Source organism: Peromyscus californicus, unplaced genomic scaffold (assembly GCF_007827085.1).
Source record: "Peromyscus californicus insignis strain IS unplaced genomic scaffold, ASM782708v3 Scaffold_9__1_contigs__length_137607984, whole genome shotgun sequence".
NCBI lineage: Eukaryota > Metazoa > Chordata > Mammalia > Rodentia > Cricetidae > Peromyscus > Peromyscus californicus.
The window spans coordinates 78,341,932-78,414,020 of NW_026294617.1; the positions used below are offsets into that span (position 1 = coordinate 78,341,932).

Sequence of the window (72,089 nt, forward strand, 5' to 3'; positions counted from 1 at the left end):
GGTCCAGGAACCAAGAGAGCCAACGCATCCGGATCTCGGGTCTTTAGGGTCCTCTCTCGGCCCCACCTTGTAGGCGTGACAGTTACCAAAGCCTCAATGGGGGTTGGAATGTCCAGATCAAAGCTGGAATGGCTACCCACTACATCATACAGCCCTAGGATGGCACAAATGCACACACGTCCCAGCTGCTCAGTTCTGGTTGTGTTGTCCACAGAATACAACTCACCTGGTTCGCAGCTATGCATCCCTGCTTCAGACTGCAGCACTGCTGCCTTCCAAGGCTTCACAGGAACCTGGGGTTAAATCCTGTAGAGAACCAGCCCGGTCGCCACTTTTCCTGTCTCCATTACCTTTAAGTAGGGCATCTAGTCACATCAGCTCTGAGATCTCAGTGAAGTACCAAGTTTACCCACTTGGAGGCCTGGGACCCTCTTCAAAACTGAATGCCCCAGACTCTGCAGCCAAGAGTGTGAACTGAGACCTCACCTAGCCATGCTAACACACTCTACCCTACACACACCAGCAATATCCTCTGGACCTCTGTGCACTGCCATAGTTCCAGATAGAGTCAGATCCCTTCAGCATGCCCTTCTAACAAACACAATAGCAGAAAAAGACAGAATCCCTCTCTCTCCCTCCCTCCCTCTCCCTCTCTGAAATTGGAGGTCCCAGAAAAATCAACCATGTCTTGCCTGTCTTTATATCATTAATGCCTAGCATTTATATATACATTTAATTATTAACCAATGAATGCAGAGAAAGTCTGGGTGCCATGGTGCTCCCCGCCATCTTGCTCCCAGAAGTACGTTCGTTTCTCTGTGTTAGTTCAATGAAAAACGAATGAGAACACAAATAAGTGTTTACTTCTCTCTTGTCATATCTCCCAGTGATTTGTGACCACCACCCGCTCTGTTAGATTATCTTATCTCTTCTGCAGTAAAACAGGAACTTGGCTGGTGATGGTGGTGGCCAAATGTTGGTAGGATAGACTGAAGGAGTGGAGGCAGGAAGATCACCAGTTTGAGGCCAGCCTGGACTACACCTGGGTTGATGAGCTGGCTCAAGGGGTGAAGATGCTTGCCCCAACTCTGACAGCCTGTGTTCAGTCCCTGGGACCTGTGAGGTAGGACATAACTGATTTCTGCAGACTCTCTTCTGATCTCCATAAGCACACTGTGGCGTGCGCACACACACACACACACACACACACACACACACACACACACACACACACACACACGTACACGTACACCAATAATAATAATAATAATAATAATAATAATAAGTTGGGGGAGGAATTTGGAGTGGGCTCTGGAACCATCTCAGAACTAGTCTCTAATGAAACCTCCCAAAATTAAATGAGTTATCCAAATGAGTTATCCAAAGAAAAATGAAGGACCTTCTCTTCTCACTCAAAATTAAAAAATTTCTTTGTAAGTGTTCATTCATTTGGATTCCCCAGTCCAGAGTTACTGAGAATTCAGGGGTGGAGTGTGAATTGCAAAATGGGAGATACTTTTGTCCCGAAGCATGCTGGGACACGGGTGTGTGTGGATCTCTGCTTCTCTTGGCTGTTTAATTTCAGTTTATCTTTCTCTCGTTTTGGGGTAGGGGCTTCAAAGGCCAAGGCTTAGGGTTCATGGCTGTAGAGCTTCCCACAGGAACAACAAACCACTGGGCAGGATACCAGGGACTCCCCCAGTCAGAACACAGGTGTGCTACCCTGCCTGCTATGTGGATCAAAAGTCAAAGATTTCATAGAGCAAATGTGTTTAAATGCTAAAGGAAAGGTGTAGAAAATCCTATCATCCATTTCCCCTTAATTAATAGATATAATATTTAAACATAGTGAAATTGCTTTTCTTTTTTAAATTCTCTGCTGCAGACTACTCACTAAAACAACTTCTCTCCAGCATTCTCCAGAGATCTGCTGCATCCTCAGTCATGGGGGCCAACTCCGGTGACCCTGGCTTATCTTGTGGTCTCCTTTAAGGGAAGTGTGGCTTCTAGGAGGTGAATCCCTGCTGTTTGTGTTGTCCAGGGTCCACAGCTGGGCCAGAGGAGATTCTACAGAGTTTCACCACATGCTGCCAGCTCTAATGCCCCTCTTCCACACTAGCCTGCCACTGTCTCTGGTAGGCTCCAGCTAAGGACCTATGGCCTCCCTTCAGACCTACTGGCTTCCAGAGTGGCTGGCAGAGGCCTTCAGTGTTCAGGCCACCTGATCCTTACCAGAGAGATCTGGGCACAGTGAGGACCATCACATGACCACCTGGAACCAAACTCAGCAATAGAGACCCAGGGAGCCAGAATGGACAGGGCTGTGGTCAGTGAGGCCACCCAATGGGGTGAAAATGGGGGTTGGGGGTGAGGCTTTCTGGACAATCAGCACCAGATGCTCTTCTCTCAGAAAACAAGGGTTTTCTGGTGTGTGGGTGGGTGGGTGGGTGGGGGGTGATCTGCCCATTGCATGGCTCTGAGATTAAATTCAAATTCATGGACAGGACAGATTATGTAACCAGAGGCAAGTGTGCCTCTTGGCTTCATTTCAGCAACTCTCCATTCGAAGCAGCTAAGACCATTTACTGAATTTACAGTCTACTACATTCCAGGCATTCTGCTAAGCACTTCAGGCACAGATTTGAGCCAATCACTTCTAGATATTGGGTGTCCGTTTCCATTTTCCTCTGCTTTATCAATGTGTTAGTTAACACGTGGTGAGACTGGGTAACTAATGAGGATTACCTAGTCAATACAGGCGAACTCAAGTCTCAACAGCTCATTTCATACCCACTGCTTCATACACCCCAACATGCTCCACCCCCAGCTTCCCCCACACCTTTCTCTCCCATCAGCACCTCAAGAATTTGTTTCCCCATGGGCTCCCACATAGAACAACTGTGACCAGCAGGAGCCCATCAATGAACATACTGCTGAGTGGAAGAAACCAGCTCGAAAAGGCTACAACAGCCTCTGCCTTGATCCCAGAAGAAATGGCAGAACAGGAATTGAAAAAAAAAATCCATAATAACAATCAGAATAGGAAAACCAGCAGTTTCCGAGGATGATCCCTGCACCTTCAGAAGCCTCAGCTGGAGGAGCGGTAGTTGACTAACATTCCAGAGACATTGAAATCAAAGCTGGGAGCGGGAGGAATGGCCAGGAAGCCGGCAGGGTGAGTCTAGGAGCCTCAGAAAGACACAGGGGCCTCAGAAAGTGAGAAGATAGAAGAGTAGATAGCCAGGGGATCCATGTGTGAGGAGTGGTCATAAAGAGCAACCCCCTGCCTGAGTCTGCACTGAGGGCAAGTGCTCCTGCTCCACCAGAGTGGATAAAGAGAGCTAGAATGACTTTGGATTTGGAGTGACAAACAATACACTAATCATTATATAATAATAATAATAATAAAAGGAGTGGTCAAGACTTTTTCATTCTGAAAGTGAAGTGCAAGCTGACTTACCTCACTATAAGCTGGGCTTGTGCCTCCAGACAGACAGACAGACAGACAGCTAAGACTGCTGCTGGGAAAGTGAACCAGCCTGGAGGAAACACCTACAGATGTCCACTTCTGGGAGAGCCTCTCAAAGCATGGCTGGGAACAGAAAAGATTGGATGAAAGTCAGCCCCGTGTGCTGACAGGCGCTTCTAATTAATATCTGAATAACTCATTCCAACACAGGAAGGGTATTCCACCTTCTGAAGAAAGTCTTAGAATGAAAGATGGGATAAAAGACCAACAGAAGAGGCATGAAGGGAAAGAGTGTAAGAAGCATAAGAAAATTCCACAGAAATTCCAAAATTTTAAATTAAAGTATGTTTTTTTAGCTTTTGTAGTTTCTTTTATATTTTTTGTTTTATTATGCCATTTGTACGGGTGTTTTGTCTGCAAGTATGTATGTGCACCACATGTATGCCTAGTGCCTGTGAAGGCCAGAAGAGTGCATTTGGTCTTGTAGTGGATATCTGTTCTATGACCCTGAAGCAAAGCCCTAGAGATGTAGCAGGTAACTGCTCTGCCTGCCTATGACCTTGAAGTACATGCCCCTGGGCTGTGGCCTCATATGGCCAATAGCCTTATGACCTGAGATGCATGTAAGCAGCTCTCTTCACTCCCTGGTGGGCTCAGATGCAGGACTGACTGAGATGGCCGGAACTGCGTGAGACTGTGCCCCAGCATTCCAGAACCTGTGACAATCCTGTTCTGTGCAGACGATTAGCCCAGAACCTCACCATCTAAGTAATCAAAATCCACAAGAGAGAGGGGAGATGTTATTTTAAAGGAAATGGTAGCATTTCTCATAACCAATGGCCATGATTTTTAGACTTAAATGGCCCATGAAGTACTCATCACACAGTTATTATAAATACATGCAGACGTAGTCAGATAGATGGACACGGCACATGGGTACCAACAGAGACACACCCAGAGCAGACACTTTGTCATGGAAGGTTCTTAAATGGTAGGGAAAGAGGGAGCGATCACATACAAAGATGAGGCATCAGTATGACATGAAACTTCCCAACAGCTTTACTAGAAAGAGAAAAAAAAATGACAGTGAAGACATGCCTTGATGATCTAAAGGAAAATGACCCATAGCCTAGAGTTTTAGTGTGAAGGTAGACTGGAGATATTCCAGCCATGCGTGCAGGCTGACTGGGTGGTATTCCAAACTCTGAAGCTATGCTGTCTGAGCAAGCCGATGGCGGTCACTTGGAGCTGAGCTGATGAAGAGATGGCTGCTATCTGGAAGACATTGTACACAAGTGAGGTATGGACAGCACCCAGTCAATACTGACTTCCACTAAGTGGGGGTTGATGGCCATAATTACTAGGGCCTGCTACAACCATGTAGTTTCTGAAGAGCCAAGATGATGAATGTCCTACAGTGTATGAACCAGTCCATCAGCAAAGAGGTGTCCATTCCATAATCCCAAAAGGATGTCCTTAACAAACACTTGGATTTCATCATGAGGCTGAAGTGGTCCAGGGCGCTTTGGAAGGGGTATGGGTGAACCTAGGAGAATGGAAGAGTATTTCCAGAAATAAAGTACAATGACTCATAAAAATATGCAAGCATTCCACATACCTGTAAGTCTACAGAACAATTCATTTTCTGTGATGTCCTCATTTTTCAAGGGTTCTATAACTGAACTGCGCAGACCTAGTTCACATGTGTTGGCTGGACCATTGTTGCAGCCTCCTATCTGGCCTCCCTGCTCCTGTCTCACCTCCACCCTGTCATTCACCCCATGGCTAGCATGATGGTCTTTCCAAAACTCAGATCTTACTGGTCACTTGGCTGCTCAACAGCATTTAAGGGCTTCCCATTGTCTCCCATTTCTAGCCTGCATGTAGCCAAATCAGATGCATCCCTCCATACACAGCTCCTGGGGTGTTTTCCAGTGAGACCCTAACAGTGCATTCCATGGCTACACCTACTCACACCACCACACTTGGGTAGTTTTATATTATCTTTCCTAGTTGTCTTTGAGCTTTTCTGAGCAGGGATAGTTCCCCATCCATCTTTGGCTCTCAAGCACCTACCACAGTGGTCAGCCCGTGCATGGGTAAGCACTCTTTGTCACACTCTGAAGAGTTACCTCTTTCTCCCTTATGAGAAGTCTTTGCTCAAAGGAAGGTTCTAGGCTCTCACCTATCTCTAATATGGGCAAGCATCCTCCAATCAGTTGTCCTCTGAGCAACTGAGTGCCCCACAGCTCTTCTGAGTCACAAAGGCAGCTGAATCAACAGGATAGGCTGGGAGCATCGGGCAAGGCCTCTACAGATAGGCTGATCAATAGATGCATTTTGCACATGAGGACTTGGAGGCCTCGTGAAGATCAGGGGCCTACAAGGCCATGTACACCAGAACAGGAGATTGTCTGAATCCATTGTCTGTTGCTGAAACACAGTATCTGGGACTAGATCATTTACAAACAATGTAAGTTTACTTGGCTGGTAGCTCCAGGGGACAGGTACACCAAGAGCATGGCACAGGTATTTGGCAAAGCCTTTCCCTGCTGCATCATCATGTGGTAGAGGGCAGGAGGGCAAGAGGAGGCCAAACTCATGTGTATAATAAATCCACCCACTCCTGTGGTTATGACACGGTCCGCTCATGAGGGCAGCCCATTACGGCCTGATCACCTCTCACAACACCTATTTTCACACACTGTTGAAATGGGAGTCAGGTTCCCAACACAGGAGCTCTGGGGGGCACATTCAAGTCACAGCAAATGTGATCTCCTGGTAGCCAGGCCAGTGCCCACCTACATCCTATACCATGAGATATGATGGCTAAATATAAAATGAGGGCTTGAGTGTGACCTTCAAAGATTCACCTGCTGGAACCTAGGTCTCTGTTGCCGTGGTACAAGGTCATGGGATCTCTAAGAGCTAGGGCCTGGAAAGAAGGAGGTAGGCTGTTGGGGGTCCCACTCTTGGACAGGATCAACAGCGTTTTCCTGAGATCCTGACATACCCTGGCTTCCTCTGTGCCGTTGTATTGTCAGTTGATGCCACACCCTTGGCCTTGTGGAACTATGAGCTACACAAGCCTTTTCTTTCTCTTTATAAATTACCTAGCCCTAAGAATTTCATTAAAATAATAGGAAACAGACTAGCACCTGGCCAACATGCTCCCTTTAGCACCCTGGAAGCTGTGGTGGGTTGTTGGGGGGTACAGGAGTGGAGTTTAGTTCTGAAGGCGACCCGAGGCTGACAGTGATGAGGCAATATGGAGTCCCGGAAGGTTTCTGACAGCGGGTGACTTGAGTAGCGCTTCAGTTGGAGGCAAGGACAAAGTGCAGGCTTCTCGGAACCCATGGGGGAGCCAAACTCCTGCCACAGGTGATTTCCTGTGGTTTATGAATGCCCTGGCTAGTGCACCAGGAAGGGTCAGAGTCTAAGGCAAAGTCTGGGCCGGGAAGGCTCTCAGCAGGTGGAAAGATGGAAAGGTCATGGATGAAGATGGCCGGGAATCTGCCCCAGGATTCTCGGACGAACCAGGCTGTCGAGAGGTCAAGGGAGTGGACTTGGAGCAGTGGGGACTCATTGTGGGTCCCTCTGGTGCCCCAGCCGTTTGGAGCTGTGGTCCAGAGCTTCCCTGCTACAGGCACTGTGGAGTAGAGCTAGACAGATCTGACCACACGGGGCAACACGAAGAGCACACTCTGTGTTGTTCTGTTTGTGAATCTTGTTCTTTCTAGATTTAGCTGCCTTTTGTTTCTGTTTTTTTTTTTTAATGTAGCCGCCTCTCTCATTAAAGCGTCCAGCTTGGCTCAGCAGCTCTGCAAACTCAAGCCCACACTGAACGACTTGTATGAGACCTGCTTTTCAGGCAGGTGAAGCCGCTGGCCCACTCCAGCAGGGCTCCAGGAGGTTCTAGAAGCAAGACTTGCTTGGCCACATGGTCCTCCTGCTAGCATCTCCTTCCAGAGGGAATCCTTCAAGACTTTGGATTTTTTTTTTTTTTTTTTTTTTTTTTTTTTTTGCCCCCAAGGGAAGTGAAAAACCCCTCCTAGCTACCCTCTGGGCCGACGTCAGTTCTTGAATTCAGTTTTGTTCTACAAACCACAAATTCCCTTGTTTTGTGTGACATTCAGAATCTGTCCACCCCACAACCCCCGGAAAGGGGGAAAAGTCTGAAATAAAAAGGCAATGCACTAATAATAGTCAATAGTAAATGAAAACAAACAAAAACTGGGTCTGTCCACACTCTGACCTAATAGTAGGGACCATGACAGGGCCAACTTGTCTTTCTCATTGAGTCCATATGGGCAAACTTTTGAAGGAACACTAATCTGAAGTGTGGAAATTAGTTCCTTAGCCTGACCCCTCTGGTCACCTTTTTCCTTCGAAACAATCAAGGGTTTGTTGTTAAAGTTTTTGTTTTTTGGTTCAGCTCCCTGGACACCTGCCTGCTAGCTGCTTGGGGCTCCAACTCTCTTTGCATGTGAGAATATCCCAGACCTGGTTCGATGCCCACTTCCCAGACCTACTGAATCACAACCTGGGGCTAAAGTCTGAGGAGTCTGAACTTTGAATTAGTATTTCAAATGACTCTAATCAGACACCGTAAAGCCCCAAACAATGATCGATACTGTAGACAAGGGTCACCGTGTTTAAACACAGATACCTTCGTGGGCATGGCAGGCACACACATGGGCATTTACCAACCGTTTACTTAGTGCTAAGGCCTCTAATTCCTGTACTAACCGTTTAGCGGAAGCATCTTCATTTGTATAGCAGAGGAGACAGAAAACACTTGCCAAGGGTCACAGGGGTCAGGAAATGACAGTGCAAAGGACTTGCCTGTTTGTTCTCTGTTGGATGGGAGAGAATCCCAGGGGAAGGGAGTGCTTGCAGCTGTCTGTCTGGTGGAATCCCGTGCTTTCTTCTCCCTCGCTGGGCAGCAGGGACTCCTTCCCTAGTCCATAGCTGGAACCCTCGTGGGTTCAACTTGTAGGAAGAATGGAGTTGGGGCTGACCCACTTTGTAGCCATCTAGCCCTTGAAAACCTGGAGGGCATGTAGAGTCGCCCTGATTTTGTTCTAGAATGCTCTCTCGCTTTTCAGATTCTTTAGGGCTAAGTTAGAACTGATACTGATAGTCCATGTGTGATCTTCCATCCGTCTCGACCACTGGCTCTGTCTGGCCATCATTGCTATAGCAGAAGCTGAGCTCTTAGACCAAGAAAGTATAAGTCAGGCCACAGAGTGCCAACTTTAAAGCCCAGGTGGCTATAACTCTCTGAGATCATCCCAAGGTCCCTGAGAAAGGAGTAGTCTATGAGCTGAGGGCCAGCCTACAGGATTCTGAAACAAAGAGTTTGCCTTAACCCTGGGGGAGCACCATGGGACCCTACAGCACAGCCTGGGGACAGAAAGGACACATTGGACTCAACAGTGGCAGGTGTATTTGGAAGCCCATAGGGACTGTGAGCAGAGCTCTGAGGAACTGAACTAGGCTGCTAACAGGTTCGTTTTGTTTTGTTTTGTTTTGTTTTGTTTGTTTTGTTTTGTTGTTTTGTTTTGTTTTGTTTTGTTTTGTTTTGTTTTGTTTTGTTTTGTTTGAGAAAGGGTCTCATGCATTCCAGGCTGGCGTCAGTATATAACTGAGGATGGTCTTGAACCCTGGATCCTCCTGCCTCTACCCCCCCAAGTGTTGGGATTCCTGGCACATACACCACTACACCTGCTTTTACGAAGTGTTGGAGACTGAATTCAGGGCTTCATGCATGCTAGGCAAATATACCAAATGAGTAAGGACCTGGGTGGAGAACACAGGGAGGCTAAAATGGTGATAGCTAAGGAGCTTTCTCAGCCAGGTGAGAGTGTTAGTTACTTATCGCGATACTGCATCAAAATACCAAAAAGTAAAAGAGAAAAACTAAAAATCTAAGGAAGGGAAGGGCTTATTTTGGCTTTCAGCATGAGAGGAACCCTATCACTGTGGGGAAGGTGTGCCACAGGCTACTGGTCATTTTGCATGTGAAGTCAGGAGCAGAGAGTAATTCATTCCTTTTATACAGTCTGGACCCCAGCCCAAAGGATGGTGCCACCTGCATTCAGGGAGGGTCTACCATCTGTTAGTCTAATCTAGTCTAGAGAAGCCCTCCCAGGCATGCCCAGAGGCTTGCCTCCTAAGTGGGCGTATGTAGATCCCATCAAGTTGATAGGCATGTCATTCATCACTGAGGGACATAACAGAAGACAGGCCAAGGGGACCACTAGGGACAGTCAGCAGTGCTGCCAACATTTCTGGGACCTCAGCAACCGCAGCCACTAACCTCAGAGTCCAACGGGACTGGCAGTGTGCTACCTTGCTAAGAGAAAGGGTGAAGGTGAGGTTGACAAAGAGGCAAGGTGCTTCACTCACTGTAGAGCATCCCATTTCAAACAGTTTCAGGATCGCTTGGTTTGTATGGTGGGGTCTATGGGTGTGTGCATACACATACATACGGGCATCAGAGAACAATTTAGGGGAGCAGGTCCTCTCCTCCTATCACATGGGTCCTAGGGATCAAACTCAGGTCTTTCAGACTCGGCAGCAAGAATCTTTACCCACTGAGCCGTCTTGCTGGCCCCAAGACTTGTCATCTAAATAAGGTTTGGCAAACGACAGCCGTGGGCCAAGTTGTCCTACTGTCTGTTGGCAACCCGCCTGTCACTAAGGTTTTTAAGTGGTGGAGGGAAACCAAAAGAATATTGCACAATGCATGAAACGTAAAGTCTACTGTTGACAGATAATGTCTTAGCAGGACCGAGTTGAACCCATTTCATATTATCCCTGGCTGCTCTTCATGACGTAAAAGCCAAATGGGATGGCTATGGTGGAGATCTCAGGGTTTACAAAGCCCAAAATCTTGGCTATTGCCGAAAATGTTTGCTTGAGCCTTGATCTAGAAAAGTCCTCCTAATGCCTATAATAGATTACTTATCAAGTTAGTTTCCAGAGAAGTGGAGTCAGAAGTTCCCTGATCCCATGTGGCCGGGCAACATCTACCTGTCCTTTGCCACAGATCTCGGACTTCTGGCTTCACTCCAAGTCATTAAGACCTTTAGGGTGGGGGAGCAGGAACAGTACAACCTTGTTGGGCAGGGGGAGTGGGCCCTGCTTGGGGAGCTAGCAGATGCTCTGGGCCTGGTAGTGGCTGGCTGGGCATCTGAAACAGCAGTTTGGAGGGAGGCCACACCCCTGCCATGCAAAGTCCTCTTTGTTTCCCATCACATCAGAAATGTGCACAGCCCAGCAAAACCAGCAGGTCACACATTGACAAAAGGGCCTGCCGTGCTCAAGCAGGAGGGTTCTAGGCTTTTTTCAAAGTGTCGATTCTAATTCCCGGTACAGGGAAGTGGTTCGTTCGGCGAAAGCACAAAACGACTCCATTGTGTGGCGAGTTCTCTGTAGGTCAAACTGGGTCTGTCATTCTCCTCTTACCCCCAGCACAGGAGCCCAGGAAGGAGGCTTGAAGTTCTGGGGAACTGTATGAGTTGGCAATACCTCGGAGGGAGGCTAATGGAATGTCTAGTGAGAATATAATGAGATTGCAACCCATGGGCCAGCGGGCAACAGGGCAGTCTGCCAAGACAGAGCTGGTGCCCACGGCCTTCAGGCTAGTAGCTAGGCCTGATCCACACCACCTTGACTGTGTGTGTGAACTATCGGCTGAGGCGGCTGTGTGGTCTAAGGCATTTTGTTCAACGTCTCTGAGCCATGATTCTTCATCTGTTAAATGGGGATGGAGAAGAGAGGGGCTATCAGGACCATCACCCATGGTATTGGTAAGGCCCTTTAACAGCTGAGTCTCGGGAAATCATAGCTAGTATTAATACTGCCTTCCTGGTATCCAACAGAGTCCAAGAATTCGTTCACTTCCATATCACAGTGCTTTGGATACTCCTCGGGAATTTAACTGAGGACACTGTGCACCCCTGGAGGATTATCAAGGAACAGATATTATCTGTGAGCACCGGGTCCTGGGCTGTTTTATCCTCCATAACTCTGAGATTGGCATCATCCCTGTCTACAGCTGAGCCTGGGGCCACCATGAAAGCAGGAGGAGAGCCAAGGAGCATGCTGGGATTACACATCAAGCTGCGAAGCCCCTCCGGTCCGTCTCCCTGCCTCCCTTGACCAGCCCTCACCTGTGTTCTCTTTCACCCAGCCCGGTACTGCTGGGCATTCAGAGAATAGTGTCTCCTCTCTCTCGGGGCACAGAGCAGAGAAGCTGCTGCTGCAGGGAGCCTGGGAGTTAACATTCCTGACATGGGGGGAGGGGCCGCGCCTGATTCAGCAGCATCCAAAATTCAAAGACTCATTTTCCTTCCAGTAATAATGGAAAATAATCCTGCTGAAAAGCATGCCTCCAGAGCTGGAGGGGGGGCGGGGTGGGGGGCATTTCTATCCACACTCAGATCCTATGCAGGCCATGAAAACTGATCTGAATGTTGGGGGAAGGGGACCTTAGGCAGGGGGACAATGTGCAACTGACCAAAGACCAGGGAAGAGCCACAGAGGCCCCTTTGGCTCAGGAACCTGAGGCAGCAGAAGTGGGGGAGCCCTGTGTGGAGCCACCAGTGGGCCACTCACAGCCGAGCATGTTTCCCACAGGAGCCTGGGGGAAGATTGTTCCCACAGCAGCCTCTGCCCTGCTGTGGTGTTTACTTACCGATAAGATAGCCAACTTCCACTATATTTAGTGCATGAAAATCCACAGGTGTTTGATTCCAGGAGCTGCTTTGGGTCCTGCGTTTTCAGAATGCCCCCCCCCTTCTCGGTTTCACCGTTCTAGTGCAGGTGAGCGGGTTTCTGCCAGCTGCAGCCACCTCCCCACCCCCACCCACCCACTCACCCACACAACCAGCCCTCCAGCCCACAGGTGTCTAAGTACCTGTGTGTTAGACATCCTTGGTTAAGAGAATGGGGGCGGGGGCTGTTTCTATTTCGGTTCTAATTTAAAACTTCCTGCCGTACACAATAGCAACCCTGTTTTGGTTTGGTTTGAACTGAGCTGTCTTAATTTTTCATATTAAAAAAAAATGTTGCCGGGCGGTGGTGGCGCACGCCTTTAATCCCAGCACTCGGGAGGCAGAGCCAGGCGGATCTCTGTGAGTTCGAGGCCAGCCTGGTCTCCAAAGCGAGTTCCAGGAAAGGCGCAAAGCTACACAGAGAAACCCTGTCTCGAAAAACCAAAAAAAAAAAAAAAAAAAAATGTTGGGCAGGGATGCTATGAGATGGTAAAAGTGCCTGCCACCAAGACTGATGACCTGAGTTTGTCCCCTAGCACCCAGATGACAGAATCACCAGCTCCCACAAGCAGTCCTGTAACTTCCTGCACGCATACATGTCACACACACACACACACACACACACACACACACACACACACACACACACGCCATAAATGTGTGTTATTTAAAATGTCTGTATTTTTTGTTACTTACTACAGTGTGTGTCTTATGGGGGGGGGGTGTGCCACAGGGCACATGTGGAGGTCAGAGGACAACTTGCAGAAGGAGTGGCCTCGCTTCTCTCACCACGTGGGTCTCGGGTCGGATTGACCTCAAGTCGGCAGGCTCGGCAGCAAGCGCTTTTACCAGCTGAGCCGTCTGGCTGCTCTCGATTTTTGTTTCTAACAAGTCAGTTTAATCAGTCGCTTGGGCCTCCTCCCTAGTCCTCTCAAACAGGTGTGTCTTCCACCTGCCGAGGAGCACGGGGGTGGACACCCAGCACACTGCGGAGGGGCTAAAAACCCCACCAAAGTCACCCCGAGCATCCATCTGGCTTTTGGGTCTCCTCTGTACATAGTTGCTCTGTCTCGGAGTTGCCGGGAGGGAGATCAACACGAAGGCTTAGCACAGGGCCTAGAACTTGATGACTAGTCCCCAAACGTATCAGCCTTTCAGTAGGTGCCCCACCGTGATTCACAAAAGGACAGTTGTCTGGGCAAAGTTGTTGGCCTGTCAGAGGAATTCCTTCCTGCCTAAGTGGAAACAGATCTTTTGCCAGGCAACTCAACACTTCAGCCCTGGAGAGGGGCTGGTGTGAGCATTTGCACGCGGTGTAGGGGTTATGGAGGGACCTCAGGATGCGGTAGGAGGGCCTGTGCAGCCAGACCTTTGTGGTCACCTCCTGCTATCCAATGGGAACATGGCCATGTCTCTCAGGGTGTGAGACCTTCAAGTTAACACTTAAGACATATACTCAGGGAACCCTAAGACCCTGGTCAAGCTCAAGGGATTCCATTTCCTCATGGCTTTAGCTTCCAACAGACCTCTTAAGCAAAGCCTCATGCACTATCCATGTTGAAGGGATGGAATAAATCTAGACCAGGCTTGGTGAGTATCCTCCGCACACACACACAGCCTTCCCACCTAAGTTCCTCAAACAATGCAAGTGACTGTTGCTTCTCATTCTTTTCTCCAAGGTCCATTTGGAGGAACTCCCTACATTGAAAAGTGGTCTAGTTGGGCTGCTTTGGGGAAAGGCCCCAGGGATTGAGACCCTTGATCAAGTTAGACCCAGAAGAGGTAAAGCTGGTGAATGAGGTCAGGAACAGTATAAAACCAATCCTACTGGCATGGCCCAGCTGCCACAGATCTTTTGGCATTGCTCACAGAAATCTAAGAAAGGAATGCCCAGTCAGGAGGCTGACCTCCGTGGGGTTCATCTGCCTGTGCAGCGGATTTCTAGACAGCATTTATCCCTGAGGTCCCGTGATAGAGAACAGAGACCAGAAGGTAGGAAACCACCACGACATCCTCAGCTCTACTTGGTCACTTGAAGAGTGAGCTGGTCACTCGGGTCTCACAAACCCCTCCTCAGACTCTCCTGGAAGGAGAGGGGACCAATTTCCATGGTGGCATCAGGCTCCACTTAACATCTCAATCTAGACATAACCCCAGCATTCCTCTGTCTCGGCCTCCCATAAGTGTGTTTGGAGCTGAAGTCACTTACCAGGTGAGTTGCTGGAGTGGCATCGTCAGAGTCAAGCACTGGCCTCTGCTGTGCTAAGCCCTCTCGAATCTTGTTAACGTGGTTAGCATCTTCCACAGACAACAATCCTAAATCACAACCAAGTAAGGCTACTGTCCCACCTTGGTCGTCCAATGGCTCCATAGACAAGAGAAATTAGGAAGAAGCATATTTCTGTAATCCTAGATACTGGGTGACAAGTGGAGCCTCACTTCCTGTGCCGAGGAAGTGACACTTGAAAGAGAAACACAACAAGTTCCACTAAAAGGGCTTGGGAGACTGAGTAATGTTGCCTTGGTTAGGTCAAGTGACTGTGATGGACACCACAGTGTCATGGCCTGTCAACTCATTCTGGGGAACTGCGTTTCACCATTTCACACACAAGTTATTCTGCGTATGAATATTGGTCCAGACAAAGCCAGGACTCAAATGTTTCTGGCATCAGCATGAGGCATTACAACACATACAGGTAAACATCCAGGATTCAGCCTTCTGGCAGCTAGTGGCCCAAGTCCAGTCCTCCAGGGACAGAAACACCATGTTCAACATTAAACCTTTGCCACTTGTGTGGGAGGAGGGCAAAGGAGAACAAGACACACCGGTGTCCACAAGGTAGATGAAGTGATGCAAGCCAGTAAAGGACACTAATGGGAACACAGGAAGGGGGGAGGCATCAGGGACGGCTACCTGGTAAGCCAGCGGAAGTGGGATAAGGACTGGCACTCAGCTGTGTGGTGGGTGCAAGGGAAAGAGCTATGGGCTCGAAAAACAGAAGTAGATTAGATGAAACAGGAAGACGAGGGCTAGCTGCAAAGTACTCCTCATATTGCAGGGCTGGATGCAGCATCCACTTACATTCCTAAGCAGTTTTGTTTAGGGGTTTTTTTGTTTTTGTTGTTGTTTTTGGTTTGTTTGTTAGTTTTTGTTTTTCCAGACAGGGTTTCTCTGTGTGGCTTTGGCGCCTGTCCTGGATCTCGGTCTGTAGACCAGGCTGGCCTCAAACTCACAGAGATTTGCCTGCCTCTGCCTCCCAAGTGCTGGGATTAAAGGTGTGTGTGCCACCACCACCTCCTAAGCAGTTTTAATGTATAACAGGAACACGGCACCCTGTTCTACTGAGGGTCAGAGTCAAGGAATATTTTAGAAAGTATGTGCAGCACAAATGGGGAGGGCCAACAAGGTAAGAGGCAAAGGCATGAAAAACACTTGTGTTTGGTGAAGAGGTTAAGAGTTAAATATATCCATCACAGAAGGGAGGCCTTCTAAAACACAGGATAAAGGGAAGAGGTACATATCTGGGGCACTGGAGATCAGACCAAAGGAATTAGGAAGTGTCCAACCTGCAGCCCAGAGACCACATGCATCCCAGCATAGCTGTGAACGGAGATGACAATGTCATGTCACAAGTCAAAAGGTTGGACACCCTGGAACAGAACTATTTATACCCTCTCAAGATCTATCAGCCACATCCCCTTTTTCACATAGGTATTTCTTAAAGCAAAATGGCAAGAGCAACTGCTTAAAATATATCGCTAGTTGGGGTCTCTTACTGAAATGGTCATGGAGCCATGGCCACTAGATAAAATCAGGTGTGCGGGAAGCCATATTAATGGAAAACACTGTGAGGTTGGGGATACAGATCATAGGTAGATGCTTGCCTGGCATGCCTGAGACTGCAGGTTCAATCCACATTTGCATTAAAACAAGTAAGCAAAGACATGACTTACAGGAGGAATGAGTCACTGGGCTTGAGGTCTGCAACAAAATCAGCCGAAGTTAGCCAGGTACCTTGGAAAAGGGATTTAGGGCCTTCTGGGTAACCACACCCCCCACAGCACCTATCATGGTGCTGCCAAAGTTGACAGTGGTGACAGATTCTTCATCCCCATGTTTCCTAAAACCTAAAGTTTACCACCAAAGACAAAAAAAAAAAGCAAGGATCATGACTGACAAGTTGGGTTTTTTTTTTACACTTTTAAATATACCTTTATTTCTCAAACTCAAAGCTTTATTTCATCAAGTTCTAATACATTTGCACTGATAAGAAATCTCATCGGCATCAAGTAAGAAGGCGAGTGACCAGTACCAAGGAGGAAGCCCGTGCTTCTAGGCACTGCTAAGGAACGCTTCAAGCCTGTGCAAGGACAGAAATAAGAGCTTCCGATGTAGTCCAATGGGCACTTTTATTTTTATCCACATTAATTTGGAAATAAATAGATGCTTCCGGAAAATCAAGTTTTCACTCACACACACCAAAAGGCCAGGCAGCTGGATTCTCTTTTGTAAAGACCACGAATGATGTTAATTGGCTCCTTCCTCTTTAGTGGGTGGTCACCTCACCTTCCTATGCAAACACACATGAGAATTTGCACCAAATCTCAATAGCCCAGGCAAAACTCCAGAACTCTTTAAACTTATACTTAAAGTTTTTTTTTTGTTTTTGTTTTTTTTTAAGTGATAGGTAAACAAGATGAAGGCACTTGAATTCACAAAAAAAAAAAAAAAAAAAAAAAAAAAAGTAATTTTCTTTCCTCAGAGAGCTTCACAAATCATCCTGATAGGTTGCCAGGACTTTTCAAGAGCCTCTTCCTCTACCCTCTGGATTCAATTGGTTAAATTTGACTACATTCCAAAATCAGCTGTGAAATTCTCAGATTAATGATGTAAATCCAACTTTGAAAATTAGGAAAACTTCAATTTATAGAATCACCTCCAAGGGTTATCCCCAGCATGGGCCCCATTAGACACACAGGAAGTGATGCCCAGAAAGCATCAGGACTGCCTCATGCTTGGATAACTATAATCCGGCCTCTGGGAGAAAACATTTGAACTAAGACTAGCAGTGTCCTGAAACAAGACCCCAGGACAAGAAAGAGCACTAGAAGAAAGATCAGAGTTGGTTCTGAATGGTGCCATTTCCCAAAACAAAAGCAGTACTGGGTAAAATCACAACCCATCACGAAGGGGCTAGCACCAGGTCAGCTAGAAGGCCTGCAGACTGTAGGCTTAGCAAGGCGATTATTACCGTATTACCACAAAGCACAGATCCACACACAGCTCACTATGACACGAGTTCCAAGTTAAGTCAAACAGGAGGGGGAAAACACTGGAAAGCCAAAAAAAAAAAGTCAAGAACCACGACAAGAATTTTCCCTACCCAACTCCACTCATCTGCCAGCTCCCAGGTATAGGTCAGGCCTCCCTCAGCCCACAAGCAGTCACCAGGAATTTGATTTAGAGGCATTAGTAACCAGAGTCTCATCTTAATGCAATGACTGACCAAGCAGCAGCATCTTCCTGCCAAGATTTAAGGCAGAGGGTGTGCCTGGAGCTCAAGGCCAAGAACCAAGTACGTGTGCATCTGTGTACTCAATGGCGAAGGCACTGTTTTCAACCCAGCTGCTACTGACTCTGAAGAGCAGACTGGGAGAGCAGGCTCAGAGTATGTACTTGCACTTCAGCGCCCTCTGCCAAGGCCAAGTTTCACGTTACCCAACACACACACACACACACACACATACACACACAAAGGGGAGCCACTGGATTCACAAGTAAGGGTGTCTGGTGCACAGGTGAGCAACACAAAAGGCAGGTTTCAGATAGAAAGGTTCCCTGGCCTGTTCCTGGTCGGGCAGAAGGTTCACAGAGCAGGTAGATACACCTCTAGTCCGGACACCCACCATCCAGGAGTTGTGTCTTAAATATGGAGCTCTGGTCAACGCAACTTTTTACTGTGATGGTTCTAGAACACACATCAATTCTCAAACTACAAAACAGCTGGACAGGCAAAGAAACTACCAAGAGGGCCATCATACATCGTTGGTTTACAACTTCTGTCTCTCTCTCCATTCTCAGGTGACTATGGCCTGACTGGAAACATATATATATATATAAAGCAGAAAGAATTTCAAAAAGAAGCCAGATGTTTTTCCAGTGCCTCACTGGTCCCCAAGCCTTCTCAGTCAAAGCAAACCTGATTTCTGCTTCTATTAGCAAGTGCTTATATTGAGGGAGGCTCCAACCCACTTCAAAAGCTCTGACTCTACAAATCTATTTCTGTGCCAACGTGTCCTCACTGCACTACAATGGCAGCATTTTAAGGTCATGGATGACCGATGGTTTTCAAAGTTGGGTTCACTTTTCTTTACCTTCCTTCCAACACTGAAACAGCTCGGGTCCCCTCACAGAACTCAAAAGTCAGTGAATTCAAACATAACTAAGATTCACAGAGCAGTAGAAACTAGTGATACTAAGTGGCTTCTGGTGACCTAACTTAATATGGAGGCCAGTTAAGATGCATGTCAATCAGCTGTTAAGGGGACCAATGTAGCACATTCCGGAAGAAACTTGAAAACACATTACTAGAAAAAGGCCAGTCAATTACTTCTTACTGGGCCTTTTTGCATGAAGATAACTAGCTCAATAAAGCAAATACAAAGCAATCACTTGGATCTTTGGATTTTTATAGTCGCTGGACAAAGTAAAAATTGAGCTCGTGGATCTGATGGAATCACTTTAGAAATAAAGCTTGCTGGCAGTACTGAATGCCTTTCCCCTTGATAGCCTAAAGTAATGCATTCTAAAATACCCCACAGAAAGTTTCAAAAGGTGAAATCTCTCATCTGAACCTACTAGGTAAGGCAACAGTCGCCTGGATCTCTCCCTGTGGACTGCTTGCTTTGGGCCAGCAATTAACACTGTTTTCCTTCTAAAGTGCAGAATATAAACATAATGCTTAAATCTACAGAATAAGAAAGGTCATTCTTCACTCACTCAACTCTTCCCCAAATACAGCAGAGTAAATTCCAAGTGCCCTGGTAGCTAGGACACACAAGGCCAGACGACACTAAACCCCTACTTCCCTGCAGCTTGGAGACTGGAAGTGAAATTCAAAAGTGGGTCCACTGGTCACTCTTTTCTCCTGAAACTCCTGAATTCTCCTGCTGTGAAAAATATTTGGGGAATGCAATCACTATTTTTGAAGGGATTGGAGAAGGAGGGTCCAATGTACTCCAGCAAAATAGCTGTCGTACTGGGATTGATGTCCAAAAATGGGTTTCCAATTAAAACATGGGAAGAACCTCATGTCAGATATGACCATGACTCTAGTCACAACACAGCCCTTAATCTCAGGAAGAGCGAACAAGAGTCAGTCATCAGAGAGCCAATGGGGGGAAAACATGTCATTCAATAAGAATTCCTTACAGAAAAAAAAAAAACAAAAACAAAACGAAACATTCATGTTTCCTATTGACAATCGCCACCCGCCACCACAATTCTACTTGAACATTATGTTCCACATTTTATTTTGTTTTCAAGTTACATTTCAAGAAAAGGTCATTTTTTTTTTCTCCACAATATCTCATAATTCCTTGAAACAGCCCAGCATCTACCATAAACCACTTCCAACCAGATCTCAAGTCTCCAGCTATTGGCTTTGGTTTATTGATGAATGAAATTCTCAGCTCTGCTACAGGGACTAGACACACACAACTCAGTCCCGTGAATGAAAAATTCAGTCACAAAGAGCACCCTTGTGTTTACCAGTTTGGGGGCTGACTAAAACTGACACAATGGGAGACTACCAGCACGGCTTTCACGTAACTGCTGAGCATCCTGAACGAGAGCCTGCAGAGGACTGTAGGCTGCTTAGTCGAGAAGAGTGCCTTTAACGCTTCTCATATGCTGCCCAACTCTCCCAATCTCAGAGACTGTGTAGAGTTCCAATCCCATGTGCTAATGTCTGGGAAGTGACAAGTTAGTGACTATCTTAGAAAGATGTAGAGAGGTCACACTTCCTATTGCATCTTCCAGAGTGGCACTGTAATATGGGTCCTTTTAGGGTTGGCTCCTGATAGTCTTGTGGACCTATTCCAATGGGTTCACAAAGAAAAGCAGAGTCAGAGCTGAGTTCCCCTTTAAAAGCCAAACACCTACATCTAGGAGGAGGCTCTCCTACCTGAAAGCCCCTGCCCTAAATGGGTTCCCACCGTGGAAACCCTCAGGTGTCAAGGTTAGTTACAGGGCAGCCATGTAGGATAAGGCTGGCTGTAGGCAACTGGAGGATGGGCGATGTAATAGTTGTTGAAGTTGCCGTCGCTGACATAAGGAGCTGGCTGGTAGTAACAGGTGACATTGGTGGCACTGGGGATGATGTTTTGCTCTGCCAGCACTCGCAAGGCCAGGAGAGAGATGAGGTTCAGGGTCTGCCTGCGTTCGTGCCCCATAAGGCACACGGTGCTTTCGTTCACTACCCTGCGAAGAATCATGAGGTAGTCGTACTTGCTTCTCTCTTCTTCAGCGAAGTGGTTTTGAAGGTAGGTCTCCAGCTTCCTCTGCTGTTCCAGGATGTCTGGGAAGTCGATGAAAAACCTGGAGCACATGTAACGCTCTAGAGTCTTGATTTCCTCCTGGTCCGCGGGCCTGAAGTCCCGCACGAGGAGGTTGCTGTACTTAAGAAGACCCCCGCCTCGGATTTCTTCAGGGTTCTTGGTGGCGATCAGCCTGTTCTGAAGATGGTCAAAGGCTTCCTCGAAATCCCCGTACACACTCTCCCCGATCACTGTGGGGTGGAAGTGCTCAGAGATGGGATTACTGGAGCAGTCATAGAAAAACAGCAAAGAGTCTAGAATGATCTGGAAGGAGTCCACACTGAACTCAAACTGACGCCGGATGGAGTCAACAAACTTGAGCTCCACGTTCCTCCCGTTCTTGTTGGAGAGGGAAATCAGGCTCCAGCGGTCTGCATCTGTGCAAACCTTCACCAGCTTCTGCACATATGCCTCCTTCAGGGTGACAGGGCTGATTTTGAGCTTATTCACACCCTCTGGCAGAAAGTTCAGAAGGGAACACAGAACTACATCTCTCACCAGCTGAAATTCTGTCTCCGTGGGAAGAGCCACGTGAAAGATGAGATCCAGATCTTTGCAACCCAAGCCGTTGTCTTTGACCAAAACATGGCCAGCTGCAGAGCCGTTCAGTCGGACGTCCTGAACTTTGATGCCTGCCTCCTCCAGCCGGCTGCGAACAGTCTGGACGATGTCCTTAAGGGTTATCTCCAAGGTTGGAAAGTTGCCTCGTCCGTGGACGGGTACGACCTCGGTCAGAACCTCATGCAGCCGGCTAACCTGGTCCCAGTTGAGCACGCTGAGGGACTCACAGTCCCTGGTACTGCTGCCCTCCTCTGCCATCTTGGGGGATGTTCTAGCCAGGGGGAGCTGAAAAGGGGTGAGAAACAGGGTTAGGATTCACGTGGGCATGACAAGGCCAGCAGAGGAGCTCAAAGGCATCAACGTATCAACTTCCTGTAAAATAGAAGTCAACAGTGCCTGCTGTTCAGCATGGTGGTGAACACGAATCACACCAAACACCAAGAACGGCACCCACAAATGCACAAGCTCCATTCCACACAGCAGGGCAGAGGATGGCACTGCTTTGCTTTATGCGGGTGCTCTTGCTGCCGGTGGTGTGCTTGTCCCGTGTGAGGGAGGGGTGGGGTAGGCCTGTGTGTGTGAAGAGAAGCAGACAGACCAACCATGCCACCTAAGCAACATTAGAGAGCCGATAATGGTGCAGAGAAAGAGAAGCTCCTGTTGTGGGGCATTTGTGCACTGTGTGAAGATGCATTGCTGTGATTGGTTTAATAAAGAGCTGAATGGCCAATAGCTAGGCAGGAGATATAGGCGGGACTTCCGGGCAGGGAGAGAAGAAGTAGGAGATGAATCTAGGCATGAGAGCAGCAGGGAACGAGTGGGACACACAGAATGGGATAGAGGTAAAACATAGGTTAATAAAAAAATATGGGTTAACTTAAGTTGTAAGAGCTAGTTAAAAACAAGCCTAAGCTAAGGCCAAGCTTTCATAATTAATAATAAGTCTCTGTCATTATTTGGGAGCTGGCTGGCTGGATAAAGACTTGCTACAACCTGTGTGATTTACTAATTTTCTCTGGTTTATATAGAAGTTATTTCTGTTTTTAGCTCCCTAACTACATCTTGAACTGGTGGATACCTAAATCCTAATACCTAGTGCAACACACACACACACACTCCATACCACATACACACACACACACACACACACACACACACACACACCCCATACCACACACACCCCATACACACACACACACACACACACACACACACACACACACACACACACACACACAAAACATTGCTCCATTTGCTCCACAAACAGACTACATCTCAGCTATGGAAGACAACCACTTCCTTTTCATATATGGGCCTAATCTATCCTACCACACACACACACACACACACACACACACACACACACACACACACAAAACATTGCTCCATTTGCTCCACAAACAGACTACATCTCAGCTATGGAAGACAACCACTTCCTTTTCATATATGGGCCTAATCTATCCTACAACAAATACTATATGTCATCTGGGACAGAACAGAGCTGTTTATAAGACAACAGTTGTGGTCAACCAGAAGTTTTACAATGAGAGTATCCTTCAGCAAGGATGCGAAGAGTCTCAGGGCAGGTAAACTTCCAAAGGCCTTCTGCAAAAGCGTTCCTTAAAGCTCCTTAAGGGGAATAAAGTTCAAACTGAATACAAGACGGGGAAGAAAGCTGTTCTCATACTTCACATGCCGGAACCACAAAGTTTCCCAAATAAGTATATGCGTGTACACATGCAGTATGCCAGGGACTGAACCCTGGGCCATGAGCATGCAAACCAAGTGCCTACTACTGAACTACACTTTCACCTAGTAACAAGGAAGTATATCTCACTTTGAAAGAGATGAAAATGATGGAGTACCGGAAATCCTAATCCACAAAAGCAAAATATTGGCATCTCAGAAACATGAAGTGCCTACGTCCTCATGCTGATTGGATGTCATCTCGGCAGACACAGAACTGAAACATGGGGTCTTGGTGCAGGCTCCCAATTTCACCATCAACGGTTTCCACCCAGCAAAGCTCTGTACAGACAAAATTCACCCGGCCAGTTTCATTGTTTAGAAGCTGCTGCTTTTTAATACACATCAGTGCATTCTCCTTGGGCTCCGACATGGATTTCAAGCCTGCCCTGGTCCAGGGATTTGTGGCTGTAACAGTGCCAGGGTACCACTAGTCGTGTGGGGATGAGCTTTTACAGTTCCCCATCACAAAGATCGCTGACAGTACAAGACTATAACCCAAGGAGGTGTGTGGTCTACACAACTCTGGTGGAAGGAAGCAAATAAAACATACAGACAAGAGAGAGGCTGTCCCTCTGGGGGGCCAAAAGGAAAGTCACGGACGCGATCGCTTACAGAGAGGGGACACAAGATAACAAAACCATTGTGAGCTGTTGCTGAACAACAGAGGGAGGAGCAGTGCACGGCTAGAAATGGCAATGATCTGGGGGTGACGGGAGCCTCTCCAGCCAGCACAGTAACACACAAGTTCAGGGTCTGTCAGTTCACTCGGCTGGAACTGGCCAGCCTCCCCAGGATCAAAGCAGGTTCTCGTGGGCTCTAGGGTTGAGTGTCCCTCCGCTTGCTATAGAAGAGCATGTCAAGGGGAAGATGAAAGAGTCTTTAAAAGTCCGAAGCTATTCAGACCATCCGAGCGTGACCCGCCTCGGTGATGGACAGCCAGCACAGCCTGTGATGGTGATGCACACCTAACATCTATTGGGGCTGGCATTTGCCTTCAAGCCAGAGCTGGGGCAGCTGGCTCTCTTTTCTCTCTGCTCACTGTATACTCAGTGGGTCTTTGTTTCCTTTTTTTTTTTTTTTTTTTTAATTTAATGATCAGTACACAGCAGATTTGCGCCTGAACAGATTCAAATGTTTTCATGAAGGTATTATGGTCTGCACCTTGTTCTGAGACACAGCTAGAAGCTGGGCCGCCTGCAGTCCGAAGTGGGTTTCAGTCAGGCATGCTGTCTGTCTGCCACCTGCTACACTTCCCAGTGACACAGGTCTGAGAAGTCCCAATATGGTCAGTAAATGAGACGCGAGGAACAATTGTAGGAAAATCTCCAAAAAGAACCCTAGTAATGTTCCAGCATAGAATAGCTGTAGGAAAGGCCTTTGATTCAAGCCTTTTAAAAAAAAAAAAATGAGCCGGGCGGTGGTGGCGCATGCCTTTAATCCCAGCACTCGGGAGGCAGAGCCAGGCGGATCTCTGTGAGTTCGAGGCCAGCCTGGGCTACCAAGTGAGTCCCAGGAAAGGCGCAAAGCTACACAGAGAAACCCTGTCTTGAAAAACAAAACAAAACAAAAAAATGATGTAGGGCTAAAGTCAGAACTGTTCTAGAACATGACAGAAGGGCCATCTGGGGACCACAGAGAATCTAAGAGTCATAACTCTTTCCTTTGGGCTAAGAAGTATGTGTGAAGACTTTCATGCACTTTTAAATTGGCAGCAGATTCAAAGTTATAACCTATTTTAGACTGAGTATCTGTAAGGTTCGCGCGAGAGGAGGGCCACAGAGATAGTCCGAAAACGTTCTGAAAGCGGCAGGGAGGCATACCAGCCGTTAAGAGAGAGGAGAGAGCCGTGAACATAGGAACTGTACTATCAGCACAGAAGGACAAATTGTCGGGTCAGAATTTTCTAAATATGTAAATCAAATACATATGAAGATTTATTACAAAGAAGGAAGCATCTCAAAATAGGAAGTGAAATTACACATAGGGGCTCATGCCTAGACTCCTAGCACTTAAGAGGCTGAGGCAGGAGGATTTTAAGTTTAGCCTGGGCTAAACAGACCCTGACTCAAACAACAAACAAAAGCCAACCCATAAATAAAAACAAATAGTGCTGAGAAAAAATAAACAAACATCTGAATGCTTAATTTATATATTTTTAAAAGCTGGCTCTGTATCTCCTGCTAACGTAAGATCTAGTTGGATAGGGCAGGGACTAAAGACTAAGATATAGTCCAATGATCCTCAACCCTCCTAAGGATGCAAGCCTTTAATACAGTTCCTCATATTGTGATGACCCCCAACCATAAAATTATTTTTGTTGCTACTTCATAACTGTAATTTTGTTACCGTTATGAATCATGATGTAAATGTCTGTTTTCTGATGGTCTTAGGTGACCCCTGTGAAAGGATCATTCAACCCCCAAAAGCTGTCATGACCCAAAGGTTGAGAAACACTGATCTAGTTGGTTGAGTCAGGACTGAAAGAACTCTAGGAGTAACTAAAGAAAACCCAGAATTTCTATACTGTAGTGGGGAGCCATTCCAGCTTTGATCTGGAAGTTCCAACCCCCATTGAGGCTTCGGTAACTGTCACGCCTACAAGGCAGGGCCAAGAGAGGACCCTGAAGACCCGAGATCCAGATGTGCTGCTTCTCTTGGTTCCTGGACCCTGGATGCTGGAGGTAGACGGAGCAGAGTTCTCCAGAGAACACCGCCGGACTACGCTGCGTCTTTCCCAGAACCCGCAACCTACCTATCCCTTCATTTGTAAATTATGCCACTAAATAAACCTCCCTTTTAACTACATGGAGTGGCCTTAATAACTTCACCAATCTATACAAGTACACACAGTAGGTAAGCCTTTAAGCCTTCTTGGACCACAGAAAACCAGTCACAAAACCAGACAGGTTTGGCTACATAAAATTTAAACTGTTCACAGCCAGGCAGTGGTGATGCATGCTTTTAATCCCAGCACTCAGGAGGCAGAGGCAGGTGGATCTCTATGAGTTCGAGGCCAGCCTGGTCTACCAAGCGAGTTCCAGGACAGACTCCAAAGCTACACAGAGAAACCCTGTCTTGAAAAACCAAAATAAAAAAAAAAAATTTAAACTGTTTACATGGTACAAAACATTCAGAAGGCAAACATAAGAAAACACTTGTAATTTTGGGCAAAGTATTCATGTCCTTAATAAGTAAGAAGTCATAAATGCAAGGCCTCAAAAGAGAAGGGGAAAAGATTATAAACAGTGGCTCAGACACAAAACACTCAACCTCACTCAGAGGGTGGGCAACTAAAATCCCAGTGCCTGGTTTCTGCCCACCACAGCAGACAGCAAAGCTCAGCTCCTGTGTGGGACAGCAGACACCTCTCGTGCACAGCCGTTGGGCCCTTTGAGGAACTAGGTGAGGCGCTGAACTTAAGTTCCATTATCCTTTGATGTGGTCACTCTACGTCTACCCAATCTCCTCTGAATTAAAGTACAGCTGCCAAGTGTGCACAGAGACAGTCACTGGGGGGGTAGTCAAAAAAGCTGAGAGCACACATCACATCCGCATGTGATTTCATGTGTGTATACAGCTATGCACAGAAGTGTGCAGTTGTTCAAAAGGAGGGTGCCTGCTCTGTGTGTAAGAATGTAAGCGCTCGCCAGGCGGTGGTGGCATACACCTTTAATCCCAGCACTCAGGAGGCAGAGGTAGGCAGATCTCTGTGAGTTCAAGGCCAGCCTGGGCTATACAGAGTGAGTTCCAGGACAGGCTCCAAAGCTACACAGAGAAACCCTGTCTCGAAAAACAAAAACAAAAACAAAAAACCAAAGAATGTAAGTGCTCATGACTTATGAATGGAAAAGTGCAAAACTGTGCATGCAAAACTTTATGCCTAAATAAGTACACACGTCTATATTGAGTGCCATATCTTCAGTTTGGCGTGGGTGTGGAAAAGAATGCATTTTGTACCCTTTGGAATTGGAAGTACTCACTGATAAAAATTAAAAATCTCATGAACCACATTCTAAGATCTTTCACTTATAAGAATTCTACTAGCCGGGCGGTGGTGGCGCACGCCTTTAATCCCAGCACTCAGGAGGCAGAGGCAGGTGGATCTTTGTGAGTTCGAGGCCAGCCTGGTCTACAGAGCGAGATCCAGGAAAAGGCGCAAAGCTACACAGAGAAACCCTGTCTCAAAAAACCAAAAGAATTCTACTCACTTGCTCCATGGTGTTTAATTTCTTCAGTTCTCTTCCCTGCCTCACTCCCATATCTATGCACCAAATAAATCAAATCTATTTGGAAGCATTCCCTCCACGCTTTAAATGTTGACCTCTGCATGAGATGAAGGGAAGAGGATGATTTCCCTCTAGAAGGCCTTTTGTCAAGTTTCCACCTAACATACTTTAAAAATAAAAAGACATTCGTTATTTGTGTTAAAAGAAAAACTCAAAATAACAGGCCTGTTCATCTCACCCCATCCACTCGATGTTCGGTATCAAAACACTTTTCCACTGTTTCCCAAGCTACTTCTCACCTCAAACCTATCAAAGCTGTCCTTGCTATGCCCTCTTGCTGATGATTGTAGCTGGAGTTTTTTCTCTCCAGCTCCCGTCAAGCCCCGGCAGTTCCGCAGCCCATTTATAAAATAAACACAGACTCTTATATTATTTAAACTGTTTGACCTAATGACTTAGGCTTCTAGCTAGCTGTTCTTCTATCTTAAATTAACCCATTTCTATTCATCTATACTTTGCCATATGGCTCATGGCTTACCAGTATCTTACATGTTGGTACTCATGGTGGCGGCTGGCAGTGTCTCCTGACTCAGCCTTCCTGTTCCCAGAATTCTCTTCTCTGCTTGTCCCACCTCTACTTCCCGCCTGGCTACTGGCCAATCAGCATTTTATTTATACAGAGCAATATCCACAGCAGATGATTGGCTACAGCTGCAAGAACTTTTTTTTAAAGACAGTATGTACATTTTCAGGAATTCGATAGTCTTACGCTGGCATCTTCCATTCCAATTTCTTTGGATATAAACATGAATAGTGAGGTAAACTTCAGGAAGCACACTATGGGACATGTTACATATGTCACATCTATAGTATGATCTCTAACTCCCCCAATTTACCATAACTTAGTTGTGATGAAGCTGAGTTGACCCAAATGCATCTATAAATTTACCTATGAAATTCTTAGCTCATTAGAAAAGTATAAATTAATGAGATATTTGGCAGTGGGGGGGTGGTGGTGGTGGATTTGGAGAGATGGGTTAGTGGTTGAGTGTGTAGTGCTTTTGCAAGGGGGGACTTGAGTCTGGATACTAGCTCCCATGTTGAGTGGCTCACAACCATCTGTAAGTCAAGCTCTAGGGGATCTAACTCCCTCTTCTGGCTTCTCAGAGTACCTGCACTCACATGCACAGATCCATACACACATACATACACACATAATTAAAAATGAATAAATTTCTAAATATAATGTATAAAGATTCTTGTAACTATTATTGAAATCCAGATGATTTCAAATATCAACAGGACATTCCTACATTACTTCAACATTGGATTTACAAGAATAAACTCAATTTACAGCCCTGGGTGCTTAGATAACACACCAGACCTTAGTTCAACAGTTTCAGTTTTAATTAACTGCTTTTAAATCAACACTTATGTAACCTCCATATAAAAGAATCACATGAATCAAACATGCTCAGCTCATGAGAGGCCCTGGTTAAAGGCAAATTCTAGTTAGCAGAATTAACACAATAGTGGCTAGGGGAAAAAAAATGAACTTAAGTCCAGTAAATTCAAAGCCATGTTTGAGAAGCAGATCCAACAAAGGGGAAGCCGGCAAAGGTGGGCACAGAACTGGTCATCGGTTCGAAAATCCAGGCACTTCTATAAGCGTGGAAGGCCAAATACCTACTCCATTCACAGTGTTTGTTTTTAAACAACATTTTTATCATTTTTATTTCACGTGTGCAGGTGTTTGGCCTGCATGTATGTCTGCACACCACTATGTGTGCAGTGCCCAAGGAGGCCAGCAGAATGCTTGAATCCCCTGGAACCGGAGCCACAGATGGTTTTGAGCTGCCGTGTGGGTGGGTGTTGGGCCTCAAATCCATATCCTCTGGAAGAACAGCCAGTGCTCTTAACCACTGAGCCATCTCTCCATCCCCCAATATTTAATCTTTTTGATGGCTTGATTGCTGGTGAACAATTATTTATTTTAGGGACGCCTGGATTCCTGGGCTGCCGCAGCAAAGAAGAAAATACACACGGAGAGAAAACAGTCTGCAGAGATGGCAGCAGGCATGGAGGAGATAACCTATGCCAAAGGGCTAGCCTAAGCTCCCTGAGGTCGGGGTAGATGCACCTCACTGCCCCAGGGCAGAGCTACACAAGGGGGATGAGCAGTGATGGGGAAAAGAAAAGCATTTGGATTCCCGCTCACAGCCTACTGAGGTTTCTGGCACAGCCTGTGGAGGCATGAATGAGCTCAGGTGGGCGTGCAGGGGAGGCAGATGTCCGAGATGGGGATAAGGGTACTAAGGACATTGAGGGCACTGGCATGAAAGTCTGAAGATTAACATTGAGTCCTTTTCGGTACCTGACATTAGGCATGGAAAGTGCCCCCCAGCCCCCAGAGTTTTTGCACGGAGAGAGACGGGCCTCTGTGAAGTCAAGGAAGGGATCTCCAGGCCTGCAAGATTGAACATTCAAGTTGTAAAAGTGATTGTCTAGAAGGCATCAGGGAAACTGAGTCTAGAACTGAAGCTCCCCTCCTGGAGCCCATCACTCATTCCAGAGGGAACTGAGCAACATCCTCTTCTGAGTCTATTGTAGGTTTAAGAATGGAAAGAAGCACCATCGCCTATAAACATTCTCTTGGTGGCAAAACGCCCTGTTCCTGTTCCTGGATGCTATCTTTAAAAAAAAAAAAAAAAGTGCACTTTCCTAATAAATCCTTTCAGGTCAGGTTAACAGGCAGCCATGGGCAAGAACTGAGGGACAAAGACACCCCCAGTGGGGGGTGGGGGTGGGCGTCGGGGGAGGTCCTTTCTTATGTCTTCTACACTAACTACTCCCCCATGTATAAGAAAGGATTTAAGCAGAGGTAAAAATGACTGAAAATAAAATCACCATACCTACCCCACGCTGCCTCTCACCTCAGTGAACCAAGTGAGGGAAAACCAGAGGTCAGGCTTAATCCTTATTCACCATACAGCCCAGGGGTGGCAGGCATGAGCAAAAGCAAAGGAAACAAAAACACACAGAAGAAGCCGCCACGATGATCCCTTCCCATCTAACCCCTCCTAAGTCAAACTTCCCGCATCCCCAATTTAAACAGTGTGGCTCATAAAAGAGCACAGGAACTCATCCCTGGGGCCTCGGTCCTAATTCCTGGAACTGTTGACTCCTCCCTCAGGCCCAACGGGGCCTTGGTGGGCAGGAGGTTGGGGGGCGCCAGAGAACACGGGTCACAGGGGGCCACAAGTGCACTACATAAGCGCTCCTTACTGCTACTCAGGCAAGCATTTCTAAAACAAAGATTCATTGGTGCCAGCCAAGAAAAGAGGGGAGGCGGGGGCAAGCTGCCTTCTGCTGACCCTGACCGTGGCTCCTCACCCTGGCACTGTCTCCAGCTTGAGTGAGTCACCCTTTACTGCCCGCTTTTGTGCAGGCTTTAGAACCAAAGGACTCCAAAGTGGCTTAGAGGTGGCTTTTAGAGAGACCCTGCAAATCACTTATGGGCCACCATGTCTGGGAAGTCCCAGACAAGAAGGGGCTGCACACCTGTTGTTCCCAAACAAACCTCCAGTTCTCCCCACATCCTTTTCCCAATGGGTAAGTTTTACCCATTGGGCACACGCTCCAGCTAGGCAAGGGCTGACAGAGTCTCTCGGGGCAGGGGTGGGGGTGGGGGGGGGGCTTTGCATAACAGTAAAGTCGCCACCACCGCTGTGGCCAGAGGACAGGAAATGCATCTGGACATTCAGCCAGGAAATTTTGCCACCTCCCAGGTAGGCAGCAAGACAGTGATGTCAGGCTCTAACTACACCTGACCCCCTGGTTTCTACAGAAGCAGTATAGGGCTAGAAGATGGCTCAGCAGGAAAAGGCCCTTGCCCCAAGCCCGATGACCTAGGACCCGCGTGGTGGAAGAAAACCGACCCCCCACAAGTCGCCCACTGATCTCCACATGTACACTGTACACTAAATAAACATTTAAAGAGTCTTTGAAATCCCTATAAAGGAAATGTCATTTCTCCTTATTTCTGGGGAGTACACTGGGAAACCAAGCGGATATGCATATGCTAAACTGTCCAAGGACACGTTGCTGGTACATGGCAGAAATGTGGCCAAAGAAGTTTCCTGTTCCTTGCAGGTGGGTAGCGGAGGTGTAGTACAGGGTGGGAGGAAACTTGAAGAGCTAGCTGTTCCGAGAGCCACAGGAAGGAGACTCACAGAATAAACTGTTACTAGGTTGTACTTTGATGACTCGGAGATCAGAAGTGTTGGTCCACGATAAAGCAACAGAACCAAAGAGACCTTCTCTGAGGGGGCAAATAGTTAACAGACCCTCAAGGGCTAGCCTCGGACATAACTGAAAACAGAAGTCACCTAGAACAGACCACAAGGGCCCAACCTCAGACAAGGCATCTGTCACTTCCCAGGCACCCATACTGTTTGACCGAAGAGTCTTTCACCTGAGAGAAGAGAGCCAGATCGTGTGTGTGTGTGTGTGTGTGTGTGTGTGTGTGTGTGTGTGTGTGTGTGTGTGCGTGCACGCGTGCACTTAGGAAAGTAAGGATTTGTGTCCACTAGGCTGAGTGCTCAGCTGCTGAGCTACATCCCTTGAGCTGTGTACTTTGAATGACCATGAACATCTACAGCCAGTGGCTAAGGAGTGAGGAAGAAAAGCAGGGCTGAAGTAGATTTGGCCTTCTACAGAGATGTCCTTCCCCGCTCCTTGCATTCCTGGAATTACAAAGGCCAGGAGTTATCTAGGGCCTAGGGCAGCATTGGAAAAGCCCTTAGTCTCTTGGCTTCCAGTCCCTCACCACAGCCTGGGCTCCCAATAGGGAGGCATCATACTCTGGAGGCTCCTTCACAGCCTTGAACTTTCTAAGAAATTACATCCAGCTGGGCGGTGGTGGCAGTCCACGCCTTTAATCCCAGCACTTGAGAGGAAGAGGCAGGCCGATCTCTATGAGTTCAAGGCCAGCCTGGTCTACAGAGGGAGTTCCAGGACAGCCAGGGCTGTACAGGAAAACCCTAGAATAGTCTAGATGAAATAGCCCAAAGCAACAGGATCAGATAAACTAATGCTTTTTTTCTTTCCTTTCTTTTTTTTTTTTTTTTCTTTTTAGGGCAATAAAGTATACGCTACACTAACTTTCTCCCAAGATACCCTTATGATACAGTCACTCTCCATTGTCAACTTGATGGATTCGGAGTCATCGGTGAAACATCTCTGGGCATGTTTGGGGGAGCCCTTCTAGGAAGGTTTAACTGAGGTGGGAAAAGATCCATGGCAAATGCTGGCAGCATTTCTCTTTAGAGAGAAAGCAAACTGAATGTGACCAGCTGCCTCATGCTCCCACTACTGCACCCTCCCTGCCATGATGATTGTACCTTAAAGCTGTGAGCCAAAACAAACCCTTCCTTAGAGTGCACATGTCAGGTAGTTTTCACACCCACACACCATTAATACAGCCCCATTTACAATTAACCCACCCAAATGCCCATAGGCCATTGTACCTCAGCTCACAATAATAGCTGTCCCTGGCCAGAAAACACTTCTAAGTCAGTGTGACACCAGACATCACAGATGGCTTTTTCTCACTTGCCGTTCTACTACATTTTCTGTTTTCCCAGGGTTATCAGTAGCCATTTCACACTGATGTCTACCAAAGTAAAAAGTTTGGTCGGATTCCCACAGCAGAGGCCCAAGGCACAGAATGGGAGCAAGGGCTGCCTTGCTGTGCACCAAGCTTCTAGAGTGTGGGGGGATCTTCACATTCTCACTCCCTACAGATGCCACAACACCCAGTGGTTATCAGTAACTGGGTCACGTCCAGACACTACCTGAACATGACTCCAAGCAGAAAACTACTCCCCACCTTTCAAAATAGGATGCCTAAGCATGTGTGGGTGGAGAGATAACGCTGCTGGAAGAAGTCACGCTGGGGCTAGGGAAGCACAGAGGAGAATCAAAACACTGGGGGCAGATATTCCAATAGGCATGGCCGGGGAGTGCAAATGTGAGCTCAACAGACTACCCCGAAGTCACTGCAAATGTAAATATTAACAATGTCAGAATGCAGACACTGTCTGTTGGCAGCGAGACACAAAGTATCTGAGGTTTTCCTCCCCCCCACCCCCACCCCCAAGGTGTCAACATGAAGCGCCATCTACATAAACTGAACTAGAAATAGGAACAGCTATACCATGCATTGCTAAATCAGAGACATTACCAGTCTCAACTCACATGAAGAGCTCTCCAAATAGAGCCCAACCTTTTTGTCTTAGAGGTGGACTGGACTGAGAAAAACAAGGCTCCCAGAGAGGAGACTGCTTACTCTAAGGAGGACCAAGTCATAATCCTCGGGTTTATTTCAAAGGCTGTACCACCATCTAGCCCTCCAGCTCAGAGCTTAGGAAAGTCATCAGCCGCCCCAAAACAAAGATTCAGTTAGTTAAAAGTGGCTACAAGTCCTGCTAGTCACTAGCAGAACCCGTGGGTCTTATCAGGAGAAGGACCAGCAACGCTTAGCCCTCAAAGGCAGCACTTATCTGGGTAAGACATGTATACACACCCCATTCACAAATGTCTAAGTGTGAGCTAGCCTCAGTTTCAGTGCTGATGAGAACGTCCCATACCAACCAGCCAGGTTAAAGGTATTAACCGAGCAGGTGGCGGACCTCTGGGTAGCAGGCATAGGAACAAGCAGAGAGAAACATGCTAAACTTACATACATTGTGGGGTGTGCATTGTGTGAAGAAACAAAACCACAGCACAATACTTCTGTACCAACGTTTTTTTGTTTTGTTTTGTTTTTCGAGACAGGGTTTCTCTGTGTAGCTTCAGAGCCTGTCCTAGATTTCGCTCTGTAGACCAGGCTGGCCTCAAACTCAGAGATCTGCCTGCCTCTGCCTCCTGAGTGCTGGGATTAAAGGCGTGTGCCACCACCACCCGGCTCTGTACCAACTTTCTAAGAGGTGGTGTCCTACCAGTGTAGAGTCGAGTGAGCCAGGACTCGAGGTCACCAGCATGGCTGCCCACAGATTGTCCCCAGAGATCTCTCAAACATCTTTGCCTGGAAAGCTCACTCCTCTCGCATGTTTGTTCAAATTTTTAATCATTGGTAAGTTTTCCTTAAGGATAAATTGTCGGCAAATTTTAACTACTAAATAAAATTCAGCCCTAGTCCCCTGCCAATCTCAGATTTCATCTTCAATTCTTCCAGCTATTCTCTAAGAAAAAGTCTTAGAATAAGAGGGAATCAGACAGCCTGGGGGGTCGGCGTCAAGTCTGCCTTGGTAGGACAGTGTGATGGCTGCTCATTTGTTCAGATACCCCTGTGGAAGCACTCTGCTAGGACTCTGTGATCAGAGGGCAGGAGACAGAGGCCCCTGCCCACACAGAGCTCTGTGGCTTGTACACACTCTTCAATGGCTTTGGTCGGCTCGCTATTGCTTCTCACACACATAGAATCAGGATTTGAGAGGAAAACATGTTTGCACATGGTCCAGACCTGCACTACCCAATACAGCAGCCCTGAGTCGTGGAGCTCTTGAGCACTTGAAAGTTAGAGTGTCCAAACAGAAGCGCATAGTGTATACAAAATACACAATAGACTTCAGGGACTTGATTTTAAGGAAGAATATAAAGTATCTCTTTTATATGTCTTTGCGCTGATTACTTGGCATACTGAGTTAAATAGATAAATAGATCTATTGTTTGAACGAATTTTACCAGGCTTTTGTTCCCGTGTGTCTACGGGACAGCAATGACTCTGTCTGCTGTGGATAACAATGGAGAACGGAAGCCTGGGGTAGTAAAGGTGTGCCAGGATCCGTGCCCAGGTACCCCCCCAGTGAAAGACAGCCTACGAGGCAAAGAAGCAAGCATAAAGTCTACAACAGTCTGGAATGGGACATAGCAGCAGTGCCGAATCCTAGGGGAGCAGCCCAGAGCAAACACCCCTGTGTCTCGACCCTACTCTTTCTTCTGCATATTCCACACAATAGCCTCAGGCAGCTGCAGGGTGCTGATGCCCGACTCTAACTATGAAAAGCAGGGACAAGGATCACCACAGTGCATGGAGGGGCAGGGGCAGGCAGGCAGGCAGGCAGGCCAGGTAGAAGATAGCCAGCCTTATCCTATGAGGCCAAGTATGGACAGAAGCTAAGGGAGACTGGATGAGATAAGGGGATGGTTCATGATCCATGCATAATTTTCTTTTTTTGGGTTTTTCGAGACAGGGTTTCTCTGTGTAGCTTTGCGCCTTTCCTGGAACTCCAACTCACAGAGATCCGCCTGTCTCTGCCTCCTGAGTGCTGGGATTAAAGGCATGAGCCACCACCGCCCGGCACATAATTTTCTTCAAACATTTTTTTTTTTTTTTAAATAGGGACTGGATGTAGAGACAATGAGGGACTTTTTTTTTTTTTGCCCTTTAGTTCTATATTAAAATTTTGGAAACAAGAAAATATGCAAATGAAAACTATATCATACTGGAGCAGAGAGATGTGGGCTAAGGCGGCCCTCAGAGGAGAGAAGATCTGTCAGAGCCTGCAGAGGTCCCAAAGACCTACTAAAATAAAGTTCAGTGGAGGGATGGGTTCTGTTCAAGTTTTCCCCCAAGTATCTAACTGAATTTTGTAAGGCAAGGTAGGACAATTAGGGACAACCAACATGCTCATGGAACAGCAAGGAAAGCATCAGGAAATAGCTATCTTAGAGGAGTGTAGAGATCTTAGGGATGGGCAGTTCCTGGGGATTTACTCGAGTGCTCCAAGGCACACGGGACTGAGCACTGGCCAGAGACAGGGAGATCTGCTGTTACTCTCATTCAGCTCCTGTCTACAGTCCCCTAAACCAGGTCAGTGATGACAGCAGGGAAAAAAAAAAAAAAAAAAAAAGAACGAGTCAGCAGAGCCAGCAGCTGAGTGAACGGGAGAGAGAAAGGCTGAGTGAGCGAGCTGGGGCTGAGAGAACCTGGCGGTGGCCGGGAGGACCGTCGGGTGGAAGAGCCCAGGGGGTGGGGCTAGGGGCTGGCCAGGCTTAGGAGCCGCAGCTGTTGATCAGTTTGCACTTACGGCTTGCTCCTCAGCTCCAAGCCTACACTGCTAAGGCTTCACTGAAAAGACGACCCAGAAACCATCCAGCCTTTGAGACCAGGCGCTTCTGATGCAAAAAGCTCCATCCGGTGCCTTGATCCAGCAGGAGAACGCCCACTTCAAGCATGCCTCCTTCTCTGAGAGAACAGCAGGCAGCCCTCAGCAGAAGGTGCATTCATTTAATAGGAGCATGTCTGCACGCAAGACTAAGCATACACCCTGTCTCTAGGCAAGGATGAGGACCCTACAGTGACCACAAAGCCCACTTTTCTGGGGTCCACATGCGAGGAAGGGTTAAGACAATTGAGAGAAAGACAAGTTCTTCAAGTACATCACAGAAGCAGCCTACCTTGCCTCACCTCCAAAGCTCTTCCACAGGCCATTCACATACCATTCCCTTGGCCTCCCCAGCACCTGGCACCAACCACCACCTAGGAAGCACTTTCTGACTCAACCACTGTTATCCAAGAAATAAGCACCTCGCAGTTTAATGACCCACAGTGGAAAATGCTCTGAAACCAGAAAGCATCCTTACACACAGAGCTGCTTCATGTCAGTAATTACTTCTTCGTATTAAGTTTTTTTTTTTCCTGTTGTTCCAAAAAGTTCTGCAAGCACTTCAAGAACAAGCTACAAGGGCCAGCTGTACAGAATAGTAATTTGAAACAGTTCACAGGATTCCCTTACAAAGTTGAGTTATGTAAAGATGCTTTCTATAACCATTTAAATTCTAAATAAAAGCTTCCTTACAAGGAAGGCATCTGATCAAAAGGTTAAAAAAGTGGGAGAAACCTTAGGTCCGAGAGATTAAGAGATCAGCTTTATTGTTGTCTCAAGTAGCATTCAACTCACGAGCACTTCTTTAACTATGGAGGAGTTGGGGTCATCATAATACAACTTCATCGGCTACAGTCAAAACACCAAGATGGTGGCGGGTACCTTTCCATATTTCCCCGTTTCTTCAATAATGAGAGAGAACAACAGATCAGCCTTAGTCCAGAAACACCTCAGAGAGAGAGAGAGAGAGAGAGAGAGAGAGAGAGAGAGAGAGAGAGAGAGAGAGAGAGAAAACAAGTTGTGTGTTCAGGAAGGAGATAAGAAACTCCCAAACACCAGCTTAACTCTTATAACACACACTCCTACAGCTTTTCTCAGTAATAGAAAAAACAAAACAAAAACAATCTAACCCAGGCTGCCGTTCCTCATTGGCTGACTCTGGGAGGGCACAGCAAAGAAGAAAGATGAAGACAAAGACTACCTAGTGGATGGAGCTGGAAAGGAAGGAAGAAAACATTCAGTGCTGTTTTCCAATTCTGTAACAGCTGAGCCTAGCGAATCGCACAACAGGGCACAACGGCCCGCTTTCACATCACCTTCACCACTGAGCTGCCACTTGACGGTCTGGTGGGCAGTGCAAGGCACATATAATCTGCCTGGCCTTGAGCAGTGGGGGACGCAGGCTAAGTGTGTGCCTGACTGGGAGATGGGGTGGGGGGTCCGGGAGGCTGGAAGTCCCGCTGAAAGCTTGGTAACTATATTGGCAGGAGGGCTGAAGAGTGAGCCCTTGGCACTCCATTCTCACTCTGACCAACAGAGTTCACAAACTGAATCTCTAGCTACAAGGTAGGTATTATGGGAGGAACTCACACTAAAGAGTGTGCCTGTTTGTTCTAGGGGCACACACTAAAGTTACTCACCAAAGTAAGGATCTTTCTTTTGGTGACTGTCTAGTGAAAGCCGAGCACCCCCCCCTCCGCAATTTTAATGACAGTAAGGGACATCCTGTGCAGATACTGGGACGATTATTCCAAAATATCAAAATCTTCTTTCTAAAAACTCCTAACTCACATCTGTGTACTCCAAAACTAAGGTGTCCCTTCAGAAACAAGGTTTCAGCTACCTGATTAAGGATACTAAGCTCTCCATCTCCACAAACAAGACTTGCAAAGGAAAGAAGCCACTGTAGGTCCAGATGCAGCAGAGAGAGGAAGGTCAACCTTCTTTAGCCCCCAGCCCACACCCTTCAACTACAGGGTAAAATGGGGGGAGGATCACACCTCACCTGACTTCCAGCATAGTAGAATTCTTGGTAAGGTCTCCTACCACCCTCTTGACTGCCTGGCAAGCTTTCTGGCTCACTCACTGCCTTGCCAAGCAAATTACCCTGGAAGTTGTTGTAGCCAGCAATGGCTACCCTCACCCTCCTTCCCAGGGTAGAAGGGGCAGCTTGAAGCCTAATTTAGGAGGATCTAACCATCTTAACCTTACTTCCAGACTACCAAACTCGTCACAGTTCAAACGGTTACATATTTAGCTGTTCTTTACAAACCTGTTGAGTCTATTAAGTCTTTCGTTGTAAGCACTTTATCCTCAAATTGGGGTGGGGAGGGGCTTAAGACTAGGAATTAGTCACGGCCCCCGCAGAAGGGTTTCTGCATATTTAAAGGGGGAGAGGGGAGAAAGGGGCCAAGACCACCCAGGTCTGATAGTCGGCTCAGGTGGAAGTTCTACGTTTTGGAAAAACCAAACAGGCATTTCCTCACCAACCCTCCGTGACTTTGAGGTCGCCCGCCCCGCTCGCCAACAGTCAGAACTTGGGTCTAAGGGCTACCAGCTGGCACTGTAGGTCCCTCAACTCCCTCCGATGTCCTTCCCACCCTCTTCGCGGATCGCACTAAAGGGGTCCCGTGACCGCGACGCTAAGGGACAGCAGCGCCTCTAAGTCACCAACAGCACCACTATCAGAGTCACTAACTGCATGGCTTTCAGCCCACGCGGTAGGCAACTTTCGATCCCCAAAGGGGAGGAACCAGGGTTTTCTCAGTTGCCATATTCTCGAGAAGTTTCCGAGAGACGCGCAGCTTCTTGGCCGCGCGCGATGTCCACAGTCCCCGAAGAAAGAAGGATCTCGGCCGCCATCCTGGGCACCGAGCCCAGGAAGCTGCCCTCCCCTCGCCTGCCAGGCTCTAACCCCGGACCGCTGCGTCTCCATCTACGCCGCCGAAACCGCGGGGTTCAAAATCGTCCGGGTTCCGGACTCTGTGTGCGCGCCACAGGGGCGCAGCGCAGAGCCAGACAACCTACTGGCAGGGGCAAGGAAAGAGCAGGAGGTGATCACCACCCACTCTCCTGTCTCCGGGCCATCCAGGAGCTCGCCCAAAGTTTGCCAAATCCCAGCCACAGTATCCGAAAAGTTTGCGCTCCTTCACGGTGGTAGCCTGAGCCAGGGACGCGGGATCCGTGCGGGTCCTGACACCTGCCGGTATCTCCCCCTCCATCTCCGGGCCACCCCACCAGGCTCTGCTGGGACGGACCCCGGAGCGTGAGTGCTGGGCTCCCCGCGGGACCTCAGCAGCATCCTCACACCTGAGGAGGAGGGGAGCACGGACTCACCTGGGCGCTGGAAGAGGCGGCGACAGAGGCAGGTGGTTGGCGTGGGCAGCCCCCAGCAGGAGCGGCGCGGTGACTACGGCCCCTAGACAGCTGCCGCGAGTGAGCGGTCCCGCCGCCGCCCCCTCCGATCTTAACCGGCCTGACCACTCCCCCGCGCCTCCCCGCCCCTGCCCCCGCCCCGCGGCCGGCCTCCCGGGGGAGCCAGGGCGGGGCGCGCCGGCCGCGGCCCCGCGGGATCCTTGCGCCCGGCGCTAACGGCGGGGGCCGGGCGAACGCCGCCCTCTGATTGGCTCCCCGGGTCAATGGTTGCCGAGAGACAAGTAAACCTCCGGAGGCGCGAAGGGGCGGGGTTGCCCGGAGGCAGCGTTGCGCAGGCGCAATAAGAGAGGGGCGGTGTCGCCACCAACTTAGGTGTTGATGGGACACTTTTCCCTCTGTCCCCTCCGCTCCTCCCTGCGACTCCTGGTCTTTGCCTTCCCTTGCCCCGACAGTTCTCACCTCCACCCTGCTTGCTCCTTGGCGGGTGCGTTTTCTTTCTGAGTTTTTGGCGCTCTTCGCACCAGTGGCTCCCTGATTCCAGGAGCCGGGAGTGGAAGGAAGCCCACGCCTGTCTCGCGCGGTGTTTGTGAAGTCAGAAAACTCTTAGGTGGGCCCTGGAAATCTTTCTTATTCCTCGAGCAAATTGGCTGGAGGTGAGATCGTGGTCCTGGGGAAAAGGAGGCAGCTGATTCTCTGGCCGCGGGACCACCTGAGTGCAGTTAGTGGACCTGGGAACCCAGCACAAAAGCCGAAGGCGCGGCAGCTCTGCCCTCCCGGGAATGGCACAGGGCTTTGTGGCCGGTTATCACTTGCCCGGCGGGGGACCTCCCTTAATTCCCCTGCACGTGGTTGATGGGCTGTACTTCAGAATCAAGGCTAATGAGTGGGAATCTTCTTCACTGTGTAACTCTCTGGAAGGCCTTGAGAGGAGCTGTTTTTGGTTTGGTTTGGCTTGGGGCTTTTGAGACAATGTCTCCTGAACCCAGACAGGCCTTTAAGTAGCCTTGGCCGACCTTTAACTGATCCTCCTGTGTGCACCACCCATCCGCTGGGATTACAGGCGTGACCTGCTGGTAACTCCTAGCCTTGCCGTGTAGCTTAACCCATCCTCCACTAACCTCTATTTCCCATCTGTAGGATGGGAGTAAGGGTGGGATAACTGTGGGATCCATATTAGGAAAATAGTTATTAATCATGCACGGCTTTAAGTAAAGTGCATGCCAGGTGCTATGCAAGTCAGAAAACGGTCATTAATAAACACTTGTTGAGCTTCGATTGATCCTCTACTGGGTACTGGGGGGGCAAGATGGCTTCCTGAATCAGTGTTCTCTCCTCTCTTACCACCCCCGCCTACCATGAGTGCCCTGCAGTGTCTGCTAGGCTATGAAGAGTTTTCAAGTACAGGCTTCCTCGGGCTGGGGAGGAGAATCCTCCAGAAACCGTAACAATATAAGACATCAGCATGAGAACTTACAGAGATTGGGTGTCCCTGTTCTTGAACACAAATTCAGGGTGTTTGGTCAGTTTTGTTGTTGATGGTGTGAGCACAGCCAGGTCTCACAGTGTCTATTATTGTGTGCAGAATGATGGGGGGGTGTGTACCCACAGAGCTGCCACCCAGAACACTGCAGCTTAGCCATGGCCCCTGCCACTAGGGATCTCACAGAGTTACCAATAGTGAGATGTTAGTCTTCATGTATCAGTTGTACTGGCGTTAGAACTTGGCGGGAACTTGAAATAGTGGGTGAGCATTTTTCTGTCTGTGAGATTTATCTTTTGTATGTAACAATGGCTCATTCTTCACTACTGCATATTCATTCAATAACCAACAATTTATGTACTCAGTTTACTGTGTGTTAGACACTTCGATTGCTTTGAGTTTTTGACGGTCTGTAGTGAAGTTGCTGGAAACATTCTTCTGTGTCTAGATGCCACATTCATTCATGTCACACACATGCTGGGGATTTGAACTTCTGGTTTACAGAGCATACACATGTTAAACTTTAAATATATTGCCAGTGACCTGAGTAATAAAAATGACCAAAGAAAAACTAAAAACAAAAATTTAAACCATAAACAAAAAAAAATCCATTTTTAAAGCAAAAGGGGTAAACGGTTTCAACCAGTGCTGTGAGATTCCTGATGATTCCACATACTTACCATTTTGGTATCAAGATGTTTAAAATTTTTTAACTACATTTTATTGTCAGAGGGGGATGCACATGCCACAGTGAGTGTGTGGAGGTCATAGGAGTTGGTTCTCTCTTTCCACCGTGTGGGATCTGGGGATTGAACTCAGGTCATCATTGGGCTTGGCCACAAGCAGCTTTACCCTCTGAACCATCTCCCTGGCCCAAGTGTTGTCTTTTAAAATTAAAAACAGCCAGGGGGTGGTGGTGCACGCCTTTTATCCCAGCACTCAGGAGACAGAGCCAGGCGGATCTCTGTGAGTTCGAGGCCAGCCTGGGCTACCAAGTGAGTTCCAGGAAAGGCACAAAGGTACACAGAGAAACCCTGTCTCAAAAAAAAAATTAAATTAAAAACAGGGACATGTATTTCATTGTAATTAAGCATTATTTCTCTGGAGATCAATGCTATTGAGCAACTTTTCAGATGCTTATCACCCATTATGATGGTCTTTGAGGGAAGAATCTGTTCATGTCTTTTGAATGTTCCAACTCTTCAAGTTCTTTACATATCCTTGATGAAAGTCCTGTCTGTTGTGTCTGTTCCAAATACTTCCTCTCAGCCTGTGGCTGACTTACAGTTTAATGTTATTTATTGATTAAAAGAATTTCTTAATTTTTAATCAGCCCAATTTATGAATCTTATCTTTAATGCTTAGTGTTTTGTGTCCTGTGTAAGGAGTCTCCGCCTGTCCCAAAGCCACAAAGATAATTGCTTTTGTCTTCTGAGAATTAGGTTTCAAGCCTTGAGCAAATAACCAACCTTCTTTCTACAAAGCTCCAATCTCAATAACACCCTGGCCTTTGACATGGATACTGTCATCAGAGGTCATCATTGATATTATTATGTGTTGGTTAGCATACAAATGAATGGTTTTCACCGTGACATTTCATACATTCCTGTTTGTGGTACACTTTGTTCCCCGCACTCCCACGTCTCCACCAGGCCCCCTCCCCCTCCAGCTGGTCCCTTCTCTTCCCTGTTTGTCCCTTCTGCTTTCTTACTACAGGTAGACTTCTGAACCTAAAGTTTGATCCGTCCTTTGCTTAGGTGACATTTTGTCAACTTCCTGAGCAAGTTAGGTGATCCCACAATGGGGAGATGGGGGGACCAGGGTCCAGAAGAGAAATTTCTTATATTCACATGTGTGTACATTTTTTCCCTCATTTTTAAAAATTCCTGGAGCCTATCTAAACTTTTTAAAGATTTTTGTTTCAGTTTTATTTTTTTAATACACTGTGTTCTTTCTACCTCATAAAACCGTGTCACCCTGAAGCTGGCAGAAGACTTGGAAAGGAACCAGGCCCTGCCCACTGGACACGGAGCCAGATATTTAAACTATCCCTCCAAGACTCTTGGGGCCTGCTTGCCAGATTTCAGCCTCTGCTGGTGCATAGCCAATCAAAATGCTTCAAAGACCTTCCTTTCTTTTCTTCATTTGGAATACTCCACTGGTTATGCCTAGAGAAGCCGAGGTGGGAAAACAGTCAAAACAGTCTTTAAAATGCAAGTGTGCCCCTCTTTTAGCAATAACCCTAGAAACTTCATGTTTCAATAAAGTCATTTTAAGTACTCTAGGAAAGCAAAGAAATTCCACCATTATTGCCTTTGTTGAGTAAGAAAGACTTTTTGGAATAGTGATTACTTGTCCCTTAATGTATCAGTTTCCTATGTCTTGAATTTGTGATTATCTGAGTGAGTCATCATATTTATTCAAATGTCTCCCAAGTCTCTCTCTTAAAATGATTAATTTCAACTTTATTAACATACATATAAAGGAGTGCTAGGCCTCAATAAGAACACAGCTTAATGAATGTCTCCCATACACTGAGCAAACCTGTGCTCCCTATGTACAGATTAAGAAATAAAGGAATAGCAAAGTGACTGTGACATGCTTTAATACAGAGACTTTGTCTACAGCCTGATGAGTCAGGGGCAGGAAGGACTATAGTTTGGCGTCCCACTGACCACTTAAATAAAGCCCTAGAGCTCGTATCTCACCAGTAAACCCTGTTTCCTCTCTGGTTTCTTCAGGTCAATTATTTTTTTTTTCCAGCATCACAGAAAGAGAATGAAGCTTGGAGGGAAGCTGTGGTGGTTTGGGGTGAAAACGCCTCGCGTAGACTCATAGGGAGTGGCACTAGTAGAAGGTGTGGCCTTCTTGGAGTAGCAAGTGTGTCACTGAGGGTGGGCTTTGAGGTTTCAGAATCCCAAACCAGGCCCAGTGGTTGGCTGGCTTGTTGCTGCCTGCAGGTCCAGATGTAGACCTCTCAGCTACTTCTCCAGCACCATGTCTGCCTGCACGCCACCATTCTTTCCACCATGATGGTAATGGACTGAACCTCTGAACTGTAAGCCAACCCCAATGAAATGTTTTCCTTTATGAGTTGCCGTGGTCATGGTGTCTCTTCACAGCAACAGACACCCTAAGACCAAAGTCCAGAATGAATGGACCTTACGACTTCTTAGTGGACGGAACAGGAAGGAGGATGGCTGCTTCATGAACAGTGGCTGTGACAGCAGGCACAGCACAGCATGGTGGAGGAGATACAGCTGCTAGGTATGATGAAGGGGCTATGGTGAGGTGGGTATGATGGGCAATAGGCCGAGCTTTTATAACTAATAAGAAGGCTCTGACAAAGAGAAGATCTATGACCAGCTGTGCCGACTGCCTCCTAGCCACTTCCAACCTTTTTTTTTTCTATCCACCTCTCTGAAAGTGTGTCCTTGAAAAAAGGACATTGGGTAGAGTCAGTTGGCTTGTATCCCTGTCCTAGCCAAGCTCTAAACTTGGACAGATAGCTTCATCAGTCTGCATCTCAACGTCTTGATCCAGAGACAGAAATGATGATGGGATTTACCTCCTTGCTCCATGGAACTGTGTGTTACAGAGGAAGGGGAGGGGATGGCAGGGTCCTTTGCCAACTTTGCAGCCTTCCATCTCATTGCTGGCTGTTAGGACAGGTTGGCAAGCAAGTCATAAGAGAGCAGGGGAGAAGAAATTCTCAACACCTTTCTGTGTTTGCCCTCACTTCTACAACCCCTCTGTTTTATCTGAGGATTAAAGTTTTAACTCTCCTACTGGGAAGAGAGATTCAGGTGTGTGAATTGTTAATTGATCACCTCATATCACGTGACCAGGCTGTGGGTCAACACTTTAGAATCTCCCTCGGCAGCCTTCCCCAATGTTGAGACTGGTAACACAGGAGTCCACTCCTATCAGCAACTCCTCCGTCTCCACATCCTTTGCCAAAGAAAGAGGATGCCCTGCTTCTGGGAGTGGATCACTCCCCAACAGGCGTCATTTTCCGCCCATACTCTGGTCTTATAGTTCTCATGTTTCTCTGGATTTTTAGTCACAAGCACTCAGAAGTGACATTGGCTGATTTAAGCAAGATGGGATTTATTTAAAAGCTATTACGGAGCCCACAGGATCAGTAAGACAGCTGGACAGGCTGGCTCATCCACCATGCTACCAGGGGGCGTGGCCTAAAAGTTGGACTTCGAGGGGGGTAAGTACAAAAGACACCTTGACATCACAGTAGACCTAGACAGCAAGTATTGTCCCTGCTGCCTCTGAGAATTGGATGTGATTGTCCCTAATACCGACTGGTAGGCAGAATTCGTGTCTGAGTGTCCCTGTTGCATGCCATCACCAAATTCTGATTCGGAATCTGGGGTTGGAAGCGACAGTTGATTAACCCGGTAGGCAAAAGCCAGAGTGTGGGTTATCTGCCCTTTCTGTCTTCACCTTGGGAGGAGCTATATTCTGCCTCTCAAAGCAAAAGGTTATCCAGAGGGAAGAAGCTCACGTGTTGGTGGCTGGAATATGTTCCCTCCATTCTAGCTTTACACTTGGTCTCCTGTGAAGTTTGTGCAGGCAGACTGGCGCCCAGTCACCTTCCTGGCTCTGGGACACAATGCAGACAAGTTTCTGAAGTCTGAGTCCGAGGCCAGGAAAATGGATTCTTGAGAAGTTTCTAGGGTGGAGGCCATCCAGCTGGCCCTACCTTGCCATATTCTGCTCTCGGGCAGGTGGTACTTTTCCTCTTCACAATTCCAAGAACAGGTATTTAGTGGATGCCTGGTGGGAAGAAAAAGGGGAGGGGGAAGAGAGGAAAGAGGAGGAGACTTTGGATACTCAACTCTTGCTTCAAGCCCCAGTTCCATTCCTAGCTGCTTATGGTGCCAACCATTTCACTGCCTTGGGCCTCTGTTTCCCCCATCTGTTTAAAACACACACACACACACACACACACACACACACACACACACACACAGGCACACACACGTGCGTGCGCACACGCACACACACACACACACACAGAGGCACACACACACATCTGACCTGGTCACTCCTGGTCCCTCCAGCTCAGGCAGTGAGTGTCCAGGGCCATGCTGCCCAAGGCACTTCGTGGGGCTGACTGCACATAATGACAGTGTCCCAGAGCTGGCGCTTGTGTAACAGGCAGATTTACCAAGAGGGGATGGCTGTTTGCTCAGCAGCTGAGAAGTCTATAATTAGACTGTCACAACATCAGCAAAAGTACAGGATCAATGTAATCAGAGAAGAAATGGAAAAGAACGCCGCATCAGTCAAAGCCTCCAGTGGGTCCCCGTGGTTTCCGGAGCACTAATAGTCCAGGCGGGGCTCAAAGTCCTGCTTGTGGGTTTCCTCCTGGGTGATGACAGGGTTTGCTTAGGTTGGCCATGCCTGCTCCTCTCGGCCACCTGGCTCTTCTCTTCGCCTCTCTGTTTCCCCTTCCTCCGCTCACCGAAAGGAAGCAGGACTTGGAGCTGAGGCACCACTGATCTTCATCATATGTGTGTGGTTGGGAGAGGGGAGGGCCGGCTTCTCTAATAGATTCCTAGGATCCCTCTCAGCCCTATGCCACTAGAAGCTGTGGGATGAGTGTTATGGGATATTTGTACAGTGTTTGACGGTGTATTGCTGTGATTGGTGTAATAAAAAGCTGAATGGCCAATACCTGGGCAGGAGGTATAGGCGGGACTTCCGGGCAGAGAGAGGAAGTAAGAGGAGAATCTAACATCCGCAGGAGACACAGAAAGAAAACAGGAGGTGCAAGAAGGAAGACAGGTAATGCCAAGTGATAAAAACGTAGATTAATATAAATGGGTTAATTTAAGTTATAAGAACTAGTTGGAGACAAGCCTAAGTGATCGCCGGAGTTTTCATAGTAAGTCTTGTGTCATTATTTGTGAACTGATGGCCCAAAGAAAAATCTGACTACACGTGAGCACCAAAGACTGTATCAGGCACATTTCCAGGTCCCACTATGCACACTAAAAGTTGAGAACTGCTAGGCCATCCCTGTCCCAGCTCACAGTGGACTGGCCCTCCAACTCCTCATGCTCTACACCTGTGTAGTCATAGCACAGTCAGGGTGACAGTTTGGAGCAGCCGTGGTTAAAGGACCTTCCCTGAGCCCAGGAATGAGAGTGGGCTTCTTAGTTTCTTCTTAATCATGTTAAGAATCCCAAACTGCAGACATGTTTATCTCCTTAATCCCTACAATACCCCAGCCAAGGAGTCATGTCCAATGCCTTTAATTTCTTTCCACCAAAGTAGATCAGGGCTCACATCTATCCCAAGAGGACCAGGATCTGGGGGCTTTGAGTCTTTTCTGAGCCTGATTCTCACAGAATCAACTGGAGTTTTTAAGTCTATGGACTTTATTTCTTAGATTTTTTTTAACACTAATAATGAATAGTAAATGGTAGAAAAACCAGAGGCTATAGTGGCAAGGGGAAGGAATAAATTATGGCTAATTCCACAACAGTTCTGTTTATATTTTGTGTTTTCCTTCCACATTGCACACTCAACACACTCATTCTATCCCTGTATAAGCAAAGTCCCTGCAGAGATCAATGGTCTGGGGGTGGGGGTTGGGGAGCAGGGTTAAGGGCAATCTGTATAGTGACTCCTTATTACTGTGACAGAATACCTTACAGAAGCAACAAGAAGGAGGGGGTTTATTCTTGCTCATAGTTGGAGGGTGCAGTCCGTCATGGTGGGCAGGACCTGGCAGCAGGAGCTTGACAAGGCTGATCGCATTGCATCAGAGTCAGGAAGCAGAAAGCAGTGGATGGTTGTCCTCATCATTTTCTATTTTCACTCAGTCTGGGACACCAGCCCTTGTGGAATGGTCCTACCCACACTTAGAGTGAGTCTTCCCACTCCAATTAACCAAATCCAGATAATCTCATTCATAGCCTTAAAGGGATGGGCAGCCCTAAAGAACTAACAATCAGGGTTGGGGATTTAGCTCAGTGGTAGGGTGCTTGCCTAGCAAGCGCAAGGCCCTGGGTTCGGTCCTCAGCTTCGAATTAAAAAAAAAACAAAAAACTAACAATCAATGGGAACCCATTTCCACACTAGGCCTTAAGGGATAAGACAGGCTACCAGAACCTGGAGAGAGTTGCTATGGCTACAGGAGGGCTACCTAACAGTGTGGCTTTAGGTTAAGGAGTCCCATAACCATTAGGCTGAATAAGTCAAGCTCCAGTTAGCACACCCCCTCCACCTCCTACAGACATGGGGATCTCTGCCTGGACTTCCTATCAGCTTCCCAGCCAGCAGGCAGATTGGGTGCTGTCTGCCCAGATCCAGCAGGAAGTTACAGGTGGAAAGGGAAGCTCTGCCTGGCATTCTCATGTGCATTTATGAGTGCAAAGAAATCATTTTAAATGTACCCATTGGTGTCTTATTTAGGATTCTGTTGCTGTGAAGAGACACCATGACCACAGCAACTCTTATAAAGGAAAACATTTCATTGGGGCTGGCTTACACTTTCAGATATTTAGTCCATTTTCATCATGGTGGGAAGCACAGTGGCGTGAAGGCAGACATGGTGTCAGAGAGATAACTGAGAGTTCTGCATCTGGATCCACAGGCAGTCGGAAGAGACAGAGAGACTGGGTCTGGCTTGAGCATCTGAAATGCCAAAGCCCACCCCCAGTGACATACTTCCTCCAACAAGGCCACACCACCAATAATGCCACTCCCTATGAGTCCATGGGGGCCATTTTCATTCAAACCACCACAATTGGTGAACCTGAAAACACAACCTTCTGTCTGTGATGAATTCCACTACACCGAGTAAGCACAGAGAGTGACTGCCCCACAATGATCCCCTCACATTGAAAACTAGGGTCCCAGACTGTTACCCTAAGTCAACTAGCTGTTCAGTGAATGTGGACCCCCCCAACAGTGTGAGACAGAGTGCTGGGAAGGAAGGAGGGACCAGGGAAGACTGGCAGAGCCTCCAGGAGCTTACAGCTTCATAGAAGACTTGGGGATACTGCTCTAAGACACATCAACCAAACACAAACACAAACCCCATGAGAAAGACGTAAAGTTTGCGTAGGGCCCCAAATTCACGTCCGAAATTATCTCCACTGCGACAGTCATGAGAGCCGGCATTTTCAAGAGGTGACTGAGTTGGGAGGCATTGCCCTTGTGAGGAGATGAAGACCTTTTGAAAGAGGATTCATTAACGAGTTTCCCTCTGCACACAGCCGGGAGCCCCCCACCCAAACACAGCTGGGAGCCCCCCACCCAAACACAGCCGGGAGCCCCCCACCCAAACATAGCAGGAGCCCCCCACCCAAACACAGCCCTCGGGTCTTGAACTTCCCAACTCCCAGAACCATGAACTAAAAAAACCGTTCATTGTTTATAATTTACTGTGTTTGTGGTGTTAATTATAGCAACAGAAACTGAACTAAGAAAGACACAAATGTTTATACTAAGTATAGGTAATATTTTAGGCTCATAATAGTTAAGAGTTATTACTAAAATACAGTCTCTACTATATATTGGTGCTATTCTAAGTTATTTGCACATATTTGCATTATTTGATCTCCCAAAGCCCCATGAGGTAGGTCATCGGTTTCCCTGTCTCTGGCTCTCTCATAGGCTTGCTAATGGTCACTTGGTCTACTAGAATTCCCAAGACTTCTTCCTGGTCATGTTCACATCTTGTGAGGTTTGAAAAATAAAAATTTTAAGTGTGTACACTGGACATTCTGGACTGATGCCAGACACCCACAGATATGTTGCCATGTACCTGGTGTAACTGGTGCCCCAACCTGGGGCTCTCAGCCTGCTTGCCTCAGGTCGACTTGGCCAAACTGTGGTCATTCGGGGAGTAGCAGCATCCCAGCCTCTGCTCAGCATGTGGAGGAAGAGGAAGAGAGCCCTCATCCCTGTGTGGACAGGACAATTTACAGAACTACTGCCCAGAAGGACCCAGGGTGTAGTGATATTGACATAGTGGCAGACACGGAGCAGAGGACAAGGACCACCATGATGGAGGTCCCACTGCCTCCAAGCCTCTCTCCAGGAGCACACCTTCTCCAGGTGTCCTAGCCAATTTAATTATAGTTTTGATACCTAGTAACTGAGAACATCTGGATAAATTAAATAAGTTTTTTCCCCCTTAACTCAAACCCTGTGAGCCACAGGTAAAGAAAGACCGTGAAAATGTCACATTGGACTATTTAAGGGCTGTCCTGGTCCTCTATCATCTGCTCTGAAGCCAGTCTTCCAAGACATATCTGCTTGAAGGCAAAGTTCCCTAACGCTTTCACATCAGCATTTCCTGTAATGGCTGCTTTTCTTTCCAAATAAACTCTCCATCCCTGTTTCAGTGTTCAGTGGATAAGCATCCACTCCCCAGTGGAAGTGGCGATCTGGATGGACAGCCCAACAGGCCACTGGACCCAAGGCTCTCAGAAGAGCAAGTGATGCAGACCTGAGGGCAGGACTTGAGTCCTGCTACGGTGCAAGCATGTGCTCCCAGATCACTTTCTGGGCTCAAGTCTCCACTTAGCCTGCTCCTTGTGATTCGTTAGTTGACCTTGATAATGAACTGGTGATATTGAGGTGTAGCCATTCCCTGGGAATTGAAAAATCCCTCCTAAGGGAGGAGGGAGTCTCCTAAGATGAAGGAAGCTAAAGACATTTTCCAGGCCCAGAAAGTTCAAAAGACAAGATTCATAAGGCACCACCCAAAGGGTTTTTTTTTTATTTTTTTATTTGCTATTTTTTGCCTTTTCATTTTGGGGTGTGTGTGTGTGTGTGTGTGTGTGTGTGTGTGTGTGTGTGTGTGTGTAAGAGAGAGGTGTCATGGTGTGTGTGCAGTGTGCATGTGCGGGTCAGAGAACAACTTTTAGGATTCAGTTTTCTCTTGCCATGTGGGTTCTAGAGGTCAAGTTCAGATTTCCAGGCTTGCTCAGCAAGTGTTTTTGCCTACTGAGCCATCTCTTCAGTCCCAGAGGTTTTATGCATGAGCCGTAAACAATTACTGAGAGACAAGGGGCTCCTCAGTGGAAGTCCCTGCAAGCTGTGCAGGGAACTCTGGGAGGCAAGCCCAGTCAACTCGCTGGCTTATCAAGCTAGACTTCTTCCTATTCATTTGTTGGCTCCTCACTGGTGCCCTCTAGGAACAAACAGAAATTTATTTACATCTCCCCAGGAAAGGCTGTACAATAGAGGATGCCTCTCCATCAGGCTCAATGTCTGAATGACCAATCCAGGTGCCATAGGTATGTTTCAAGAAAAACAAAAAAGTCTGCTACTGCTATTATCCAAAGTAACACTCTCCATGAGATTCAGTTTTCTCCTTTGAGAAGTGAGAGAATGCACCCTCACAGCCTGATGTGCTACTCTTGGTAGACTTGTCCTGAGGCAGGAGGCTCTTAAGAGACCTTCTGATTGAAGAGTTAGAAGCCCCCCACACACTCAGCGTAAGGCCACTCTGCCCTGAGGCATGTGGCAGTGCTTTCAGTCAGGTGGCCCAGGACCGTAAGGGGCAGAGATCCATTGGTAAGGAGAGTCTGCACCAGTCATCACACACACTGCACAGTAAGAGTCTGGCTGGGGGGTAAATAAAGAATGGGTTTGAGTGTCCAAACTGCTATGTTGTGCTGTGGGGCCTCAGATTCACAGATAAAATAGGGAGCCTCCTCCATGTCTCTTGAGGTGATTGGGAGAATTCCTTCAAGGAACCCATGTGATGTATGAAATGTCACATCACAGGGTCTTATGAATATCTGTTCCTTATCTGTCTGTCCTTCTATCCATCTATTTCAGTGGTTCGCAACCTGTGGGTCATGATCCATTGCGGTGGTAAGGGGGGGGATCAAACAACCTCTTCACAGGGCACTGAAGACCATAGGAAAAAGCGTTTACATCATGATTCATAACAGTAGCACAATTACAGTTATGAAGTAGTAATGAAAATAATTTCATGGTGGGGGGGGGTCACCACAACACGAGGAACTGTATTAAAGAGTTGCAGCCTTAGGAAGCTTGAGAACCACTGGTCTATCTTGAACCTGAAGCCACCAGCCACCACCGCAGTGAGGAACACAACTAGAAAGTCTCTACCTTAGGTTTTGACAAAATAAGCCCCTTCAGTTGACTAAGATAATGAAGACACTTTTTTAAAGTTACTGGGATAATAAGACCAGAGTCCCAAGGTGGCGCTAGACAAAGTCAAGGGAAAGAATCTAGGATACGATTTGGGGACTAAAATATGTCGGCCACTCAGGACGTGTTTTTCCCGCCACCCTCTCTGCAGCGTATCCATGGCTCCACTGTTTCCTAGAGTCTCTTCCCTTCACGCCACATCCCTAACTCCTTTGCTATCTAGAACTTAAACTCCCAGGATCCAGTGGGGAGGATGTGAGCAGTGCCCGTGTCTGGACATTCCAGTAGGCTGTCCCTCTGCCGAATGAGATCAGAGGAGGTCAGTGAAAGACTGCAGAAATGCTGCAGGTATCCAAGGAGCATCCTGGGGACATGCTCCTCCACACAAGGTAAGCTAAGAGCACCAGTCCTCATGGCTGAACTGGGCCACTAGTTTCCAGGGGACAGCAGGTAGAAGTGCCACGTTTGTGGCTCTCACCAGCCAGAGCTTCTTTCCTGGGGAAATGTCCTCCCCTTTTTCTGCTTGTTTTATTTTGAGCAGAATGTCCCAAAGATCCTCTCACATCAAGCCTGAGGTCCTTAAAGCGAAAGGAATTACTGTGGCCCTCGCGGCCTGTCGTCCAGAGCCTTTGTTTTGTCTGAAGGAGTCTAATCACAGGCCTGGTGCTTTTAGACTGTATAGAGAAAATGTTGTAACTTTCTTGGCTAAATTACCTCAGGAGAGGCAATGCTTCTTGTGACCTGCCCACCCCCACCCCCGGCGGTGGGCAGGCTTCCGGTTACAGGGTTTTGAAACCACCGTGAGCCTTCTGGAGCACAGTCCCATAAACGGGTGAGGTGACACCTGTCTCTCTTTCATTTTTTTTCTCCTTTTTTTATTAGTTCTTTGAGAATTCCATACAATATATTTTCATCACTGAAAGGGTATACGGCACTGGTTTGGTCAGCGGCAGGAGAGTCAAGAGCAGAAGAGTCACAAGCCATGGTTACCTGAGTTAGAATGGGCTTTCTTAGAGAGAAGAGGGGATAGGACAGAGAGAGAGAGATGCAGAGAAAGAGACAGAGAGAAACCAAGAGCAGAGAGAGATGCAGAGAGAGAGCGTGGGGGTGCACGTCCAGCTGGGATGCAGTTGCCCACTGATGATGTAATAAGGCTCCAGATGAGACACACACACCCTCATCCCACCCCTCCACCCCCCCCACCCCCCCACCCCCCGCAAGCTGGGCGTAGACAGAATCCTTCCAATCACACTCACCACTCCCCCCTAACTCTTCCCAGATCCTCCCCTAACACCCCGCTTCTTTACGTCATTGGAAGGTAGAAGTGGGGGCTGGCATGGCGAGGATAACTGCAAGTCACAGTCCGGGAATGACTTGTACTATGTACATGTGACAGGAGACACTTTGATTGTTGTTCCGAGTCTTGACAGCAGAACTGTGTGAGGAAAAGGATGGCCCCTGGCGGAAGCAGTAAAACCTTGACCGAGGGGTCCAGCTGGTCCTCGTGTCAGCCCTTAGAAAGAGGGTTTAAAAACAGTGCCGAGCTCCCCGGTGTAAGCACTAAGTTGTTGCCTTCATTTAGGACATGGTTCTAAAACCTCTGAGACTGTTGGAAGACCTGGGGATATGTATTTAGTAAACATCTTTCTTTCTTTCTTTCTTTTTTTTTTTTTTGAGACAGGGTTTCTCTGTGTAGCTTTGCGCCTTTCCTGGAACTCGCTTTGCAGACCAGGCTGGCCTCGAACTCACAGAGATTCGCCTGCCTCTGCCTCCCGAGTGCTGGGATTAAAGGCGTGGGCCACCACCGCCCGGCAGAAAACATCTTTCAATGTCTCAGCCCCAGAGGCTCCTATCCTGTAGTTACATGGAACCCAGGGAAATTATATTTAGATGGGTACTCCCGGTCTGGCCAGTAGTCTGGCCCACAGGACCTGGTCTCAGAACTGGGGATGAAATGAAGCTAAGTTGGTGGAGCGTCTGCCTAGTGTGTGTGAAGACTTGGGTTGGCTCCCCAGTACTGCATTAAACCAGCTATGGCGATGCAGGCCTGTAGTTCCAACCCTGGGAAGGTAGCAGTAGAAAGGTCAGAAGTTCAAGGTCATCTTTGGCTACCTAATGAGTTCAAGTCCAGCCAAGGCTGCATGAGAACCTGCAAGGCAGGGCTGGTCCATAGTCTATCTCTGTTGCTTGTTTTATGCACTGCCTTTAGCAAACTCCTTACTCTGTGCCTCTCGGGCCATTATGAGAAATAAAGGATCGGCGGTGCTTCTGTCCACAAATGGCAGCCACTAGCTGCATTACCATGGTTACTGATGGCTGCTATGAAAAAGGGGGATGCCGGTGATAAATCTGTTCTCATCAAAGGATGCTTCTGTAGGAATGAATGCTGACCCCTCTCTCTAATCCAGACAACTTGCATTCCTCCTGCCTCAGCCTCTCAAAAAACTGGGATTGCAGACTGGTGCCACCAGATTAGGCAACATTGATGGTAGTGTCCCAAAGAAATGCTAACTTATGCTGTCCCATTGATAATCTTTACTGTTAACAAGTCAACCCTCAAGCACTCATCTTCGGCGTGCTCAGATCTCACTTCCTTCTCTTCAAATGGATGAGTCCCTGTGCTCAGTAAGCCTGATGGTTACATCCACCTTTCAGGATCCACAGACAGATGTCAGCAGGAAGCTGTCCCCAACATTGATGTCATGGCTGTACAAATTGTGCATGAGAAAACTGTGCATACTCTCAAACCATAGGCTTCTAGACTTTTGGGTATTACTCTATGAAGCAGCACCCAGCCCTTGGAGAAGTGGGATCTCCTATGTGCTCACATACCTGGGCTTCTGAGAGACAGTGCAAGTCAGCTGTCAGACCAGTTCCATGCACTAACAGTAAAGATTATCCTTTAGAATAAGTATTTCTGACAACTGGAAGTTAGGATCACCCAGCTTCTTCCTCACTGACACTAAAGCTTTTTGTTTGTTTTGTTTTGTTTTGTTTTTTGAGACAGGGTTTCTCTGTGTAGCCTTGGCTGTCCTGGAACTCACTCTGTAGACCAGGCTGGCCTTGAATTCACAGAGATCCACCGCCATCCCCCCAACCCCACTCCCCCCCACCACCACCCCACCCCCGAGACATTAAAGCTTTTGAAAACATTCAAGAGGCTGGGTGTGGTGGTACACGCCTTTAATACAGCACTTGGGAGGCAGAGGCAGGAGGATCTCTGAGTTCCAGGCCCTCTGGTCTACAGAGCAAGTTCCAGGACAGCTAGGGCTACACAGAGAAACCCTATCTCGGAAAAGAGAAAAAGGGAAAGAAAAAAGAGAGAAAGAAGAAGAAAAAAAAGAAAACATTCAAAAACTGCAGCCACCCCTCGAAACCACCTGAAGGATGAATCTGGAGATACTGATCTCCAGGGATGTGGGCTCCCATCTTGGTTCTCTCTGATTCTTTGTCTGACCTTGGGCAAGCTGCATCCTGAACTTGGCCTTTGGTGCTTCCTTTCCTACAGCAGAGCATTTACCCTCTGGATCGTGACCCCTCTACAGTCTCCATGTCCAGGTGGAGGATTAAATTCGGTGGTTTCCTGAAGCGACACTTGGTCCCACTTCCAGCTGAACAGGCTAGGGGGCAGTTAGAACCTATCTTGCTGCCAATGACCCAAAATAAAATACAGTTTTATTTGCTTTGCACTGAGCTAATTCCCCAGGGCAGCAATCCAGGCACAGTGGGGTTGGTGGTAATGGAGAAAGTCCAAGATGAGGACGTAGTTTCCAGAATCAAAAACATTAGTTGCATTTTCCTGACGCCAGGACGGTGAACAGCAGAGTGGACAGCTCTGTGGACACCCACTTGTATGGTTACAGGCTGCCCAGCCTGGCCTGACCTGTGTCGCTTGCCACGGTGTTGACAGATTCCAGAATTACCTGGCATCATGTACAAGAAACATTGCTGTGAGGAACAGACCAGCAGCCTGGGTCCGTGTTCTTGCCCTTCAGCACATATTCACTTCCAGGAGATCAGTGCCATCTTCTTAATGGCCACTGTATCAAAGGAGGCTCATGGCGATACCAGCCAGAGGGTATGAGTTGGTCCGAGAAGATGGAATGTCCCTTCATCTGACCTGCTGCCCTGGGTCCCTTGTCACATCACATGGATGTTATAACCTGAATCTAGGATTGGGTTTTCCTCACCCGCACACATACACTCATCCTTGCACCCATTTCTTTCAGGCTAAATCTGGCCATAAACTGGGGAAATGTAAGGAGACGTACATGGTACTCTCAATAGTAACTGGCAATCACTGAGTACTCACTGTGTGCTGGAAGGAATACCAAGGCCTGTTTCCTGGAAATTAGATCAATGGAAAGAAAGAATAAACCAGAGTCACCAGGTGAGGAAACCCAGAAATCAGGATTCAAGGCCAGGCTATGTGACTCCGGTGCTGGCCTCAATGGAAGAAGCACACTTTCACATGGGCAGAGCCCTCTCTAGATACCCCCGGGCCTCTGGGGCACAGTCCCTTCCACTTTTGTCCAGAGAGCTTAGTGATTAGAGGCCAAGAGCAGCAGGTCTCTTCTTGGAGAAGTGTCGCCATGTAACCTGTTCCCTTCCTCTCAGGGCAGGCGAGGGCCAGGGCTCCTGCCAGTCTAGAACCAGCTCTGGAAAGGGCCCCAGATCTGTGACCTTGATCATCTCCCAACCCCACCTCACACATCCTAAAAGAGAACCCTCAGCAGCTGGAGACTGATGAAGCCCCTGCCAGGAGATGTGCCATTTAGCTGCCACAAAAGTGATAAGAGAAAAATCGAAACCAGTCTTTATGAAGCCTACTTGAGTGAGAAAGGGGTTCTAAGGGAAGGCAGCTTTCCAGACAGGCATTGAATGCCCCACCACAAGAACAGGTAGGTTTCATTTATAATCAGAGCAGAGGGAGTGACATCTGGAAATAACCCGATTGGCTGTGATTAGAATTTGCCTTGTATGGACCCTGTTTGATCTGCTGGCAGCCTGTGATTGGCGGACAGTCCGTTGCTTGGTTACAAAGATAGGCTGGTGGCTTAGGTTACAATTGGCTTGCTTGGCAGGCTAGCGTACAGCCGACTGTGTAGGGAGACTGCTTTGGGTCAAACTTTATTACTCAACTGTGGCGACTGGTGTAAGGCAGCTCTGTTCTGCTTTTCACCTCTCTGTGCGCGGCTCCCTCCATAAAAAGGAGTCATAACTGCTTTTCCGATCTCACAGCTTTGTGGTGAGAGTAGAACACAAGCAGGATATGTGACAACTTTTCATGAGTTTAAAGAACTAGTTAGCATTTACTCAACTTCCAAGCAGGACTCTCCATGTTTTTCAAAGGTTAAATGCCCAGGGAAGTTCAGGAATGGCTTAAGATCCTATTGTTCAGAGGCAGCAGAGTCTGGGCTTATTCCTGAATCACTATGAGTCAGAACTGACGACTCCCTTTCCAAGCTCTGGCGTCATACAAGTACAATGTAATGATGACCTGGTACCCACAGATAGATGAGCCCACATTCTAAAACGCACCACAACACAGAGATTCCTGGCAGAGGCATGAGAAGTGCTATCCGGATACGAGAGACTGGAGACTCTCTCCTGCACTGGCAGCCACCACCAGGGGATTCAGTGTCCTGCTTGCCTGTGGGTGTCATACCAAGGTAGCTAGAACCTCTAGCCAAACATGAGGCCTGAACAGTGTCATCAATGGCTGCCTCTCACCATGTTTCATGGGTTCTAGCAGCAGGGCCTCCTACCAATTCTATCACCTTAGCTTACAAAGGCTTCGTCCGTCCCAGCACTCCAGCCACACTGGCAGGAAAGGCAAGCTTCAACTGCTTCAGCCCCTGTCAAGAAGTTAGCAAATATCAGAAAAGCCCAGACATAGGCCAGGTATTCAAAGAGCCAGCTCACAGACCCAGAACCATTGTTCCGTAGTTGAGTTCTAGTTTCCAATTTGTTTTTTTTGGTTTTTTTTTTTTTAAATCTTTAAAACCCAGGCTGGCCTCAAACTCGTGATCCTCCTGCCTCGGCCTCCTTCAACAAATCCTACCAGCATTCACCAACACAACCGGCTCCAATTTGTTTAACATTAGCATTTTACTAATAATATTAGTTGCGCCGGGCGTGGTGGTGCACACCTTTAATCCCAGCACTCGGGAGGCAGAGGCAGGCGGATCTCTGAGTTAGAGGCCAGCCTGGGCTAAAGAGTTAGTCCAGGACAGGCTCTAAAGCTACACAGAGAAACCCTGTCTCAAAAAACCAAAAAGAAAAATTAATAATAATAATGATGATGATGATGATGATGATGATAATAATAATAATATTAGTTGCAAAGCAGCTGTTTCTAGACACCAAAGACTGTATTCTGAGCACTAAGTTGTATGTTCTACCTTCGTTGTTTCAGGGATCCACCAGAGTAAGAACCATTGTTAATCACGTTGGTAACGAGGACACTGAATAAAGAGATATTTAGTGGTAGGCCAAGACCAGTGTCTTAGCAAGTGTTCTACTGCTGTGAAGAGACATCATGACCATGGCAAATCTTATAAAAGAAAACATTTAATTGGGGCTTGCTGACAGTTTCAGAGGTTCAGTCCATTCTCACCATAGCAGCAGGAAGCATGGCGGCATGCAGGCAGACATGGTGCTGGAGAAGGAGCTGAGAGTTCTTTATCTGGATCCACAGGTAGCAGAAGAAACCCCAAAGCCCACGCCCAGTGACACGCTTCCTACAGCAAGGACACACCCCCCTAATCCCTCTCAAGGAGTACCACTCCCTAATGACCAAATATTCAAATATAGGAGCCCATGGGTGCCATTCTTATTCAAACCATCAGTCAGCAAGCTAGGCAGTAACAGAACTGGCCAGGGGTCCGGGGCTATTGGAGAGGAAGTCCTCCAGTCCATGCTGGCCTGGCTACTGTGTAGCATTCCTGGTCTGATACTGCTCAGGTTCCAGATTCAGTATGGTGATATTTTATTTGTACTGAAATGTGATTTTATTTGTATGTTAATAAATAAAGTTGCCTGGGGGTCAGAGCTAATAGTAAGCCATAGCAGAGCTGGGCGTTCGTGGCGCACGCCTTTAATCCCAGCACTTGGTAGGCAGAGCTAGGTAGATCTCTGTGTGGTCAAGGATATAGCCAGCATTGGAGACACACGCCTTTAATCTCAATCCCAACCATAGAAGACCTGGAAGTCTCTACAGACAGGCAGTGACGAGGCAGTCATGTGTTTGGGTTTACAACCAATGAGAAGGCAGAACAGAAAGTCTATATAAAGACAAACACACAGGAAGTAGGTCTCTCTTGGCTGAAAAGGATCGCTGAAGCAGGAAGGGTAAGGCTCTTAGCTCTGACCTCTTGGGCTTTTATCTTTACATTGGCTCTGTTTCTTATTGAATAAGATGGTTACTTCTACAATTCAGCCTTGGCCCCAGACTCTTGCCATCCCCCTGCCTTCCTAGAGAGCACAGTACCAGCCCAGGTTCTCCAGGGAAACAGACACAAGAGGACAGAGATGTATATATTTATAGAAGCTGCTTACCTGACTATGGAAGCCAAGATGCCCCATGATATCCTGTCTGCGGGAAGCAGTAAAGCCAATGGTATGATTCAGAATGAGTCAGAAGGGACTGAGGACTAGGCCATTGCTGGTATTAAGTCCCCTAATCCAAACTCCCAGAACTTGGAGTTCTGACGTCTGAGGGCAGAAACCAGAGGACCCTCTTCAGGCTGCCCCAGGATTGGATGTCTGCTCACACTGGTAAGAATGATCTTCTAGCTGATTAAAATGAAAACATCCTCCAGGGATTACTCTCACAGGCCTGTGTTACTGTGTACCTTGTGTTTCTTAGGCCAGGTAAGTCATCATATAAAATTTACCATCACGGGTGGGGATCCAAGTCTCCCGTTTTCCTGGACTTGATTCTCCAGCACACAACCAAGTTCTGCTCCTTCTCCAGAACTCTGCACCTCTCCTTTCTCACCAGCTGCCTGATCCACACGATGCCTTTGCCAAGCCTGGAGTATTTTCCAAGGCTTCCTGACCCTGTCCCAGCTTCCAGATCTTTCATAGATCAATATGCCTTATTGGTGGCTGCCAGAATTCTCCTTCCTTTGTGAGATAACACCAAACCTTACAAATTAGAGGGTAAAAAAATGGGCTCCAGGGATAGGGAGATCACTAAGTCAGTCAAACATTTGCTGAACACATGTGAGGTCCTGAGTTTGAATCCCCTGAACCCTTGTTTGAAGCCAGGGATGGTAGCATGTCTAAAATCCTAGTGCTTCTGTGGTGAAATGGGAGGCTGTGACAGGAGACTCCCCTGAAGCAGTGGGCCGCTAGCATGGCCTATGCAGCAGTGGGTGACAAAGAGCCATCTTAATCAAGGTGGAGAGTAAGGAGTGACACCTAAAAGTGGCTTCCACCTCAACACATGTGGGTGGAATATGTGCACCTGTACACACAAACCACACCACACCACATATACCACACATACACACACACATACATACATACCACACCACACACACATATATACACACCACGCGTGCACACACACACACACATACACACCACATACACACACACACACCACACACACGCACTACACACACACACACACACACACCACACATACATACCATACACACACACACACACACACACATACACACTCATTCACTCACATGGAATGGGGTTTTCAGGTTCGTTCGAAGCCGCCTATTCTGACTCAGATCCTTTGGCCTGGCCTTCTGCTACCTCCTTCTATCTCTTCAGTCCAGCCACACCAACATTGTTTTGGTCGCTCTCATATACCTAATGATTTCTTACTTTTGATTAGTTTGGTTTACTTTATTATAATGAAATACCCCCAAACTAAATACTTATGAAGAAAAGAGGTTTGCTTAAGTTACAGATTTGGAGGTGGAAAGTCTAAGCACCATAGCTCAGGCTCTGGCAAGGACCTCTTTGTCTACCTTACCTCATGGCAGATGACTGGAGAGAGGAAGGAGGAAGGTCTGTGATGTCCCATTAGACTCCACCCATCCCCTAAAGGTCCTGGCTTCTTTTAATACCACCGCAGTGGGGACCAAACACATACATCTTTGAAGGATTCACAGCAAAGCGCGCTTCCGGTTACATCAACATCTAAACTGCTTACGCAGGCATGTGACATTAACCAAACCCCTCCATTTATGAAGCCCTGTTTCAAAGGCTTTGGAAACGAAGAGCCCAGTTCCTGCTGTATGAATCCTGAGGATGGAATGAAGAGACAGGGACTGGTGTCTTTGAGAAACTAAAAGCTAGAGTGATGGAGTTGGATGGACCAGAAGAAATGTAACTTGAGAGGTTAGAGAAGCCAGCATCCTGAATGATACAGACACTTGCGAGCCTCAGAGAGCAAGCTAGGATTCTCAGACAGACAGACAGAAAGCCTAGTGGGGTTTGAACAAAGGCGTGCCGTGATCTGACTTCACAAATGGTGCTGCTACTCTTGAGCTGGCCCTGGCTTCCAGACGGCTTTCTCCTCCAGACATGGTACTCCTGCCTCATTGTTCTGTGTCTGCAGAGGCTGGACCACAGAAAGAGAACACCGCTCATTGGTTGCTGGTGCCGATGACTCACACTCTCTGGAGGAATTGTGTAGAAAAGACATCTGGAAAACAGAGCAGGTCAAACCATGTGCAAGGATGCCATTTGGCAGGGACCATGGGAACCCCGAAGGAGAGGTGACTGAAGGAAACCAAGGAGGAACGGAATGGTTGCATGGGTCGAATGGAGTAGCAGGTGGAGGAGATGGAGTTCTGCCTGGAGGTGACTGGCATGGCATCCTCATGGACTCACTGATGAGCAATAGTTGCAGCAAAGCAGGCTAGAGCTGAGAAACCCCATGAGAGATGATGGGAAACGATACTACAATGCTTTGGATGTCACCAGCACGGAGAAAGGAAACAGGGAAGAGGACTGAGAGATTGGTGGGGCAAATTTGAAAGCAGCAAACAATAGAAACTGAGTCACAAGAAGGATGAAGAGGACAGGATAGCAAGAAATGGGGGGGGGGTGTTCTGACATCTGAGTTGGGCCCCAAATCCCTGTGGACTGATTGATGAGGAACCAAGATATTGGTGAAATTATTAAGGCCACTCCACGTAGTTAAAAGGGAGGTTTATTTTGTGGGGTAACTTACAAGTGAAGGGATAGGTAACAGGGTCTGGGAAAGGTGTAGTGCAGTCCGGCGGTGTTCTCTGGAGAACTCTGCTTGGTCTACCTCCAGCGTCCAGGGTCCAGGAACCAAGAGAGCCCGTGCATCAGGATCTTGGGTCTTCAGGGTCCTCTCTCAGCCCTGCCTTGTAGGCGTGACAGTTACCGAAGCCTCAATGTGGGTTGGAACTTCCAGATCAAAACTGGAATGGCTACCCACTACACCAAGAGGTCACATCTTGGTCCTATTGAGGCAGCCTGAGCTTATCCATGTTCCTCAGACATAGCCTGAAGCCCCCATAACTGCTGAACATACCTCAGGTCCATGGGGGGACACAGAGACAGAGCTCCCACTGCCAGGACCTAGCGACGGCTAGGCATTGCTGGCTCTGCAGGCAGCTTCTCCAAGGACAGGGACAGTTACTCAGAGCAGCCACACTGAACCAAGATGCGCTCAGAAGTCAACAGAGCAATGGAAGCCGGCGAGCACAGGGTGGTAAATTACAGGATTGCGACCACAGAACACCACAGGAAAACTTCTTTTTAGGCCAGGAGTGAGGTTGTGAATGGCTAAAGCATGCCAAAGCCAAGATGGTATGGAAAGAAAACAGAGAAGAGGTGGAACAAATGCCTGGAATCCCCGGAGAGGCTGGCTGGCACAAAGAAGGGAACTGTGCAACCAGATGTTTGCTTTGCTTCCTGGCTGGAAGTCACTCCCAGTGGAAACTCTCTCTGCCCAGTGAGGTCGGAATCCATACACAGACTCCCTTCCAAAGAGCAGGATGGCAGTGTTTGCCAGGCCCTCTTTGACCACTTTTGAGGACTACTGGGCCCAAGGGCAGAGGAATAACATCACCCTTGGCCCTTGCTTCTAGGGCCCCCCCTTAGGCAAACCTCTCCAAGTTGGACAGGTTAGAGTGACAAACCATTTACTCCCTAAGTTTATGGACCTGGCTCTAGAGAGAAGCCCCATGGGAAGGGAAGCACAGCCAACCGGAGGCCGGAATATGTTTCCCTTGGTCTACAGTGGGCGGTGAGGTTGGCCTACTTCCTCATTCACAACACAGTGGTACAGGAAAAGCACACAGGTCAGGAACCAATGCAAGGGCCAATTGCTTGGTCTTGCTCAATGTGACAACCCAGGAACACAGTCCAGGAGCAAAGGAGGAGCCCTTGGGAGAGGGGAAGCAGTAAAGAGACCCTGTAGGGCAGCCAGCTCTCTCCAGGATCCTACCAAGTATTAAAGAAATGCAACAGTCTATGGAAATAAAGCACAGGCAACAAGAAGGGCTATGTTGCTCTGTGTGTATGTGTGTGTGTGTGTGTGTGTGTGTGTGTGTGTGTGTGCGTGTGTGTGTGTGTGTGTGTGTGTGTGTGTGTGTGTGTGTGTGTGTGTTGTCTACTCCAACCTTCTCCTTGAGTATAACTGTCAGAGATTAGTACTTCTTCTCTCCAGAAGGACAAGGGACATTTCCTTTGTGAGACCCTTCTTCATTATAGTCTCTGGGTCTGTCAGTCTCACAGCAGTAACTAGCAACTTCAAATCTCAGTGGCTCATAAAAACAAGCACATTTCTGATGGACATCCATGTTGGAGGCTGCCAGTGACAGTTCCTGTGGCCCTACCCCCTGACGCCTTCCCTTCCTGTGACCCAGGCTGCAGGAGCCACCACAGCCTGGAGCAGGCCCTTCCCATGGAGGAAAAAATGCAAGCAGGTCAGCGTTCAATAAAGCTTCTGCTGAGACCTCGTATACACCTTGTCCTTTCACTTCCGGGGACTTGAAGCCTGCCATGTGGTCAAGTCCAAGGTCAATGGGGTGAAGACATGTTACTTGCAGAGGGAAATCCGACTTGAATAATTGCACACAGGAATATAGTCGGGCTCCCTTTCTGCAGCTCTTCCTACAGTTGAGCAGTCTCAGGGGAGCAAGCTCTCTTTATTCTCATAGCAGACTCAGGAAATAATAGTCATATCAATAGTAACAACTATTTATTAGCCCCTTTCTTTGAGTTAGGTGTCTTCCTCAGGGGTATTTATTCACAGCAACTCTATGAGGTGACTGTTGTCATCCTCACTTCACAAATGAGAAAACAGACCAAGTGATCAAATGACTCACCCAGTACCACATAGCTCTTCAGTGCCGGGGCCGGCATCAGAACTCTGTCTCTTAGGCCTCGTGCCACCCTGCCTTTTCCTAGGAGGTGGGATCCTGGACGGGGTAGGCGATGGACAGATGTGAAAACAATGATCAGAAAGGTACCCACGGATGACGTAGAACAGTACTGAAATAGAAATACCTTGGAGTCTCCACTGAGGCTTCCTCTGGAGTCAGTGGTCCTCTGCTCAGCAACCTCTCTACCCCAGAACTAGGGCTTGATCATCCAGCACTTGGGGCAACCCTCTTCAGTGTCTGACACGAACCGCTCTCCACCTGGAGCTGGTAGCTTCCCTGGCATGAGGACTGGCACCCCTCCTATACAGGGAGCTTGGTAGAGTGGGGACCAGAGACTGGACTCTGTGTTATGTCTTTTTCTCCTCAGAGGCAGCTCAGGTGTTGGAGGCCAGCCTGAGGTCAAGGAGACCCACACTTTGGTCCTGGTTCCGTCACTGCAACTTGAAGCAAGTTCTTGGGTCTCTCTGACCTTTGCTTCCCTCAACTGTAGCAGCAAAGCCCAGAACTTACTACCCGGTGTCCACCATGTGGTCACTGTCTTTCTTTTCACTTATCAAATCCTCCCATCCGAATCCTGCTGGGGTTCATGATCAAGTACGTCTCACCCCCTCCTTCCGTCCCCCTTTCTTGATCTCCCACTGCCCATTCAGGTGCACCCCACACAGAATCCAAATTGGATGGCTCTTCATACTCTTCCCCCAGACACGCACACACATTTATTTGCACACATCCCCATTCACATAGACACATGTTCATATACACAGACCTACATGTATACTCATATCTGTGAACATACATGCTAATACAAAAATGTTCATGAACACACATTCACACACATGCGAACAAATATCCATGCACAAACTGCACATATGTACATGTGCAAAGGCACATAAAGAAACATACATACAATATACACATGCATATATATGCAAACACATATATAAACATAAACCCATGTATATGTATATGTATATATATGTATATATATACATGTCCATGAACACACACACATACACACGTATATATATATATGCAAATGCATATTCACCCACCCCTTATGTGCAGCTGTTGGATTGGGGTGTGACTTGTGGGATATGTATTGCTGTCCCTTTAGCTAACTCCTCTCCAGGGAACGAGGTATCCTGTAAAAGCAGGGTCTTGTTCACTTCAGAGCCTGGCCCCACACTCTCAGCTGTGGAGCACCAGCAGGAAGGGGGACCCTAACACCCTCTTGCAAGTGAGGAATGCTAGCAGCCGAGAGGTAGCCCCACCACACATGACTTTTAAGATCTCTGTATATATCAGCCCATCTAATACAGCACCCAGCAAGGCACCTATTACTGTCCTTGAGTTCAAAAGAGGAAGCTAGGCACAAAAGGGTGTCTAGCCACTCAGCAGGTGGTAGAGTCAGGGTCAGGCAAACTGGGTCGAGTGTGGTGGTCTTCCTCATTAACCTGCTCTACTTCCCTGCCCTCGAGTGTGACCCAGGCAGGGGGACTTAGCAACAGGAAGGAAGTTCCAGTCCAGACCTCTGGACCTGGCTGTCTGCTGGCTGGGCCCCGTGTGATCCGGCCACGCCATAGGCAGGAAGGGTTCAGGTAGGGGATAGCTAAGAGATACAGGAGAAACTCCCCTCTCTTGTGGCTCTGCCCGCAGCTCCTGAGCGTCAGGCCAGCATCTCAGAAGCTAGAGCAGGCCGGATGCCTGGTCCCACCGGTGGGTTTGCTCACATTCTCTTGGCTGTGCTCTTCTGGACTGATTTAAGTTTAATTCCAGCCGGAATGACTGGAAATACCAAGTATTTCACTAGGATTAGTGACTGGCCAAGAGAGCCAACTGCCTCAACCACAACCAGCTAACCTGGGTTGCAGTTCCTTAATCTCAAGGATATCCTCAGTGAGTCAGCTCCGGTGGCCTCCCAGTCCCAGGTCTGGCTCCCGGGTCTCCGCTCAGCATGCTAGGGAAAGCAGAATGGTCCCAGTCCAGAACAGCAGCCCATTTTTCTAATCTACCCACCGCCCAAGCCCAGTTCACTCAGCCATCACCAAATTGCCACCATGTAAGGTGTGCTGTGTCAGGGAAAGGTCTAGGGGCTGCAGACGTCAGGGACAGTGGCCAAGCTGTGCAGTGGTTAGGGACGTGGCTCCTAGTTGCTTCACATTTGATAACTCCTTGACCTTATCCGAAGCCCACGACTTCCTCATAACCTGTTTGCTACTTCTGAAACAAGGAAGAGAAGAGTACATCCTAGCCCCTGCCCACAACTCCGTCACAGAGGAGGGATAAAGACAGAGCTACTCCCTAGCCCCTGCCCACAACTCCATTATGGAAGAGGAATGAAGACAGAGCCAGTCATGGATTCAAAATACAGCACAACCCCGTGACAAGCTTCACATAAGTCTGAAGAATTTCAGTAAAACATTAGGCTTAGCCCACCTGACTAGTCATCAATGGTGTTTTGAGGAAACAACCCGAAGCATGTCCATTCCCCTGTTGTTTGGAACTGCTTCTTACCCCTGACATGGGCTCCAGCCTCACCAGGGGCTCAGCCAAGTAGGTCAGAGAGGATGTGGGGGTGGGGGACAGGCTCCCAAGTAGCTCCTGGCTTCCACACTGTACCCAAAGCCCCTTGCTGCTCTCGGACGGAGTATCCATCCTAGGCTTGCTCTACTTCCTCTACTCCATTTTCCATGCTTTATTCTCACCAGTCAGTTCTCATGCCCCAGTGTCTTCTGGGAGTGAGGGTGCCACTCAGCCTCTCTTGACTAACAGTGAGCAAGGATGGCTCCTGTCCATCTTTTCCCGGACTCTGTCACACCAGAGGCTTGCCACCCATAAACAAAGGGCCCCAAGTGTCAGCAGCTCCCTGCATCTCACCTCTCCAGGCCTCGCTATGTGACCGAGATGGTCCTTAGCATCTCACACTTGCTACCACACTGCTCTAAAAAGGACAGGTCCAGAGAAGGAAGGACACTATAAGACAAAGAAGGAACATGGAAAGAGGTGGAGGAAGTGGAACTCTGGGGGATGTCCGCTGACATAGTTTCAGACTGCAGAGAGCTGGAGAAGGCTTACTTACATCCTCCTTTGAAACGAGCATCCCACTCCCTGGGGCCACTCCAGTAAGCCAGCAAGGACCAGCAGCTGGAGCTCTGTGTAGCTGGAGCCAGCAAGTCCCCCTCCATGGTGGTGGGAAGTGCCAAGGACAGCAGCAAAGCCTGACAGTGACCCAGGGAGGCAAGACGCTCACCCTGTGAAGAAGAAGGTCAGGAACTCCTTGAGATGGTGGGCATGTTCTATATCTTGACTGTGATGGCCATTACATGCCTGTCAGCATGTGTCCAGGCCAAAATGTATACCTTTTAAAAACTGACAAGTCTTCGGCTGGGCATATAGCTCAGTAGGTAGAATTCTTGCTTAGCACGACACAAAGGCCTGTGTTCTTGATATCCAGCACCACATAAAACTGGATGTGGTGGTGCATACCTATAATGCCAGCACTATGGAAGCAGAGGCAGGAGGAACCAAAGTTTAAGGTTATTCCAGGCTCTGTACTGACTCCAAAGCCAGCTGGAGTCATATGAGACCCTGCCTCAAACACATTTGCAAGCTTTATGTGTTTGATTTTTCAGTGCTGGGGAACTGAACCTAGTGCCCCATGCATACCAGGCAAGATACTGACCTACATCCCCAGCCCTCTTTTTATTTTTTATTTTGAGACAAGATCTCACTAACTTTTCCAGGATGCCTTGAACTCACTCTGTAGCTCAGGCAGGCCTTGAACTTCTGATCCTTCTGTGTCTACCTGCAAAGGAGCCAAAATTTTTGCCTGCACCAGGCCATGCAAAAATTGGTGAGCTTTATTATAAATAACATCTTGCCGGGCAGTGGTGGCACATGCTTTTAATCCCAGCACTCGGGAGGCAGAGCCAGGTGGATCTCTGTGAGTTTGAGGCCAGCCTGGTCTACAGAGTGAGTTCCAGGACAGGCACCAGAACTACTCAGAGAAACCCTGTCTCGAAAAACCAAATAAATAAAAACAAACAAACAAATAAATAAATTACATCTTGATATATCATGAAATTGTGTGGTCCACTCAGGAAGTAGATGCTAGCTGGGAAGCCATAAACAAACAAACTCACACTGTAAGAAACACTCCAAAGAACAAGAGCATGACGCTTGTGAGGGCAAGACTCGACTTGACCAGGGAGAGCCCAGGGAAGTAGGTGGCAACAAACCAAAAAGAACTGGGAGATTATTCTAGAAGGTGGGAGACTAGCATCTGCAAAGGTTCCTGTGGGAACAGTAGCAGGATTCAAGGTCTTGCTTGAACATTCTCAGCAGAGGTATGTGAGCCCGGCTAGAAGCGTGGAGTGGAGGAAGCCCGGTGAGGTGCATCCTGGAGAGACCAGACCAGCCACTGCCTCTGCCTCATCGTAGACCAAGGAAGAGTATAGTTGGGAGGGCACCAAACAGAGGGTTGAGTTTCTAAGAGGTTCTGCCTCTGGGTCACCTGGTGCTTGGAGCCAACTATTTCTAGACTCTCCTAGGACCTCCCTTTTTGGGTGCTGAGAAGTGGCCACGAGATGGTGATACACCAGGCTTCCCGAATCAGCAGGCCAGGATAACGGGAAACACTGCTATCACTAGATGTCATCCTCTGCGGCCAGCATTGCCTCAGGTCATAGCCAAGTCATCAACTGGTCCTGTCCAGTCCTCTTTGAGAAGACGCCTGCTCTCCCTCAGCAAGACCTCGACCTTCTTACCCCGGGCTCTTGGACCAGTCACTGCCCCCACTCCTGCCGGCACCAGCCTCCCCTCAGTGTGTGCCCACTTTAGAAAGCTTGGCAGCTGGCTGCCAACGCGGGATGGAGTACGCGTAGGATGCTGATATTGACAAGGAGGATATGAGAATTTTCTAGGGGAGGGTCTGGCTCAGTAGGTGGCCAGACAAATGGGTGAAAAGAGCGACACAGTTCCCAGGGGGTCTGAAGGGGTGAGGTCTGCTCAGACAGACAGGCCTAACCTGCGGTCACGCTGTGTCCACAGAAAGTAGTCTAGGGGGGGTAAAGAGAGGTCCCCTAGTCACAAGTGCACTAACCATCTGGAAGCCAAAAGGCTTCATGCTGGATGATTATTGGCAAAGGTGGTGGTGTTCCTGGGCCAGGGCAGCCATCATCAAGGAGTTCTGGAGACTGTCATACGGCCTTGTGCTCTGTATTGTTACCTCCTCCTACTTCCCTGTGTCTGGCCTTGTCTCCCACCTCCACTCTACTGCACCCCTAACTAACTCAAGCAAGGCTGTCACCTCCTTCAACTCTAGCCTCAGAGACCTCCCTTGGGGTAGGACTGGAAGTGTCCTACCTAGAAATTTCCTTCTTTGGGGTTCCAGTGGCCCCACTTTGGGTCAAGGGATCAAGAGCTTTCCACACATACCTGCATGGCTCTCACTGGGCTTTCTCTTGAGAAGGGTTGTTGAGTCTACCTCATGGTGATTATCTTTTGTGTTCCTTTTTTTTTTTCAACAAATATTGATTGAGTTCCTTTGCTGCCTTTCCCTTTGTGAAATAATGGCTTCCTACATACTTTTCAGCCAGAAGTAAACCTTTCCCACAGCTCATTGTCCTCCAGCCTTCCTTGTGGTTGGGTTCATAGGTATGAGGAACCCTCCAGATAAGGCGCCATGGTCACACACAGAGACACACAGGTAAAGTTCAGGGCAGTGGAAATTGGATGTGGAGGCTGGGGCTTCAGAGACACAAAGGTGAATGGCCTGTGCTGGAGGAAAGTAGGCCTGGCCAAGGAATGAGACTCTACAGAGCCCCACGGGCTGAGGGAGATGAATATCCAGTGAAGGGTCGGGAGAAAGACTGCAGGACTCTCTTTATTGTGCAGGGAGGCCCAGGGAATCTAGGTTCATCACTTACCCCAAGAAGAGGCCTAAAGAAGCGGAGGGGTTGGGAGGGACAACGGAAGGGAACAGCCTGGTGGACAAACAACACCCTCTGAGAGAGAAACCAACCGCTACAGCTGAGGCAGATGCTAAGAGCCCACACTCACAGCCACAGAGTTCCACAACCGTTGCCAGCCAGCAGAGGCCTCCAGGGACCCCGGTGGGGGCATCGGGTCTGAGTTTGAATGACTCAGAGGCTTTTTTCCTTTTTAAGATTCATTTTTAATTATGTGTGTGTGTGTGTGTGTGTGTGTGTGTGTGTGTGTGTGTGTCTGGGTGGAGATGTGTGCATATAAACGAAAGGTCCCCTGAGGCCAGAAGGACGTGTCAACCTCCGGAAGCCGGAACTACCATTGACTGTGAACCACACAACGTGGGTGCCGGGAGCTGAATTCAAATCCTCCCCAAGGGCAGTCTATCTGCTCTCAACTGCTGAGTCACCGCTCTAGCCCCTAGCCGTGGCGTTCTGTTGTATGGAATCGGACAAATGACAAAGACCTTCATCTCACACAGGGGCTCTCTCAAAATCAAGATCGAACAGAGCCAGCGAGAAACGCAGGCTCCTGGGCCTCACCTCCAAACACACCCAAGATGACTGGGAACCGCCATCCTAATGAGATTCGCAGCCCTCAGCATCCAGAGGGAAGGCTGGAATCGGGGCAGACGGGGAAATAGGCTCCAGATCGGAAGAGACTGCCCTAGGCTAGGGCACACAGGCCGTAGTTAAGGAAGGCCCGACTGAGTAGACTCTGTGTGTTACACCCTCCACTTCAGGGAAGCCCCATCAATCCTACAAAAATCCAGCCAGCAGTTGCCAACACCTTTCTGTCCAGATAGACTCGCAGCCTTGTTTTCTAGGCTGGTTCTCAAGAGTGATGGCATCAACTGAACTGGCACCTGGGGGCTGGGCAGGCACAGCTGCCCTGCAGGGAGTTTTCTGGCCCTGCCGTGTCAGCATCAGGGCCTCCCAATCCTACCACATGTGTTTCATCTCCACACATCCACATGGCAACACTGTCGAACTGGAAATGTGAGTGTTCGGGCTTTACACATGCCGTTTGGCAGTTTTCAGAGAGGAGGTCATCAGTCTGTAGTCACTTGACATTGAATCTACTTCTGGATGTCACATGTGCTTTTTTGGGTCACTGCCAGGTTCCCTGTCTCCCA

General features: G+C 48.0%; 1 protein-coding gene across 1 annotated transcript; it reads right to left on the reverse strand.

Moving 5' to 3' along the window:
• Window positions 1-16,998: 16,998 nt before the first annotated feature.
• Window positions 16,999-40,000, reverse strand: Tent5c (terminal nucleotidyltransferase 5C). The gene is made up of 2 exons (XM_052731725.1): window positions 39,893-40,000; window positions 16,999-21,696 (listed from the first exon to the last, which is right to left on the reverse strand). Exon 2 carries the CDS (start codon window positions 21,667-21,669, stop codon window positions 20,494-20,496), a length of 1,176 nt encoding a protein of 391 aa, XP_052587685.1. The 5' UTR covers window positions 21,670-21,696; window positions 39,893-40,000; the 3' UTR covers window positions 16,999-20,493.
• Between the last annotated feature and the right edge of the window lie 32,089 nt (window positions 40,001-72,089).

Coding starts and splice junctions, on each gene's coding strand:
- Tent5c (XM_052731725.1), bottom strand. CDS start 21,669: ATGGCAGAGGAGGGCAGCAGTACCAGGGACTGTGAGTCCCTCAGCGTG.